At 33.9% G+C, this 72,089-nt stretch overlaps 2 protein-coding genes across 2 annotated transcripts; both read right to left on the bottom strand.

The window, feature by feature from the left end:
- Window positions 1-23,058: 23,058 nt before the first annotated feature.
- Window positions 23,059-64,417, bottom strand: LOC139842421 (uncharacterized). The gene is made up of 2 exons (XM_071832563.1): window positions 64,290-64,417; window positions 23,059-23,914 (listed from the first exon to the last, which is right to left on the bottom strand). Exons 1-2 carry the CDS (start codon window positions 64,415-64,417, stop codon window positions 23,059-23,061), a joined length of 984 nt encoding a protein of 327 aa, XP_071688664.1.
- A 74-nt stretch (window positions 64,418-64,491) lies between these two features.
- LOC139842420 (uncharacterized) lies at window positions 64,492-65,874 on the bottom strand. The gene is made up of 2 exons (XM_071832561.1): window positions 65,868-65,874; window positions 64,492-65,090 (listed from the first exon to the last, which is right to left on the bottom strand). The coding sequence occupies exons 1-2, from the start codon at window positions 65,872-65,874 to the stop codon at window positions 64,492-64,494; spliced, it is 606 nt and encodes a 201-aa protein (XP_071688662.1).
- Window positions 65,875-72,089: the final 6,215 nt, after the last annotated feature.

The following is a 72,089-nucleotide window of genomic DNA, read 5'->3' as shown; positions in this document are numbered from 1 at the left end:
ACCTAGGATTGACGATTTATTTGATCAACTTCAAGGTGCAACGTATTTCTCTAAGATCGACCTACGGTCCGGCTATCACCAAATGCGGGTCCGTGAGGAAGACATAGAGAAAACGGCTTTTCGAACGCGTTACGGGCATTATGAGTTTGTAGTTATGCCCTTTGGTCTTACGAATGCACCGGCGGCATTCATGGATCTTATGAACCGAGTGTGCCAACCTAGTCTACTCGAAAAGTATGAACGAACATGAACATCATTTGCGTGAAGTATTGAAGACGCTACGAAAGGAGAAGTTGTATGCAAAGTTCTCCAAATGTGAATTTTGGCTAAGGGAAGTTCAATTCCTTGGTCATATTGTGAACGAAAACGGGATTCAAGTAGATCCGGGGAAGATCGAAACGGTGAAGAGTTGGGGACGACCGACTACGCCTACGGAAATCCGAAGTTTTCTCGGATTGGCCGGTTATTATCGTCGGTTTATCCAAGATTTTTCTAAGATCGCTTCTTCGTTGACGAAATTGACAAGGAAGAATGCGAGGTTTGGTTGGGAGAACGAGCAAGAAATTGCTTTTCAATTGTTAAAAGAGAAGTTGTGTCAAGCTCCGGTGTTAGTGTTACCGGAAGGTGTTGAAGACATGGTGGTTTATTGTGATGCTTCCTTAAATGGTCTCGGGTGTGTTCTAATGCAAAGAGGTAAGGTCATCGCTTATGCCTCTCGACAATTAAAGGAACATGAAACGAGGTATCCGACTCATGATCTTGAGTTGGCGGCGGTAGTGCATGCGTTGAAAATTTGGCGCCATTACTTATATGGTGTCAAGTGAACGATTTATTCGGATCATAAGAGTTTGAAACATCTCTTTAATCAACGAGATTTGAATTATCGCCAACGTAGGTGGATGGATGTGGTGAAAGACTACGATTGTGAAATACTTTATCATCCGGGTAAGGCGAATGTGGTCGCGGATGCGTTGAGTCGAAAGAGTCAACATCCGGCGATAAAAGTGGGGTCGTTACGTTTGATTATTACCAACAATTTTCTTGAAAAACTTGGTGAGATTCAAATAGAGGCTTATGTTCACAACAAGCATACGGAGCGAATCGTGGGCCAATCGGAGTTTATTACTATGGGTCCGCGTGGTTTGTTGTCCTTCCAAGGAAGGGTGTGGGTGCCTAAGATGGGTGATTACCGACGAGTGCTACTTGATGAAGCACATAAGTCAAAATACTCCATTCATCCGGGCGCGACGAAAATGTATCTTGACTTGAAGAAAGATTATTGGTGGCCGGGCATGAAACGTGATGTTGTGAAGTATGTTGAGCAATGTGTCACGTGTTTACAAGTAAAAGCCGAACACCAAAAGCCGTATGGTAAGCTGCAACAGTTAGAAATCCCGAAATGGAAATGGGAGCACATTACCATGGATTTCATTACAAAGTTACCTAAAACGGCGAGAACCCAATTCGATTCGATTTGGGTTATAGTTGACCGATTGACAAAAAGCGCTTTGTTTCTTCCCATTAAAGAAGCGATATCGTCGGAGACCTTGGCTAAATTGTTTATCAAGGAAGTGGTCTCGCGACATGGGGTTCCTATATTTATTATTTCGGATCGAGATACCCGTTTTACATCTCGGTTTTGGGAAAAGTTTCATGAAGATATGGGTACGCAATTGAAGTTGAACACGGCGTATCATCCTCAAACGGACGGTCAAACCGAACGTACGAATCAAACTTTGGAAGATATGCTACGAGCGTGCATCATTGACTTCGGTGGTAGTTGGGATGAGCATTTGCCTTTGGTGGAATTCTCGTACAATAATAGTTATCATACTAGTATCGGGATGCCACCTTACGAAATGCTTTATGGGCGTAGGTGTCGAACTCCCGTTTGTTGGGGAGAAGTGGGTCAAAGAGAGATCGGGAGTACCGATTTGGTTTTAGAGACCAATAGCAAGATCGATTTGATTCGGGAACATTTGAAGAAGGCTCAAGATAGGCAAAAGTCGTATGCCGATAGACGTAGGCGATTGATTGAGTTCCAAGAAGGCGATATGGTAATGCTTAAGGTTTCGCCATGGAAGGGTATTATTCGATTTCGAAAACGGGGAAAGTTAGCTCCTCGGTTTATTGGGCCATTCAAGGTTTTAGCTCGTGTTGGTGAAGTTGCATATCGATTGGAATTACCCGAAGAGCTTGCGGGGATCCATAATACATTTCATGTTTCCCACCTCCGTAAGTGTCTTGCGGATGATTCCTCATGGATGCCTTTAGACGAGATCGAGCTAAACAACAAGTTAGAATATGTCGAGGAACCGATTGCTATCCTTGACGAGAAGGTGAAAATGTTGAGAAATAAAGAGGTGAGAACTTTCAAGGTTCAATGGTGACGAAGTAAAGGTTCCGAGTTCACTTGGGAACCCGAAGAGTTCGTGTTAGTTTATTTTCCCTCGTGTCATGCGGCTTGGATTGCGAGGACACAATCCGAATAAGCGGGGGAGAGTTGTAAGACCCGAATATTCGTAGTGTACATATGTGTATATGAGTTACTCAAGTTTGGGGTTTTTGTTGCACATAATTAAAAAATGACAAAAGATGCTGAACTGGGAGGTCGCGTGCCGCGCGGCTAGGTGGCGCGCCGCGCCATCTGTCTGCGACAGATTCCCCTTTTCTTTTTAATTAGATATTTTGAGGGCATTTTGGTAAAATCACCTTGGGGTCCGAATTTAATGCCTTAGATCAGTTTTGGGAGCTCATTAACTCCATTCACAACCACCTTATCCTCTCCAATTCAATTCTAGTGAGAGAGTGCATTTCTTGAGTGGGAAAGCTTCATTAAAGGGAAAAGGAGGTTGAATCGGGTCTTAGTGCGAGTTCTAAAGTCGTTCATCTAGTCGCTAGCTACGTAGTGATTGTGTTGGTAAGTTCTAAAACCTAGATTCTTACTTTAATTGCATTAAGGGTTAGGGTTTGGGTTAGTGATGCACACAAAACCCACTTGCTAGTAATTTGGGGGTTTTGGGTGAATTTGGGTCATGTAGACTCAAAGGTAACTAATTAGGGTTTTCAAAGTGTTAATTTATGTTTATGAACCTAATTAGTTAGTTAAAGTACTAGAACACTTCAATGATATGTAAATGGGTGTTAATTGGGCATGGATGACCCAAATGGGTGTGTTGACCTTGAAATGGGTCAAATGGGTCTTTAATGACCTAAGTGGTCTTGCATGTGTGAAAATGAGTTAAATTGGTGATTTAAAAATGTAATAAGACCATATTTGACTAGAGTTAGGGTTTTTGGTGAAGTTGACCCATTATTAGGGTTAATGGTGCAAAATGGGTCGGGATTGCACTTTGGGTCAAAATGACTTAGGAATGGTGAAAGAATTGGTTGACCGACTTGAGTTTGCGTTTGATAATATGTATAATGTGATAGGTACGTTACTTTGAGGTTTCGCAAGCTCGGGTATCTTTTCACAAGACTTTTAGGTGAGTGGAATAATTATATGTGTAGGTATATAATGTATCTATTTGTTGTAGCGTGAAATGTGTAGTGTCGAGGTGTTAAGACACCACGTTTCACGTGAAGAGTGTAGCATCGAGGTGTTAAGATGCCACTCGGGTGTAGCATCGAGGTGTTAAGATGCCACCTAGGAGTGTAGTGTCGAGGTGTTAAGACACCACTCCGTAAAATAATGAGTGATGCATCGAGGTGTTAAGATGCCACTCGGGGTGATGTGCCGAGGTGTTAAGGTGCCACCCTAGGGGTTAGTGGTGCGAGGTGTTAAGTGCCCTAACGGATGTTACGAACACCGATGGCGTTTTCGCGAGTGCCGTTCCCTTGTACTATTGGTTAACCATGGTTATTTGTGTTGTAAGCATATTATATTATTCGAGTTATATTTATATGCGGATGTTATGCTAGCTTGGGGGTATTGGTGAATTATAGCTTGTTATTGCGACGATAAGCTAATGTTGTTTGCTAGCATGTTTGCGGTTGTGTAAGTGTATGCAAGTAGGTATAATTATATATGTATTCGTATAATTATTGCATTCACTAAGCTTTGCTTACCCTCTCGTTGTTTACCATTTTATAGGTTCGGTTTTGGACAAGGGTAAGGGCATCGTTTTGGACTAGAGATCCCGCTTGATGCTAGGGGACGCTTTTGGCTTTAGTAGCTCTTGGAGTTTGACCGATAGTTAGGTAGTTTAATCCCAAACGCCATGCTCATTGTGTAGTTTGGAACTTAAACTTTTTGGTGGTCGAAACTCGTAAATTGTATTAAACTCGTAAAACGGCCGATGTGGGCCCCACTTGTAAAACATCATTTTTATGTTTGAATCGTGATATTTTTACATATTTGAATGTGTGGTTAAAAGCGTGTCGTCTAAAAATGTCGGGAACTAGCCGATCTTTTTCGCATTTTAAAACTTTCCGGACAGACCACTTTGGCGCGCCGCGCCCCTACCTGGCGCGCCGCGCGAGTATGCTGCACAGGAATTTTTTTTTTTATTTTGTATTTTCGCGTGGTTTGGTCGAGGGTTGGTTTGGGTTGTTACAGTTTAAGGTGGGGAGGTTGGTGTGTTTGTCCTTAACGGGGAAAAATGGAAATACGCTAATAGCAGCGAATATAGGAACATGAACTCGACTAATAGCAGCCTTGTACTGGCTATAGTGGTGGTTCATGTGGTTATCCGAACACGAACAACAACCGAGCTGCAACAGGGAACAAAGAAGAAAAGAAAAAATGCAAGGTGTTTGATGGTGGTTACTTGAAGAACTAGATATTAAATGGCTTTAAAATAGGTATTCTTTTAATCTGTACGCACACATGTATATTTATATATAATTCATTCTATATAAGTATGGTGAGAAGACAACAAATAGAATAGTAATCCACATTTAATATTATGTAAGTTAAATGAAAGAAACAAATCGATCGGTTGTGAAATCAAAAAGCAAATAGTAACAAAACAGTAAAGCAGCCCCTAATTTGGATTAATGTGCTGACAGTTTTCACGGACTGGGTATCGTGCGAAATCAGTGGCGGATAAAAATGTTCAGAAAAATTCCATATTTTTAAATTAGCTATATTTATTTATTTTGGTCATTATGGTATGAAATTCCGTCCTTAACTATTAAATAAAAATTACATTAATTATTAACTTCCAACCCCAAGTAAAATATAAAAAGTTTTAAAATTCAACACATAGTTCCTAAATACATTTTTAATAAGTCTATAATTTGTAAAACTCATTTTCGAATCACAGTTTATTTTAAAATAATATAAGTTTGATTTTAACTTACTTATTATTGATCGGAACATCAATGAGTATTACAATTATTTAATATTTTTTTTAATATACATTATTTGTATATAGATATGTTTTAAATAATAATTATTATTTTTACATAATTAATTTCTAACAATTACATCGTAAATTATATTTCAAATCATATATATATTTATTTAAAATATATACATACCTATTTACAAATAGTTTTTCGTGAATCGCCAAGAGTAGTAAAAGGGTAAATGAATACATGAACATAGTTCTAAAGATTTTGAGACTCAATTTTACAAACTTTGGTTATCGTGTCGGAATCATATAAAGATTGAGTTTAAATTTGGTCGGAAATTTCCGGGTCGTCACATGTAAGCACCATCCGCATCACCACCAACAGAACCAGCACCACCAACAACAACATCCGCATCTCACGCCTCAACATCACACTCGGTACCTCCAACATCAACATCATACACACCAAGGAATACTAGTAACAACAAACGATGAAGTATTGATTCATAACTACATTGAAGAAATACTCTGCAGAGAATATGTAGTTTCTAAAAGTTTTTGGAGATTATTTATTCTTGTTCCAACCTCAAATCAGACGAGACTAATATGATATTAACTCATTAAATCCATGATTTACATCCGAAGAAAATATATATGTGGGTATATATTCAAATTCTTTTGTAAAACTGTTGATGTTAAAAATATTTTAACGGGTAGGTAATACCCAAGAAATATTTAGAATTCACATTAATATGTTACACTGTACAATCTTCAATTCTGATTCAGCAGACATTAACTATCCTACTCACATTCACAGATATATGTATCTGTTCACCGAAGAACAACCATTTTCATTCAAATTCAATTGGACATCCAAAGCTTTAGCAGGTGTTATCTTCCTAAGATCACTACATTCGTAAATTATATTCATTCGCATTCTTATCACATCAAACCACCGAAACCATCATTCATTACTTTTGAGATTTACAACATTTCTAGTTACATCCTGCGTTCAACGCTCAAATTCAAAATTCTTGAAAACACCTCAGAACTATAACCAACGATTCAGATTCATTAACCTTAATAATGCTGACGAAGCAGCAAAAGCTATAGATAGTCTTAATGGCCAAAAGCTTGATAATAAAGAATTGTGTGTTGAAAAAGCTCAAAAGAAAATCTGGTATTGAGAAACGGATTGAGCAAAACATGAAGGAAGCTGTGGATAAATCACAAAGACTAAACCTATACTTAAAGAATCTAGATGATTCGATTTCTGATGGAAATTACAGAAGACATATAATCTCCTTACACATTTTAAATCCTTACAGAAGAATTTCTTCATTATCCTTCGATTTTAGAAATTCTAAGATATCATCGTATCCTTTGTTATAAATATCCTCTATATTTCTGAAGATATCTTCATAACAATTCTTGTCCGCAATTAATTATCGCTTTGCGATATCTTTATTACATCATAAAGGAAACTATTTTAGTTTCTATATTCTGTAAAATTCAAGTTTAAATTATAAATGTTTTGAAGAAGTGTTGGGAATTGAAGCATGAGTTAGTATAATATAATGACGTCAGGTAAACGTGATTATATTACAGTAAGTCATACTAAATTTTTAATGGAAGATGATGATTCATAGACTTTATAAATCATCATTTGCCATGTTACACGACTCTTACATTCTACTTAACCTCTGAACATATCAAGAAAATATATTCTTGATAGTTCTATTCTCAGTAATTTTGGTAATTTAACAAATCAAATTGTGATATTACGTTCCTTTCTGATTAGAACATTAGGTTCATTTGAAACTTCATACCTACGAATTCTGGACCATTACTTGCTTTACAAAAGCATGAAGCTTCGACATATAAGGGAAAATATAAAGCCCGATAATGACATCGAAATTACAAACCGTGTATATCAATGCGTATAGTAATATAAAGACACGGGAGAACTAAAAATACAATAAATTCAAGAGCATAGTAGAAGTAAACTGACTCCTACGGCGACAGATGAAAAAGAAGAACGATAGATATAAAAGTCAGGACTATATCCAGAATTAGAACTGGATGAAGTATATTGACGAATCTTTTGGAAGTATGAATTGAGAAAGAAAGTATAGAAGTGGTGAAGATAATGAAACAGAGAAAGCTAATTTATAGCGAAATTCCAGACACAGCAATCGAGGCAATTCACCGCATTTAATCAAATCCCAATTTTCTTAAATTACTGGAGAATCAAATCTTATAGATTACGAAGATTTTCTTTAATCCCTTGAATTCTGGAAATCAATCGTGACTACGTAAAAAGCTAAAGCAAACAGATATTTCTTCATTTCAATCTTTTACGATAGCTTCGTTTATACTTTTCCTGTAATCGAATCGTTTTATCTATATTACTCAATAGTGATAAAAGTCTATTTATCAACTCATATTCGTCACGAAAACATTTTTATTGTTAGCCATGATGACCACAATCAAATTTCGGGACGAAATTTCTTTTAACGGGTAGGTACTGTGACAACTCGGAAATTTCCAACTAAATTTAAACCTAACTTCGACTAGTTACGACGACTCACGAACAATTATTCATAAATAATTATGCATTTCTGTAATATTATAACTATTAATCTATAAGTAATAAATAAAAAATAACATTTATATAAATAATAAAATAATTGGGAACTAAATAAAAAATAAATAAATACAAGTCATGAATTAGTAAAAAGAAAATAATACTTATCATGTAGTAAATGCAAAAAAAAAAATTATATAATAATAATAATAATAATAATAATAATAATAATAATAATAATAATAATAATAATAATAATAATACTAATAATAATAATAATAATAATAATAATAATAATAATAATAATAATAATAATAATAATAATAATAATAATAATAATGAGACTAAAAATTCTTAAACAAATACATCCTTATGTTTACTAAAAAAAAAGGTATAAACTAGTACCACCTATTGTTGACTAAAAGAATTATAAAATAAAATAAAATCATAAATTAGAACATCCTTATGTTAACTAACACTTTAATACTTGCACTATATAAACACCTCTAGACTACTAGTTTCTCATTCACAAATAATACCAAAATACCCTCTCTAAAAGCTTGAAGAACTCTTGAGGTAATATTTCCTTTTCATTTTCTTTTTCATTTTTATTCATTTTATTTATTTCTTGTATTTTTTTTTACCCAATTGTTATTTTAAATTGTTAATAGATGTTCACATCAGTAGTATTTGTTTGGATATTATTTAGAACAGTAGTAGTACTTATAAAAATAATTATGATAAGTTTTGGAATATTATTTATAGTTAATTACGAATTAAATACTAATTAAACACGAAAACCATATAAAATTCGTAATAAAAATATACACAGTAAATAAAAATAAATAATTAATTTTTATGGGTTCATAAACTTTGTCTAGGTCTGAGAAAATTATAAAAATTAATTTATGGGTCGAATTAATAATTATTACATAATTAAACACTATTATTATGTAAACAGGAGGTAAATAAGGAAATAATTGTAAAATTAAATAAATATTTCTATAAATATTTTTCTACAGGTTATTTAACTGTAAGAACTTATAAAAATTTGAAAAATAATTATTTATGTTTATTTGGTATTTTATGTAGAATTAAGCTTGTTTTGTGATTAAATTAAGAATAAAAAAAATATAAATACAAAATTGTAATAAAATACTTTCTTAAATTTTTCTACTAATTTTTATAATTAACTAAGAATATAAAAATTATGTATATGATTATTAGGTATTTAATTAATTATTTAGGTGTTTATGAATAATATTAGGTTAATAAAGTACTATATTGTTAAGTATCTTGTAAATTAAATAACAAATAGTATAACCAATTATGTTATATATTGTATGTGTTAGTAATTAGTATATTATAAATATTAAATTAATCTAAGTCAATATAGTAATTATAGCTTGAATAATAATGCGTATATAATTATAAAACTATTAATAATTATGTAATACTAATAGTATATATATATATATATATATATATATATATATATATATATATATATATATATATATATAATTAACTTAACTACATAATAAAAGTTTATACACCTATAATATGTGAAGGTTATAATCAAGATAACGTGCACTATATATGAACATCACCGCTACATATGGCCTAGGGTGGTCCTTGTTGCCTTATGGGAACTGCTTGTGGATTTCGAATGCGATGACATAGATTCTGGTCAAGAATCCTGGGCGTCCGGTAACAACTGATCATTCAAGTGACTTGTATAATAGCAACAATATTTGAGATAGTCGTACAACGTCTTGTTAAAGATTATAACCCGAACTTTCTATAATTGGAAAGTTACTAAAAGTGGAAACTTTCCATAGATAGTAACCTTTCCGAAAATGGAATTTCTTTTAGAAAACCATTATCATCAGTATAGTTACTATACTTATGTCTATTAGACAACATCTAATCGTACATTCTATCTCTAGGTTGAGATTTTTGGTATACTTCAATTACAGCTACTTCCTAGTGAAATCTTTGATGTGCTATTTTAAGGTGAGTTTCATTTGCTCCTTTTTTATCTATATTTTTGGGCTGAGGATACATGTACTATTTTTATAAACTGTAGACACAAGTACAAACTTATTATGCGACCAACATGAGTATTTTTATTGTGTTCATTTGAAACATGCAAATCCCTGCTTTGTAATATTATTAATTGTTAGATGAACTAAAGAGGCAAACGGAATTATTATAAATAGCGCTATTGGAGTAACGTCCCGCACTGTTGACCTCAGGTCAATTGGTGGTATAATAATGATCTCGACAATTACATATATATTGTTACGGGGTAAAATCGTTTAGTTTTGATATTATACGCTCTTGGCATACTTTTGATATATATGATATATCGTCTTTTATTATATTAAATCTTGTGATCTATTACTGAAATTATTACTTATGACAAACCTATGAACTCACTCAACCTCGTGTTGACTTTTTAAGCATGTTTATTCTCAGGTACTTAAATATTGCTTCTGCTGTATATCTGCTGCTTTGATGATGATTTCTTGCCATGCTTGGAGTCTTCATGCATTACTTATCAATTCATCTAAAAACATTTAATGCTTTAAATACAATGTAATCTATTTATCTTCCGCTGCAAAACTCAATAAAACGTCTCATATAGAGTCGTTCTCGTTTATACAACTGTGATTTGATATAATTAGTCACAAATACCCCAGGCCCTATTTGGGGGTGTGACAACGAGAGAAGGGAATGATCCAAAGATTCGATGTCATTATCGCAAATTAGACAACGGACCGAGTTCAAGACCACATAGAGTTGATAATTTAAGAAGAAAAAAAATTAAATTCTACAACTCAAAATGTATGTGTGAAATTTAATACATCTTCACAACATCAAAAAGTACTCTAAAAATTTGAGAGATGGTGAAAGTTGTTTAGGAGGTTTACTATCCGTTCAAAATTGCAGGTCAAATACGTTGATAATAATTTTAATTAGATTGACATAATTAAATTGATAATTCTAATTAAAAATGAGATTAATTGTACTAATTACATGTCATCGTGGATGAATAAAAGCTTCCACATTAGTAGCAGAAGTTTTAAAGTTACATTATTGCAAATTTAAATGTCGAACTTTGAGACCGTGCGTTACACGATTGTTAATGAACGAAAAAAATATACGTGTAATAATATCGAGTGAATAGACTATTTAAAAATTGTTGACTAAATTTTAAAAGCATCATTCAACATTGACAAATTATTTATAAACTAGTGAAATGACCCGTGGAACTACGGGTTCGTTTAAACGAAACAGTTTAATGGTATGTAGCTATTAAGTGAACGTAAATGCTAAACTTTTCTAATACCCGTCGCTACTGGATCATAGATACTCGAGAAGTTTTCTTATACCCGATAATTCAACATGTAATGATTGGATTTCTCTTTATCCATTTCAAGATGATGTACAATCTGTATCTTGACATCGTTAGACCCTGATGACCTATATGAAATAAATGAAATAAGATCATGAAATAAAAATGTCATCAAGATCAAGTGAATGAATTTTTTTTAGTAGCTATTCTTCAATATTCTATGTTATAATAACTCTTAGGTCATACCTTCTTTTGGACATTTCACCAAGCACCTTTTATTCATTACATATTCATCAACTTTTTTTATTCATTTACATATTCATCATGTAACATCAATCATGGCCACAACCACTCGCTTGTTTTGTCCTCCTACACAAAAAGCTAAACATTAAAGGAGACTCGTGAAAACCTCAGACTCTTCATATAAACATGTATAGTATACCTATCAACAACAAATCTGTCAACAACATCATAAGCAATGAAATGAATACATACCCAAAAAAAAAAAAAAAAAAAAAAAAAAAACACTAATCAAACAAACACAACCTCATGCCAAATATTCGTTGTTCTACTTATTACTATGAAATTATCCTGTCATTTCATCGAACACCTAGAATGCATTCAAGTAGATGCATACTTTACCTCAAATCACAATTTCTAATACGTAGAAGAAGATTACAAACACATAAAGAGTATACATAAAAAACACTACGAACAATCTTACAAACAATGGAGACACTAATTATTTACAGTGCAAATGCTTTGATCATTTATCGGAAATTATCATAATCTCTAGATGCATATAAATTCAAACAGTTAAAAAAATTAAGAAAGAAAAACTGAAAGCATACTGTTGAACATCAAAAAATCAAAAGTATTAGATTATTCGTTCTCAATTTACTCGTATAAGGATATAAAGAAATCACTATGATTAATAGATGGACAAAAAAGACAAATTTTACACACCAAAATAGAAAATATAGAGTAAAACTAACATTATAAGAGGTTGTTTCACATAATGGTATTACCTGATGTAAGGTCGTAGAAGACAAAGATGAGGAGAAATGTACCTGTGGGAACTCCAGAAATCACAAAATGATTCGATATTGCTGTTGGGAAAAACTTGATGAAAATGTGTGTTTTCACCAAACTTTGGACACAAATAATTATATGGCCGAGTGACATATAATAGTAACTATTTAGTGAGATTTGTAGTCCTTGACGAGGGCTTTACAATGAACTAAAGTGTGTCAAAAATGGATTTATGGGGAATGAGATATCGAATCTCAAAGTCGCTTGGTTGGTGCAAAATCTATAAGGATTTTTAAGTTTGAAATTTGTCCCACATAGGAAGTGGGATCAAACTCAATGTTATTGTTCCAACTATAAATATGAGCCTTTAGGGTTGAAGAAAAACACACTAAAAAAAATCATATAAGCATTCTTATATGGTTAGAGTTTCCTTTCAGCCGCAACAAGGTCTCCCCGTTTCGGTTACCTTTCAGGCAAGTGGTCAAGTTCGGCAGTACGCTGCTTCGGACCGGTGTACCCTGGGAACAGAGGTCGAATCTGTTTAAGGGAATTGTGTCAAACACAAGCCCGGTTCAACCTAATATTGGTTAGATCATTTCAACTTTCTCTTAGTTTGATTATTTATTAACAATATGACTATTACGTTTGTGATAATATATATAAGTGTTTCAGTTTCGTAAACAATTTTCATACAAACTTAAACAGAATCGTTATATGAAACTGAGATGCATGTAATCGGATATGATTAAAAATTTGTTTGATATTGCGACTTTTGCCATGTCGTTCCTATTTAATACTCTGTATGAACTGATAATAAAATATGCCGTTTGAATAAATTATTTTATAAAAGGTAAAAATAATATAGTATAATTAGTTGTAAATCCTTTTCTGACTAAAACATACGTGTAGTATGTTTGCTACAAACAAACGTGTTAAACTATTATTATAATGTGGAGTATTGTTTATGCATGTTAATAAATTGTTAATTTAAGATGCGATTGACTTGCTGCTTAATGATAGTAATATGTTGTTTCGTTGCAAAATATGTTTTAATAACCTGTTGTCATATGTATTATCTGAATTAGCTATATGCAATATCTTGTCACGTACATATAGATAATACGAGTATATGAGACTAATGAGTAATGAAACAAGATATTCTATGATGTGTTATTATTGTAATAATATTGATTGATAATAATATATCATGTATCCTTTTGATTAAGTGGATAGATGGTGATAAATAGGGATGGATAAGGATTCCATGTTTTTTTTTTTTTAATATTTCATCACATGAATATAACGAGAATATGTATAAACTGAGTATAAATATATATTTGATCTTGCTGTTTGCTGTTAAACTGCCTTTTCATGGTGATGAATTAACGTGTGGTATTAAATTGTTTAATATATTTTGTTTATAAACTAATCTCGTTCGGAATATGCATATTGCTTGGGATTTTATGTTTATATTAATTAATAGAGAATCTATTCCATATATATTCTTTGGTATAAAATGTGTTAAGAGTATTTATGGTGCGAATATTTTACTTTAAATGTCAATATATTAACCGACTTTAGATGTTTTTCATGATACATGGATTATTTGTTATTGTTCAATTTAGTGTATGCATTAAGTAATGGATTTAAATTTAATGCATAGTGATCATGATAATATAAAGATTTGAATTTAAATCTATGAGATTAATGTTGCATAATAATTAGCTATAATGTATTAGGTTGCTAATTATTGATTTTAAACTATGATCTGCTGTTCAGCTGTAATAAAGAGATACGATCATTTAAATAAGAGCAAATTAGTTTTAAAGTCGTAATCATACTATTGATACACGGACTGTTTAATAATATGTCATATAACCTGCTGTTATATGTCACATGTGGTTCTTTCTCATGTCGAGAAACCTGTAAAGTTCACTGATGTCGACTTTATTCGATGGCAGCAAAAGATGCTCTTTTGTCTGACCACGTTGAACCTTGCAAGGTTCTTGTGTGAAACCGCTCCCCAAGTTGCTGAAGGGGAACATGATGCGGTTCATACTCAAGCTCAAAGACTTGAGAAGTTCACTTATGTGAACTTTAAGTGCTGGTAGAAAAAGATGTTCCTTTATCTGACCACGTTGAACCTTCCGAGGTTCTTGACTGAACCTTGCGAGGTTCTTGACTGAACCTTGCGAGGTTCGTGACTGAACCTTGCGAGGTTCGTGAATGAACCTTGCGAGGTTCCTGGCTGAACCTTACGAGGTTCCTGGCTGAACCGCTTCCCAAGTTGTTGAAGGGGAACATGATGCTCAAATTGTGAGAGCGGTTCGGGTTTGGAATCATTCGGATTCCTTATGCCGCAACTATGTCTTGAATGACATAGTCGATTCATTCTATAACGTATATTCGAACTGTTTCGTACTGTTTTCGAACATGATTTTGAACATGTTTTCGGAATGTTTCCAGACATTATTCAACACTGGTTGTGGACTGTCTTTGGGACATTATTGAGATAGTTTTAGAATGTTATTGGACTGTTTATAAACATGTTTGTTTAACAGTTGGGTTAAAACATGTTTGTTTGCCGGTCTGGGTTAAAATCTGTTTGGATTACCTATATGCATTTAAACCAGCTTGGTTTAACCCTAGTGTTGAGACCTTTGGGTTTACCCATTTGAGTTGAAAAGGTATTATACCTTTGGGTTTACCCATTTGAGTTGAAAAGGTATTATGGTGAAACCTGTTTGGTTACCCGTTTGGATTGAAACCTATTTGGTTTACCTGTTTGTGTTGAAATGGTTTAGTACCGTTTAGTTGAAACCGTTTGGTTAACCCAAATAGTTTTAACTATTTGGTTTACGCGGTTGGGTTTAAACCTGTTCGATTTATCCGTTTAGGTTGAAACATATTTGCTTTACCTATTTGGTTGAAACCTGATTGGTTTAACCTGGTTGAGTTGAAACCTGCTTGGTTTAACTCAGTTTGTTCATGATAAACTGGAACTTTAATTTTGGGTTGAAAACTCAAATTAGTTAAGTTCATGTAGTACTTGTTGTTTTGTTAACAACTTAGCAACTGAAACAACTTGTTTCGTTGAAACAATTTAGTTCAGTTCAAATTTTAGATGATCTTTGAAGTTAACTTGGTTTGTTCAAACATCAAGGAATGGTGAACTTATACCAGGGTTATCCGTCATGTGTGTGTTATCATGAGTCTGTCATTGATGATATTAATGGAAATGAGATTATTTTTGCCAAAATGAAATCAGCAAAGGGACTCACATTAATCAATGTGTTTGTATGTTCATGAGATTCATAAGAATCTGATGTCCGGGTTGTTGTTGAACAAGTTTGGCTTCAAAAAGAAAGAAAAAAAATGTATGTTCAAAAGGTCATGTTGACGAAAAGTGGAATGTATGTTCATAAGGGATATGCCCAATAAGTGTGATATTTTTGTTGAAGCCAAATTAACGAGATCGACTTTCTTATCGGTTGAACGAATAACCGAAACCTTTGGTAGAATCCACACTCATGTGTGTGATTTGAGATCCATTCTAACGATGATTGGAAATAAATACTTTATTTCGTTTATCGATGATAGACGAAGTATTGTTATATTTACTTGTTGAAAAGTAAAGATGAAGCAATAGATTCGTTTATTGCTTATAAAAACGAAGTTGAGAATCAACTTGAACGAAAAATCAAGGTTGTTTGCAGTGATAGAGGTGGTGAATATATTGCACTTTTTGCTGAATGGCATTGAACATGAATGCACTGCACCTTACTTACCCTAATCGAATGGGACTGCTGAATGCAAGAATAGAACCTTGAAAGAAATGGTGAATGCCATGTTGGTGAGTTCTGGAGTAAGCCAGTCAATGTGGGGGGGGGGGGGGGGATTCCATCCTATCGGAAAATTATCTTTTAATTAAGATACTCCAAAAGAAAAGGGATGAAACCCCGGTGCCTGGAAAAGGTAGTTGTTCCACTACAAGGCACGAAAGATAAGATCCAAGAATGGCATATGCGTTATGCTTATAAAAGAACTAATACTGAATGTATATGAAGATATATGTGATACTTAAAACCATCTTAAATGGTATATTTAAGGAGGTGTTTGAATATATGAAGTCGATTTTGTCATGATACAAGGGATATCGTATAATATTCCTTGTGAGAAAAGTTATGGAGATTATGAATGATGCGTCTTCTTTTCTCATGCTTTGGACTTGAAGTCTATAGAATACAAGACTTAGATTTGTTAATAATGATCATCTGCAGAGATCACAACTAATATTTCATTGTGTTGAATATATTTAAAGACAAAATCGCTTTCACTCAGTAATAGAAGCATTTGGTATATTGTGAAACCATATTTGTAAACATCATTGATGATGTGAATTATTCCATTTTATGTGGAATATGATATTGAAGATAACTATAAATATAAAGATGACAATCTTTTTTATATTATTATCTTGAGATTTGCATTACCTAATCAGAATTCAAATGTGGAAATATAATTTGAGTTCGAGAACTTTGTTAAGTTTTCTAAATTCGACGTCTCTAGGTCAAACCTAGAATATGACTAAGAATTGCTCAAATCTGTTAAAACATGGATCACAAAAGATGTAAATCTAATGTGGAGGTATTTGAACGCTTCATTGATAGAATCATATTAGATATATATGATTATGATTATAACTTATATCAAGTTGCAAGACATGTGGGGGAAGCTTTGAAAGGATAAGCAGTAACCCTAGTTGGTTGTGTAAAATCAACACAATAGCTTGAAAATGTGGGGGTGTCTTGCATTTTGATATCAAGAACATGATACATGATAATGCGTTCTAATGTATCTAATGAGTTATCTCGATCCGACTTAGCATATGCTGTAAGCAAGCTAAATAGATACACGAATAATCTAAGTACATCTCATTAGAGTTGTATGATTAGGTTACTTCGGTACTCGGTATTACGGGTAGAATTATAACAGATATCATGCAGTGATCAACTGTCACTTTGATACGAACTGGATATCTGATACAAATGATTCCAGAGCGACAAGTGGATATGTATTTACACTTAGAGGTGTTGCTATATCGTGGAAATCGTGTAAACGAACGATTATTGCTAGATCCACGATGGAATCAGAATTCATCGCTTTAGATAAAGTTGGTGAAGAGGCAGAATGACTACGTCGATTAGTTGAGGATATACCAAGATGGCCTAAGTCGGTGTCGGCCATATGTGTACATTGTGATAGCCAATAGGTGGTTGGTAGAGCTCATATCACAATGTAAATGTATAATGGTGAGACTGACGTAGACATAATAAAGTACGACAACTAATCTCTAGAGAAATTATCACTATTGACTATGTGAAGTCAAATGATAATATTGCGGATCCACTGATAAAAGGCTTAAGCAGAGAGTTAGTTTGTGAATCTTGCGTGGGAATGGGATTGAAGCCCATGAAAGGCTAAGTTTATATGAAGGAAAACCTAACTCAGTTGACTGGAGATCCCAAGATCTGAGTTCAATAGGACAACCTACTTGTATGAACTGGCGACGGTCACTGTGGGGGAGTTAATTACTAAAGTAGAAACCCCTAGACCTTTTAAAGGGAGTTTACTAATTATGAGTAGACTTCCTAGTCCATTCCTAAAAGTGACATTTAAGAGGATAAGCCCATGGCTTTTAATGATTCAACTGAAATAACCATGCGTGGTTAATCAGTAGCAATTCGGTGGTGAATCACCTATGTGAGAGAGAAGTGGGGTCGCTTCGAAGGGTATTGTTGGAGCACAATACTTGATAAGCTCTCGCAGAACTAGGCTAATGTTCATGACCATAACAAACATAACTATGAGGACTTGACGTTGTCAGGGAGAGTCTTGTGTGAAGCGTATTGTCGCCTACACAAACGGCAGACGAGTTCAAAGACATCGCCGTCTACTCAGAGCCAGTAGACTAAGTGCATTTTCACAAGCGAAAGTTCAAAGGGTAACACCTACTTATCGTATGCAAGATTCAATCGTTGAAACTTAATCGGAATATTGTTGTTTCTGAGATCGATCTCCATTCATGTGGGGGATTGTTGGGAAAAACTTGATGAAAATGTGTGTTTTCACCAAACTTTGGACACAAATAATTATATGGTCGAGTGACATATAATAGTAACTATTTAGTGAGTTTTGTAGTCCTTGACGAGGACTTTACAACGAACTAAAGTGTGTCCAAAATGGATTAATGGTGAATGAGATATCGAATCTCAAAGTCGCTTGGTTGGTGCAAAATCTATAAGGATTTTTAAGTTTGAAATTTGTCCCACATAGGAAGTGGGATCAAACTCAATGTTATTGTTCCAACTATAAATATGAGCCTTTAGGGTTGAAGAAAAACACACTAAAAAAAATCATATAAGCATTCTTATATGATTAGAGTTTCCTCTCAGCCGCAACAAGGTCTCCCCGTTCCGGTTACCTTTCAGGCAAGTGGTCAAGTTCGGCAGTACGCTGCTTCAGACCGGTGTACCCTGGGAACAGATGTCGAATCTGTTTAAGGGAATTGTGTCAAACACAAGCCCGGTTATACATAATATTGGTTAGAACGTTTCAACTTTCTCTTAGTTTGATTATTTATTAACAATATGATTATTATGTTTTTGATAATATATATAAGTGTTTCAGTTTCGTAAACAATTTTCATACAATTGCTTCATTATTGTTCACTTTAAGTCTTTAACATATCTTATGAGCATATGTTGACCATTTACACTTTTCCAGATTTGAATTGACAAAGTCAAAATTGTAACAAATTCTCAACTCCATTTTCTAATATAAATTCATTATCTCTGAATCCATATCTACATTCCCTTAATTATTCTACAATGAAGCATATCAAACATCCACTAAGGTCATACTTATTAATGATACTTCATGGGCTTCAAGATTATGATCTTAAGTGATCACATTCTCCAATTTTAATGATTTGTAGTAGGTTCATTACCAAATATGCAACTTAAAACCTAGCAAATAAGACCACTTGTACACTCCATGACCGCCGATAGTTTCTTTTTCACCTCTCTAACATGCCATGATAATCACATCAGTGAGTAGAAAATTAATTTATAAATAAATATCAAATATTGTAAGTGTAAAAGAAAATTAAATAAAAACTAATTATCCCTTGATAAAATGGATAATACACCATAAATTTCAACAGCAGCAAACATCATACATCATGTTCATCATCACAATATACTCTTCATATTGCTTTTGCTTAACTTGATTCCTAAATATTAAATACATGTAGAACTTTCTACTCCAATCAAATGAGAAATTTTTAACTACAAAAGAGCTAAAAAACATAAGGTTTTCGATGTAGTTACCATGTGTTAGCTCTATCTATGGAACATCAACACTAACTTTAAAGAATAACTTTGAATGAACTGAACAATATCAAAAACCATAACTTTGTGATTTTGAATTAATCAAACAGTATCAACAACAGTAACTTTGAAAGATCAAACAATTATGAATAAAATGGAACCTGTAGGCTTGTATTATGAAGTATTCATGTAGTCACATTATGATAACATCCATCTGTGGAGCATCAGCACTGATCAGAAGCAACAATACCATGATTTTTCTGATGATCAAAAACTTATATAATACGAAATCATTACGTGACAAATACAATCGAAAGTAGTCAGATATGAAGTCATAAACATTATTTTAAACTAATGAAACTAAAACTATTAAAAACCATTTGCGCTAATTTTAAAACCCGTAGTTAACGTATTCTTATCACCTCAAGTGAAAGCTGTTTCTTGAATCGACTATGACAAAAATAACAATTCATGTAATACAATTGTTGAACTGTTGAATTTGTGTTAACAATCAGAATCGTAGACATGGAATATTTATTAGAAAAATTAGAAAAACTAACATGTTTCGAAGATTAGGGCAAATCGTGAATGATCAAGAATGGCATATTATGATTTTTGAGACTGAATGATCTTGAATTGGTCTGACAATTAAGGCGATATAGTGATTCTGGAATGTGTTTTTTAAGGGTTTTGATGAAAGATAAAAGGACGATGTTGTTTACATACACAGGGGTTTTTATTTCACTTATTTTTTCACGCGTTTTACATACACCGGGCTTTTTTAACTAATTTTATTTAGTGAAATAATTATATATTAATGACATCACTAACTCCATCTCAAATTATTTTTTTTTTTTGTTTTATTTTTATAGAGGAAAAATGCATATTCATGACATCATCAGGTTAGTGTTTTAATAGAATTTATAGATTCAAATGCAAGTAAAGCACTAACATATCTCAAACAAAATTTGATGTAGCTAATTAATTTTATATTAATAATAACAATTTATAATAATGATAATATATGGTTTATATATTTTACTTAATATTTAATTGACAAAATCCTTACCTAATTTACATATTACGATGTACATGTAATATATTTGGATTCGCTTATTATTAGGGATGGTGCCCGCGGGCAACGGGCACGGGTTTTATATACTCGCGACCCGCACGTCGGGTTGTTTTTTTGGTCGTTGAGACCCGTTACCTGTTCGCGGGCAAAAAAAAATTCGCCCATGCCCGTAACCCGCGAATACCCGTAACTCGTGGGTAATAATAATATACAACTTCGTTAATTTTTTCTTTTGGAAGAGTTAGGAAATTTTATTAATTATAAACAATTTGTACAATTAACATGTGTAAAATGACGTTAAAGTCAAGTTTTTTACTTATATGTAATATTATATTTTTAATCATTATTGCATTACAAGTAAAAAATCCATTTTAAATCGATAATTGTATGTATAAACTCGCGGATAAATTATATAAAGTCTCGTGAATTAACAGAACGGATTTTACCCGCTATGGGTAGTATGTACCCGCGACCCGTTTGCGGGTATAATTTTTACCCCTACCCTTACTCGCGGGGTAAGATTTTATGATTTTACACGCCCATCACGCATCGGGTACCCGCGGGTCACGAGTTTTTTCTCGCTCATTGCCATCCCTACTTATTATTATTTTTAGAGCTCGTGCAACGGATGGATAAAAAATCATACAAAAACATAAATTGTGATTATATATTAAAACAGTGTTGTAAAACTTCTTTGTAGAACTCGCGCATTCCACAACTGTTGAATAAAAAATAAATTCATTTTCAAAAAATGCAAAATGTCATTATATTACTTGCATTATAATCATTTAAAAATATAGCCATCCATTTAAAAATTTAAAGTTATAACGCTATAATTAAAATACTCCGTATACAATTGATCTTCCAATTATACCCTTAAAAAATTAATATAAGTATGTATCCTAAAATTAATATAGTTTTTGGTGTTATCCATTAATATTAATGTTATTATAGTTTTCAGACTTATCCGTCAATGTTTCAATCTCCCACATATAGTTCATATATTTTTATTACTAATAAATAAATAATTATAATCTATATTCTATATATAGTTACGTATTATACTCCTATATGATTCGCTTTTCCGTTAATATTTCAATATATATAGCTTTTCCGTTATATATATAGCAACTATATGTATTTCTATTTATTATATTAATATACTAGTTTTATGAGCCCGTCCGTTGGACAGAAATTGTAAATATTAGTTTTTAAAATTGTTAGAAGTGATGACAATTATAGATGTTATCGATCAAATGTACATTATAATTAGAAACATGAAAATGTAAATAAAATAAAATTATTACATGATAATCATCTATAGAAGAGCTCGTGCTTTGCCTGGTAGTTTAATATTAAATAAAAATAATTATTAAATTTTATCTTAAATATAATAAGCAACCGGATTTTAAGGCTTCAATTTCAGAATTGAAATTCAATTAACCAATTAAAATTTAATATTCTCTAATTAAGTATATTATTATATTATTATAATTTATTATTAAAATATTTTAAAATATAAAACTATTACGTTATTATTAGATATATAGAAAAAAATAATGATAATGATATGTTTTGAGCCATGTAATCATAAGATTATATGAATGGATATTATATTAATAATCCAGTAGAAAAATGCTAAATTATATATTTATATACTGCGTAGCAATTTTTATCAAATATTATGTGCTGTATAATAATAATTATGTGATATTCCTTATATATTAATCATTAATTCACCATCACAATTTGATTTTTTTTACAAACTAAATTCTTAAAATTTGATTCTTAGAACTTATATATAATTTTAACTATATTTAATCTTCTATCTATTACATTATATAAAATAAGGTTTTAAATTGCTTATGTGGCATCTTCTCCTCAAACTATTTTAAAAAATTCATATGTGACATCATTAAGAATTAATCTTGACAAGATAAATTAAACAAAACAAAAAATTTTAGATTTACATTAACTAAATTATTAACAACGGTATTAATTCTTATCCGGGCAAACTTCCGGTCCTTATGCTTTTACAATTCTTATTCCTAATTTATAAATAAATCTATATCTATGTATAATATATTATATATACTAATTATATCCTAAGTTACTATACTAATTAGGCATATGGTAATTATATCCAACACCTTTTTTTTTTTTTTTTTTTTGAAAAGCAAGATATATTACTCAAAATCTCAAGGTACAATGATACAACATATACATAGTTGGTTTGCAAAGGCAGCAAACCGGCAAGAGAATCTCGACACTAACCTATGACAGAATACACGAACAACTACATGAACATAGGATTAAAGATATACACTAGGATTATGTAGCCAAGTTAACCAATCGATCTTCTTATTCTTCAATCTTTTAGAAATCCAATCAAAGGATTTGAGTTGAATTTCATGTAGCGCGACCGGAGCGTTCCACGATTTTCCTCGAAACACTTTTCCATTCCTGTTTTTCCAAATCAAGTAAGAACAAACCCATTCAACCGCCTGCCAAATTTTTGTTCCAATTGTGGACGATGGAGAAGGGCTTTTACCACGTAATATCTCACCAAGGCTAAGGATTGTCATATTCCCAAAACCCCACCATGCGAATACCCGGTCCCAAATATCCATCGATAGTCTACAGAAGATCAAGGAATGTTCCACAGATTCGAGATCATCATCACATATCGGACACCTTACACTATGCAAATCTATCCCCCGCTTGTCCAACTCGAGCAAAATGGGAAATCTTTTTTTACATGCCCGCCAAACGAAAAATTCTAGTTTTTTAGGAACTAGATTATTTCTTAAAGTTTCTTCTATATTCGGATCTTCTTCAATTAAATGGTTATCAATGTGAAGGGATAAGCTTTGTACAGTAAAGGTGCCGTTATGTAAGATATTCCAGAAACACATGTCGCATCCCGAGTTGTTGAATTTGTACTCCGCTACAAGGCTGTTAGGTTGTTCGAGTTCGTCAATGGTTCTACCACCAGGTTGCCTCGTCCAGTTGCTGACCAATTTATAGCTCGATCCCTCTGTTACAACACGATCACAGATTCTCGCTTGCGGTTCCGGTTCAAGCCGATAAAGTCTCGGGTATAAATCCTTAAGCTTTATACCTGTTAGCCACCTGACTCCCAAAACAGTAGTTTCGAGTTGCTGTCCACTGTTCGAATGAAAGAATTTTTGAAGTCGATTCGAATGAAAGAATTTTTGAAGTCGATGTCACACTCTTGAATTTCAGTACCTGCGAAAATAATGTGCCTCCAGGTGGTTGGCTTCAGGGATCGAATTTCTTCTAACCCCAAGTCCAAACCGCCACAAGGCCCATACAAACTCCGAATAACATTAGTCCAAAGCGAGTTGGTTTCGGTATTGAACCTCCACCACCATTTTCCCAATAAAGCAAGGTTTTTACTTTTTAAATGTCCAAAATTTAACCTGTAAGACCCGACTTTTTTGACTTGTTTCTGTGCTTTGTGTTTTAGCGAAACTGCGTATTTGTACGTACTGTGCTACTTTATACTCTGGAACCTTTATATACATGGTTTACTTTCATTTATATGTTAAAACGTGCCTTAGAGTACGTAGGATACTTAACTTGATCACCGGATGCTTTATGACCGTTAGTGTCACTTAACGTTTCGATTAAACCGCGAACTGCGCGCACGTTTAACTTTTGTCGTAATCGGAATATTATGACTACGAAATATTAATTATTATTTTATAATAATAATTACTTGGGTTTATGGATGCTTAATTCTGCGTAGTATTTAATTATGCTTACTAGTTAGTCTTGTTGGACTTTCTACCTTGTTGGACTTAAGCCCACCCTACTCTAGCTAGTAGCCTATTTATTTAGCCCACTTATTAATTACTAGTGACCCAATAATAAGTAAGACAAATGCCCATTTATTAGAGGGAACATGCTAGCATTTATGTCAAGTATTATCCTTAATGTTGCATGGGATCCCAACATAAGCACCAACTTTAGACAACCAATAACCAAAAAGCAACTTTTTGTCCCCCCTTGTCTCCCCTAAAAATCACGGCCAAAGGGCCTCCCTCCTACCCTCATTCACCTATAAATATCACCCTTATTCCATCCATTTAACACTTGCTTTCATTTCTAATTCACACACACTCACTCTCTAATTCTCTCTAGTTCTTTCTCTCTCTAAAAGTGTAAGTATTTTGAACTTTTCTTCTTCTTCTCCTTCTCATCATCTTTTGACCATCATCATCATCAAAGGGTCTTGCTCTTTAGCTTTGATCTTGATTACATCTTGTAGATTCAAACTTGGATTTGAATCTTTCAAGAACATGGAAGATTCAAGCTTTCTAGCTTTGAATCTTCACCAACTTTGTAGATCTAAAACTTTTTAGCTTTAATCTTGTTATTTTGTATTAAAGATTCAAACTTGTGTTTGTAATCTTCATGTAACTTAAAGATCCTAGCTTTATGCTTCAAGATCTTCAAGAACAATCAAGATGCAAGCTTTCTAGCTTGGATCTTCATATCTTTTGTTGGATCTAAGTTTTCTTAACTTATGATCTCATTATTTTGTTATAAAGATCAAAACTTGTGTTTATGGTCTTCATGTAACTTAAAGATCCAAGCTTTATGCTTCAAGATCTTCAAGAACACTAAAGGTTCAAGCTTTCTAGCTTTGTGACCTTATAACTTGTGTGAAATGGAACCAAGCTCTCTAGCTTAGGGTTCCATCACCTCATTGAACTTAGATTATGTTCATACTTGTTTGATTGATGTAAAGTTTGTAGCTTTAGTTGTAAATGTAACTTGTAATTTTGTTAAGACTAAGAATTTGATGTAACCTTGGTTCATCATCCATCTAAGACTCTTAAATGATTTGTGTTATTACTTGGTCTTAACATATTGTGTATTGATGGTAGAATCTTGGTCAAAAGTGATGCTAAACCATCAACGAGTTGTGCACTTGAAGCTACAAGCATCAAGGATGAGAACCGTGATGAGCATCAAGCACTAAGAACCCCACTGGAGCACTTGTTTACTGTTTTTCGGGATCTGATCAGTAACCTGGGCTACTGGAAAGTTTATTTTCAGTTAGTTAGGTTCGAGTAGATGATTTTCCGTTTAGACCTCGTCTTAATCCGAGTTACGGTTTAGGATTTATGGCCTTCCGAAAGTCATTACACCCTATTAACGTTGTGCTGAAATTTCTGACCGACTCGCACTTAAACCGTCGCCACGGTCAAACGAAGATGCGTTTAGTTCTGTAAACTGGTCAGCAACTAGGGGACTCATATACGGAGCCATAGCCACTGACTATGCATCTTTTAGATTTACGTAGAGGTCGTAGCAGCTGACCGACGCTAGCCTATTGTTTCGATCTCTATTCTTGTCAAACTTACTTAGCTTTTATGATGATGAATGACGAATGATGATGATGATGACACTTAAACTTATTTTATGCACTATTAGAACTTATAAAGACAACCTACTGACCTAGTAACCTTTGATTTAGGTTGACGACCTTTCGGACCGATTTACTACTTGCACACTTTCATTACCAACTTTACCGCTTTTATAACTATGAGTTATAGCATCCCTTTTTACTTATACTATTTTTGGGACTGAGAATACATGCGCTTTTTATGTTTTACTTACTTGACACGAGTACTTAAACTTTACATATGTGTGGGTTATACAACGGCATAAAGATTCCCCTTAGCACGGTAACGTTTAACTATTGGTTTTGAACCGGTAGACGCAAATATTAGATATGGATCCATAGGGTTTGACATCCCCACTAGGGCTAGTCGCGCTAGTATTTAACGGGTGTTTAATACTTCGAGGATATACGCACTCGCCATGTGTACTTTTAGGGGTGATATTTATATTTACGTTAAGTCTAGTTACCATGTGCCCACGGTTATACATATGCTTTTCATACTGTTTTGAAACATTGAAATCTCTCGTCAATCTTATATTACTGTTACAATTTAAACTATAGCTCACCAACATTATTGTTGACGTTTTTAAGAATGTTTTCTCAGGTGCTTAGAGGTTTGTTGCTTCCGCTGTTAGACTTGCTGTCATGCTATTTAGTCTTGCTGTTAAGGACCTGCTGTGTTAGATATCCGCTGCATAACTTAGAGATGTCTCAATCATGAAACTTTTATTTTGCATTCGCAACTTATGTTATTTGAATAATGGCTTTGTAATGACCTCTGTGTCACGTTATCTTTTGCAAACGCTATGTTTTTATGAATGCAAACTGGTTTTAAAACAGCATGTAGTATTCAACCGTGTATAGATCCTGTTGTTGACGAATCGTACACGATGGTTTTGTACGGGGTGTCACATTTGGTATCCGAGCCAGGTTGTAGGGAATTAGGTTGCATTAGTGAGTCTAGACCGGACCAAGTAGGATTCACTAATAGGACTAATCAACAACTTGCTAGTTTACTTGTTTCTACAGAACTTACTGCATGCTACTGATTACTTTTATTGTTATGTGATATTACTGCATGCTATTGCTTATCTTTACTACCATTCGAACTTGTTGTATGCTTATTTCCGCTATTGCATGATTACTATCTGCTTTCACATGTTATTTCTATTTAGCGTTGTTATTATTGCCATGCTGTATACTGTTTTAGACAACCTAGGTTGCTGTAGTGCCTAATACGTGCTTGCTTTATGACTTACTGACATGAAAAAAGTTATTTTTCCCTGTTCAGATGTCGGATATCCCGCCCGTTGTCATTTTAGAGAGCGACTCAGACACACCCTCCACCTCGCCTGCCATTGTTGCCGATTAGCAGATCCCGTCGTCGACACACTCCAGTTACTCTGGCGCTTCGTCCTCTGGAGTCAATGGCCATGCACCCGACCCAGTGATCATCTCAGATGGACATGAGGATCCACCAGAGATTCCAGCTCCACTCATCCCAGTACCTCCGGAGCCACAGCCCCATCCCGGTGGTGCTGTGATTCCCGGGGAATACGGGGACGTTCCGTTCCGTAATGAGCATAGCCATTGGTACCGACGCCTTCCTGATGGACGTGTCATACCGATCCCACCTTTCAGATACCGGATTATGACTACAGGCCGCCGAGCACCGCCACCTCCAGCTGTTTACGATGACTCATCATCCGACGACTCATCCTCCGACGATTCCAGTGACGATGATTCCGATGAGGACCCTGATGAGACACCCGTGTAGCCACTCTCTACCCCGCCGAAGAAGGGGTATCGTTTCGATGGTACCATTATTCCAGGGGTTAACGGAGGTAGGTCGTTCGTTAGCGCACATGGACTGAGGACTAGGGTCACCGCCCGTAAGCGGGTTGTGCCTTATCCTGCAGTTCCATTTGTGCGTAAGCCTTACCGCTATGCAGCATCTACTTCTGGCGCTGGACCATCTGCACCACCTGCACCACCTGTACCGACTGCACCGCCTGCTCCAACATCTCCCTCCGTCGAGGAACTGATGAGGGAAATGGAGATCCTCCATGCTCGGGTAACTGAGCTCGAGGACCAGATGTCCCACGTAATGGACATCCTTTACCCACCGTCACCATAGGGCATTGTAGTAGATTTCATTATGTAATCTCGTTTGTAGTTTCATGTTTTACTCATGTATTATACGAACTTATGCGGATGTATGCAACTTATTATTAATGAATGAAACTTAGTGTTGTTTACTTTTTGCACGGTGTTCTAATTACGTTACTGTATGTTGTTTCTGTGGTATCTGTATCTTGTTGCATTACTTAGTTAACATGTGTTGCGTTGGTTCCATGTTGGTTGCTATATACTATATTACTATTTATTAAATGCTGCATTTTGACTTAAGTCAAAATTTCTGATTAGTAGAGCAATGGTAAATGGACGAGCAGCACCCATAGCAGCACAGATCGAGGAAATGATTGCGGAAAGAGTAGCCACAGCTATTGCGGAAATCAACCCGGAAGCTCCACCAGTTAGCCAGCCCATTCATAACGGGTGCACATACAAAGAGTTTCAAAGCTGCAAGCCCCACAACTTTAGCGGTACTGAGGGGCCAGTTGGTTTGACTAGGTGGTTTAAGAAATTAGAAGCTGTGTTCCATGTAAGCAACTGCTCAGAGGAGAACAAAACCAAGTATGCTTCGTGTGCGCTGTCAGATGGCGCCCTAACCTGGTGGAACATACTGGCTCAAGCTAAGGGTATTGATGAGGCTTATGCCACTCTGTGGGAAGAATTTAAGGGAGCCCTGATCGAAGAGTACTGCCCCAGAGCAAAGATATAGAAAATGGAGGCTGAGTTCTGGGAGTTGAAGGTTGTGGGAAACGATCTTGATGGTTACAACTGTAGGTATCTGGAATTAGAGCTGATGTGTCCCACGATGGTTACCCCAGAATTTAAGAGAATGGAGCGATACTTGTGGGGACTTCCCAAGTCCATTCAAGGAAATGTCACCTCTTCTAATCCGCCCAACGTCCCGGCAGCTATGCGCATGGCGCAAAGCCTTATGAACCAAATTATCAGCAAGGAATCGGAAAAGGAAAAATCCGAATCAGGAGCTAGTGGTGAGAAGCTTACGTGGGACAACAACAAGGGGAGAGTCTATGATCAAACCCCCACTAAGAGGCATAACGACGGAAGGAACCCCAACCCAACCCCTAGCTCGAACCCCAACTACAAGGGTAGTCTACCGCAGTGCATAAGGTGTTACAAGCACCATACCGGGTACTGTAATGTGGTCTGTGAAAAGTGCAAAAGGACCGGGCATATTGGCAAGGACTGCAAGATTCCCATCCCAGCTGTGAGGACCAACCCCAATGGACCAAGAAATTGTTATGAGTGTGGACAACAGGGCCACTTCAGGAATGAGTGTCCCAACAAGCGAAAGGACAACGGACCACCGCATGGAAGAGCTTTCAATGTGAACGCAAGGGATGCCCGCGAGAACCCCGACTTGGTTACAGTTATATTCACTATCAACAATCTATTAGCTTCTGTCCTATTTGATACTGGTGCCGATAGGAGCTATGTTTGTAGACACTTTTGTTCTAAGATAGATTGGTCGTTAGTTCCTTTAGAGGAGAGTATGCTAGTTGAGGTAGCCAATGGGAAACTTGAGAAAGTCGACCAAATTGGCCGAGGAGCTATTATCAACATAGCTGGTGTGGATTTCGCAATTAACTTGATACCCATCAAATTGGGAAGCTTTGACGTGATTGTCGGCATGGACTGGTTGACCAAAGTGAGGGCCGACATTATCTGTGGAGATAAAGCTCTTCATATACCACAAGAAGATGGTAAGCCACTGGTTATATACGGAGAGAGATGTAACTCGGAGCTGAACCTCATTAGTTGTATGAAAGCACAGAAGATCATGAAGAAAGGACGTCTTGCTGTTTTAGCACACGTGAAGGCTTTAGAAACAGAAGAGAAGAGCATGAATGATGTGCGAATCATGAATGAATTCCCCAATGTCTTTCCTGAAGAACTGCCTAGATTACCGCCACCAAGAGCTGTGGAGTTCCAGATCGATCTAGTGCCGGGAGCTGCACCCGTAGCTCGCGCACCTTATCGACTAGCACCTTCCGAACTGCAAGAGTTGCAGAGTCAACTGCAGGAATTGCTCGACTGAGGGTTTATCCAACTGAGCTCGTCGCCTTGGGGCGCACCTGTTTTATTCGTGAAGAAGAAGGACGGATCCTTCTGCATGTGTATCGACTACCGCGAACTCAATAAATTGACGATCAAGAACCGATATCCTCTTCCCCAAATTGACGATCTTTTCAATCAGCTGCAAGGATCAAGCATTTACTCTAAGATCGATTTACGATCCGATTATCACCAATTGAGAGTGAAGGAGAGTGATGTGATGAAGACTGCGTTCAGAACCCGCTATGGTCATTATAAGTTTCTCGTGATGCCATTCGGTTTAACCAATGCACCCGCTGTATTCATGGATCTCATGAATCGTGTATGCAAGCCATACCTGGATAAGTTCATTATCGTCTTCATAGATGATATCATCATCTACTCCAAGAGCGAAGAAGAACATGAGCAACATCTCCGACTAGTGCTTGAACTCTTGAGACAAGAGCAACTTTATGCCAAATTCTCCAAGTGTGAATTTTGGTTGAAGGAAGTCCAATTTCTGGGTCATATTGTGAGTGATCAAGGTATCAAAGTTGATCCCACAAAGATCGAAGCTATCAGCAAGTGGGAAACCTGAAATTTTCCGTTCTTATTGATTAAAAACGTTCCATATTAATTGATTTCGTTGCGAGGTTTTGACCTCTATATGAGACATTTTTCAAAGACTGCATTCATTTTTAAAACAAACCATAACCTTTATTTCATAGATAAAGGTTTTAAAAAGCTTTACGTAGATTATCAAATAATGATAATCTAAAATATCCTGTTTACACACGACCATTACATAATGGTTTACAATACAACTATGTTACAACAAAATAAGTTTCTTGAATGCAGTTTTTACACAATATCATACAAGCATGGACTCCAAATCTCGTCCTTATTTAAGTATGCGACAGCGGAAGCTCTTAATAATCACCTGAGAATAAACATGCTTAAAACGTCAACAAAAATGTTGGTGAGTTATAGGTTTAACCTATATATATCAAATCATAATAATAGACCACAAGATTTCATATTTCAATACACATCCCATACATAGAGATAAAACTCATTCATATGGTGAACACCTGGTAACCGACATTAACAAGATGCATATATAAGAATATCCTCATCATTCCGGGACACCCTTCGGATATGATATAAATTTCGAAGTACTAAAGCATCCGGTACTTTGGATGGGGTTTGTTAGGCCCAATAGATCTATCTTTAGGATTCGCGTCAATTAGGGTGTCTGTTCCCTAATTCTTAGATTACCAGACTTAATAAAAAGGGGCATATTCGATTTCGATAATTCAACCATAGAATGTAGTTTCACGTACTTGTGTCTATTTTGTAAATCATTTATAAAACCTGCATGTATTCTCATCCCAAAAATATTAGATTTTAAAAGTGGGACTATAACTCACTTTCACAGATTTTTACTTCGCCGGGAAGTAAGACTTGGCCACTGGTTGATTCACGAACCTATAACAATATATACATATATATCAAAGTATGTTCAAAATATATTTACAACACTTTTAATATATTTTGATGTTTTAAGTTTATTAAGTCAGTTGTCCTCGTTAGTAACCTACAACTAGTTGTCCACAGTTAGATGTACAGAAATAAATCGATAAATATTATCTTGAATCAATCCACGACCCAGTGTATACGTATCTCAGTATTGATCACAACTCAAACTATATATATTTTGGAATCAACCTCAACCCTGTATAGCTAACTCCAACATTCACATATAGAGTGTCTATGGTTGTTCCGAAATATATATAGATGTGTCGACATGATAGGTCGAAACATTGTATACGTGTCTATGGTATCTCAAGATTACATAATATACAATACAAGTTGATTAAGTTATGGTTGGAATAGATTTGTTACCAATTTTCACGTAGCTAAAATGAGAAAAATTATCCAATCTTGTTTTACCCATAACTTCTTCATTTTAAATCCGTTTTGAGTGAATCAAATTGCTATGGTTTCATATTGAACTCTATTTTATGAATCTAAACAGAAAAAGTATAGGTTTATAGTCGGAAAAATAAGTTACAAGTTGTTTTTGTAAAGGTAGTCATTTCAGTCGAAAGAACGACGTCTAGATGACCATTTTAGAAAACATACTTACACTTTGAGTTTAACCATAATTTTTGGATATAGTTTCATGTTCATAATAAAAATCATTTTCTCAGAATAACAACTTTTAAATCAAAGTTTATCATAGTTTTTAATTAACTAACCCAAAACAGCCCGCGGTGTTACTACGACGGCGTAAATCCGGTTTTACGGTGTTTTTCGTGTTTCCAGGTTTTAAATCATTAAGTTAGCATATCATATAGATATAGAACATGTGTTTAGTTGATTTTAAAAGTCAAGTTAGAAGGATTAACTTTTGTTTGCGAACAAGTTTAGAATTAACTAAACTATGTTCTAGTGATTACAAGTTTAAACCTTCGAATAAGATAGCTTTATATGTATGAATCGAATGATGTTATGAACATCATTACTACCTTAAGTTCCTTGGATAAACCTACTGGAAAAGAGAAAAACGGATCTAGCTTCAACGGATCCTTGGATGGCTCGAAGTTCTTGAAGCAGAATCATGACACGAAAACAAGTTCAAGTAAGATCATCACTTGAAATAAGATTGTTATAGTTATAGAAATTGAACCAAAATTTGAATATGATTATTACCTTGTATTAGGATGATAACCTACTGTAAGAAACAAAGATTTCTTGAGGTTGGATGATCACCTTACAAGATTGGAAGTGAGCTAGCAAACTTGAAAGTATTCTTGATTTTATGTAACTAGAACTTGTAGAATAAATGAAGAACACTTAGAACTTGAAGATAGAACTTGAGAGAGATCAATTAGATGAAGAAAATTGAAGAATGAAAGTGTTTGTAGGTGTTTTTGGTCGTTGGTGTATGGATTAGATATAAAGGATATGTAATTTTGTTTTCATGTAAATAAGTCATGAATGATTACTCATATTTTTGTAATTTTATGAGATATTTCATGCTAGTTGCCAAATGATGGTTCCCACATGTGTTAGGTGACTCACATGGGCTGCTAAGAGCTGATCATTGGAGTGTATATACCAATAGTACATACATCTAAAAGCTGTGTATTGTACGAGTACGAATACGGGTGCATACGAGTAGAATTGTTGATGAAACTGAACGAGGATGTAATTGTAAGCATTTTTGTTAAGTAGAAGTATTTTGATAAGTGTATTGAAGTCTTTTAAAAGTGTATAAATACATATTAAAACAATACATGTATATACATTTTAACTGAGTCGTTAAGTCATCGTTAGTCGTTACATGTAAGCGTTGTTTTGAAACCTTTAGGTTAACGATCTTGTTAAATGTTGTTAACCCAATGTTTATAATATCAAATGAGATTTTAAATTATTATATTATCATGATATTATCATGCATGAATATCTCTTAATAGGATATATATACATTAAATGTCTTTACAACGATAATCGTTACATATTTGTCTCGTTTAAAAATCATTAAGTTAGTAGTCTTGTAATTACATATGTAGTTCATTGTTAATATACTTAATGATATGTTTACTTATCATAGTATCATGTTAACTATATATATATCCATATATATGTCATCATATAGTTTTTACAAGTTTTAACGTTCGTGAATCACCGGTCAACTTGGGTGGTCAATTGTCTATATGAAACATATTTCAATTAATCAAGTCTTAACAAGTTTGATTACTTAACATGTTGGAAACATTTAATCATGTAAATATCAATCTCAATTAATATATATAAACATGGAAAAGTTCGGGTCACTACAGTACCTACCCGTTAAATAAATTTCGTCCCGAAATTTTAAACTGTTGAAGGTGTTGACGAATCTTCTGGAAATAGATGCGGGTATTTCTTCTTCAACTGATCTTCATGCTCCCAGGTGAACTCGGGTCCTCTACGAGCATTCCATCGAACCTTAACAATTGGTATCTTGTTTTGCTTAAGTCTTTTAACCTCACGATCCATTATTTCGACGGGTTCTTCGATGAATTGAAGTTTTTCGTTGATTTGGATTTCATCTAACGGAATAGTGAGATCTTCTTTAGCAAAACATTTCTTCAAATTCGAGACGTGGAAAGTGTTATGTACAGCCGCGAGTTGTTGAGGTAACTCTAGTCGGTAAGCTACTGGTCCGACACGATCAATAATCTTGAATGGTCCAATATATCTTGGATTTAATTTCCCTCGTTAACCAAATCGAACAACGCCTTTCCAAGGTGCAACTTTAAGCATGACCATCTCTCCAATTTCAAATTCTATATCTTTTCTTTTAATGTCAGCGTAGCTCTTTTGTCGACTTTGGGCGGTTTTCAACCGTTGTTGAATTTGGATGATCTTCTCGGTAGTTTCTTGTATAATCTCCGGACCCGTAATCTGTCTATCCCCCACTTCACTCCAACAAATCGGAGACCTGCACTTTCTACCATAAAGTGCTTCAAACGGCGCCATCTCAATGCTTGAATGGTAGCTGTTGTTGTAGGAAAATTCTGCTAACGGTAGATGTCGATCCCAACTGTTTCCGAAATCAATAACACATGTTCGTAGCATGTCTTCAAGCGTTTGTATCGTCCTTTCACTCTGCCCATCAGTTTATGGATGATAGGCAGTACTCATGTCTAGACGAGTTCCTAATGCTTGCTGTAATGTCTGCCAGAATCTTGAAATAAATCTGCCATCCCTATCAGAGATAATAGAGATTGGTATTCCATGTCTGGAGACGACTTCTTTCAAATACAGTCGTGCTAACTTCTCCATCTTGTCATCTTCTCTTATTGGCAGGAAGTGTGCTGATTTAGTGAGACGGTCAACTATTATCCAAATAGTATCAAAACCACTTGCAGTCTTTGGCAATTTAGTGATGAAATCCATGGTAATGTTTTTCCATTTCCATTCCGGGATTTCGGGTTGTTGAAGTAGACCTGATGGTTTTTGATACTCAGCTTTGACCTTAGAACACGTCAAACATTCTCCTACGTATTTAGCAACATCGGCTTTCATACCTGGCCACCAAAAATGTTTCTTGAGATCCTTGTACATCTTCCCCGTTCCAGGATGTATTGAGTATCTGGTTTTATGAGCTTCTCTAAGTACCATTTCTCTCATATCTCCAAATTTTGGTACCCAAATCCTTTCAGCCCTATACCGGGTTCCGTCTTCCCGAATATTAAGATGCTTCTCCGATCCTTTGGGTATTTCATCCTTTAAATTTCCCTCTTTTAAAACTCCTTGTTGCGCCTCCTTTATTTGAGTAGTAAGGTTATTATGAATCATTATATTCATAGATTTTACTCGAATGGGTTCTCTGTCCTTCCTGCTCAAGGCATCGGCTACCACATTTGCCTTCCCCGGGTGGTAACGAATCTCAAAGTCGTAATCATTCAATAATTCAATCCACCTACGCTGCCTCATATTCAGTTGTTTCTGATTAAATATGTGTTGAAGACTTTTGTGGTCGGTATATATAATACTTTTGACCCCATATAAGTAGTGCCTCTAAGTCTTTAATGCAAAAACAACCGCGCCTAATTCCAAATCATGCGTCGTATAATTTTGTTCGTGAATCTTCAATTGTCTAGACGCATAAGCAATCACCTTCGTTCGTTGCATTAATACACAACCGAGACCTTGCTTTGATGCATCACAATAAATCACAAAATCATCATTCCCTTCAGGCAATGACAATATAGGTGCCGCAGTTAGCTTTTTCTTCAATAACTGAAACGCTTTCTCTTGTTCATCATTCCATTCAAATTTCTTCCCTTTATGCGTTAATGCAGTCAAGGGTTTTGCTATTCTGGAAAAGTCTTGGATGAACCTTCTGTAGTAACCAGCTAGTCCTAAAAACTGGCGTATGTGTTTCGGAGTTTTCGGGGTTTCTCACTTTTCAACAGTTTCTATCTTTGCCGGATCCACCTTAATACCTTCTTTGTTCACTATGTGACCGAGGAATTGAACTTCTTCCAACCAAAATGCACACTTTGAAAACTTAGCGTACAATTCTTCCTTCCTCAATACTTCTAACACCTTTCTCAAATGTTCACCGTGTTCTTGGTCATTCTTTGAGTAAATAAGTATGTCATCAATGAAAACAATGACAAACTTGTCAAGGTATGGTCCACACACTCGGTTCATAAGGTCCATGAACACAGCTGGTGCATTAGTTAAACCAAACGGCATGACCATAAACTCGTAATGACCGTAACGTGTTCTGAAAGCAGTCTTTGGAATATCATCTTCTTTCACCCGCATTTGATGATACCCGGAACGTAAGTCAATCTTTGAATAAACAGACGAGCCTTGTAGTTGATCAAATAAGTCATCGATTCTCGGTAGTGGGTAGCGGTTCTTGATGGTAAGTTTGTTCAACTCTCGGTAGTCGATACACAACCTGAATGTACCATCTTTCTTCTTGACAAACAAAACAGGAGCTCCCCACGGTGATGTGCTTGGTCGAATGAAACCACGCTCTAAAAGTTCTTGTAATTGGCTTTGTAGTTCTTTCATCTCGCTGGGTGCGAGTCTGTAAGGAGCACGAGCTATTGGTGCAGCTCCTGGTACAAGATCTATTTGAAATTCAACGGATCGATGTGGGGGTAATCCCGGTAATTCTTTCGGAAATACATCGGGAAATTCTTTTGCAATGGGAACATCATTGATGCTCTTTTCTTCAGTTTGTACTTTCTCGACGTGTGCTAGAACAGCATAGCAACCTTTTCTTATTAGTTTTTGTGCCTTCAAATTACTAATAAGATGTAGCTTCGTGTTGCCTTTTTCTCCGTACACCATTAAGGGTTTTCCTTTTTCTCGTATAATACGAATTGCATTTTTGTAACAAACGATCTCTGCTTTCACTTCTTTCAACCAGTCCATACCGATTATCACATCAAAACTCCCTAACTCTACTGGTATCAAATCAATCTTAAATGTTTCGCTAACCAGTTTAATTTCTCGATTCCGACATATATTATCTGCTGAAATTAATTTACCATTTGCTAATTCGAGTAAAAATTTACTATCCAAAGGCGTCAATGGACAACTTAATTTAGCACAAAAATCTCTACTCATATAGCTTCTATCCGCACCAGAATCAAATAAAACGTAAGCAGATTTATTGTCAATAAGAAACGTACCCGTAACAAGCTCCGGGTCTTCCTGTGCCTCTGCCGCATTAATATTGAAAACTCTTCCACGGCCTTGTCCATTCGTGTTCTCCTGGTTCGGGCAATTTCTAATAATGTGGCCCGGTTTTCCACATTTATAACAAACTACATTGGCATAACTTGCTCCGACACTACTTGCTCCGCCATTACTCGTTCCGACACCATTTGTTCCTTTCGTTCTATTAACCCCTGGTCCGTAGACCTCACACTTCGCCGCGCTATGACCATTTCTTTTACACTTGTTGCAAAATTTGGTGCAGAACCCCGAGTGATTCTTTTCACACCTTTGGCATAGCTGCTTCTGATTGTTGTTGTTGTTGCGGTTATTATTGTTGTTGGGATGATTGTTGTAGTTGCTGTTGTTGTTGTTGTTGTTGTTGTTGGGCGGTTTGTTGTAGTTGCGATTGATGTTGCGATTGTTGGGATAATTGTTGCGATTATTGTTGTAATTGCTGTTGTTGTTGTATTGGTGATTCTTATCACCGTTTTCCTCCCACTTTCTTTTGACTTGCTTCACATTGGCCTCTTCAGCAGTCTGTTCTTTAATTCTTTCTTCAATCTGGTTCACGAGTTTGTGAGCCATTCTACATGCCTGTTGTATGGAGGCGGGCTCGTGTGAACTTATATCTTCTTGGATTCTTTCCGGTAATCCTTTCACAAATGCGTCGATCTTCTCTTCCTCATCTTCGAATGCTCCCGGACACAATAGGCACAATTCTGTGAATCGTCTTTCGTACGTGGTAATATCAAATCCTTGGGTTCGTAACCCTCTAAGTTCTGTCTTGAGCTTATTGACCTCGGTTCTGGGACGGTACTTCTCGTTCATCAAGTGCTTGAATGCTGACCACGGTAGTGCGTACGCATCGTCTTGTCCCACTTGCTCTAGATAGGTATTCCACCATGTTAACGCAGAACCTGTGAAGGTATGCGTAGCGTACTTCATTTTGTCCTCTTCAGTACACTTACTTATGGCAAACACCGATTCGACCTTCTCGGTCCACCATTTCAATCCGATCGGTCCTTCGGTTAAATCAAATTCCAAAGGTTTGCAGGCAGTGAATTCTTTGTAGGTGCATCCTACACGATTTCCTGTACTGCTAGATCTAAGGTTATTGTTGGTATGTAGCGCAGCCTGTACTGCGGCTATGTTTGAAGCTAGAAAAGTACGGAATTCCTCTTCATTCATATTCACGGTGTGTCGAGTAGTCGGTGCCATTTCCTTCAAAATAGTCAAATGGAACAAGTTAATCATACAGAATATTAAGAGTAGTTAATAGTATTTCGTAGCATAATATGAACTCATTTATAAAAGCTTTTTCTTCATATTAGCGTTTTATAAGTTTAAATTTCGGGTAGTACCTACCCGTTAAGTTCATACTTAGTAGCTAATATACAATTCAACTACTACAATTCTATATGAAAAACTGATTATAATAATATTTCGCGTTCAAACTTTTACACTATATTTTACAAACTTACAATACCGCTTATTTTACATATAGCATGAAATATAGCACACAATAAATTTGATACAAGATGGTTGTGAAGATAATTCTAGCTAGTACACAAGTCGTTCAGCAAAGGCAATAAAGACACGTAATTCATACGTCCAGAAACAAGTCATGCATTCTGGTTTTACTAGGATTACTTCCCATCCTTGGTCTTGTGGAAGATAACCATTATGGCCGTTGATAATATAGCGTGTTGTAACGTCGTCAAAGGGACGAGGGTTACGTAATGTCCAACAGTCCCGTAACAATCTAAAAACCTCATTTCTTACCCCAATTACCGACTCCGTCACTTGTGGGAACGTTTTGTTTAATAGTTGTAGCCCGATGTTCTTGTTCTGACTTTGGTGAGAAGCGAACATTACTAATCCGTAAGCATAACATGCTTCTTTATTTTGCATGTTAGCCGCTTTTTCTAAATCACGAAGTCCAATATTCGGATATATTGAGTCAAAATAATTTCTTAACCCATTGCGTAAAATAGCATTTGGGTTCCCCGCAATATATGCGTCAAAGTAAACACATCGTAACTTATGGATTTCCCAATGTGATATCCCCCATCTTTCGAACGAAAGCCTTTTATAAACCAAGGCATTCTTGGAACGTTCTTCGAATGTCTTACAAACTGATCTCGCCTTAAATAGTTGTGCCAAAGAATTCTGACCGACTCTAGACAAGATTTCATCAATCATGTCTCCAGGTAGGTCTCTTAAAATATTGGGTTGTCTATCAATTTTGTGTTTTTATACTGTAAAATAGACAAGAGTTAGATTCATAAAAAAAAAATACTTATTAATACAAGCAATTTTTACATATATCATAAAGCATAAGCACACTATATTACATATATTACACCACACGAATACAACTATCTTATTCCGACTCGCTTGTTTCTTCTTCTTCGGTTTTGGTTCGTTTTGCCAAGTTTCTAGGGATATATGATGTTCCCCTAATATGAGCCGTCGTTTTCCACATTGGTTTAGAAAAACCTGGTGGTTTAGAGGTTCCCGGGTCATTGTTACAACTTAAGGACTTCGGGGGTTGACGATACATATAAAGTTCATCGGGGTTGGAATTAGATTTCTCTATTTTTATGCCCTTTCCCTTATTATTTTGTTTTGTCTTTTTAAATTCAGTTGGGGTAATTTCTATAACATCATCGGAATTCTCGTCGGAATCCGATTCATCAGAGAATTGGTAATCCTCCCAATATTTTGCTTCCTTGGCGGAAACACCATTGACCATAATTAACCTTGGTCGGTTGGTTGAGGATTTTCTTTTACTTAACCGTTTTATTATTTCCCCCACCGGTTCCATTTCTTCATCCGGTTCCGATTCTTCTTCCGATTCCGATTCTTCTTCCGGTTCCGACTCTTCTTCCGGTTCCTCTTCGGGAACTTGTGAATCAGTCCACGAATCATTCCAATTTACATTTGACTCTTCATTATTATTAGGTGAGTCAATGGGACTTGTTCTAGAGGTAGAAATCTATCACATAATATCAAACGCATTAAGAGATTAATATATCACATAATATTCACATGTTAAAAATATATAGTTTCCAACAAAATTTGTTAAGCAATCATTTTTCAAGTAAACACGGTCGAAGTCCAGACTCACTAATGCATCCTAACAAACTCGATAAGACACACTAATGCAAAATTCTGGTTCTCTAAGACCAACGCTCTGATACCAACTGAAATGTCCCGTTCTTATTGATTAAAAACGTTCCATATTAATTGATTTCGTTGCGAGGTTTTGACCTCTATATGAGACGTTTTTCAAAGACTGCATTCATTTTTAAAACAAACCATAACCTTTATTTCATAGATAAAGGTTTTAAAAAGCTTTACGTAGATTATCAAATAATGATAATCTAAAATATCCTGTTTACACACGACCATTACATAATGGTTTACAATACAACTATGTTACAACAAAATAAGTTTCTTGAATGCAGTTTTTACACAATATCATACAAGCATGGACTCCAAATCTCGTCCTTATTTAATTATGCGACAGCGGAAGCTCTTAATAATCACCTGAGAATAAACATGCTTAAAACGTCAACAAAAATGTTGGTGAGTTATAGGTTTAACCTATATATATCAAATCATAATAATAGACCACAAGATTTCATATTTCAATACACATCCCATACATAGAGATAAAAATCATTCATATGGTGAACACCTGGTAACCGACATTAACAAGATGCATATATAAGAATATCCCCATCATTCCGGGACACCCTTCGGATATGATATAAATTTCGAAGTACTAAAGCATCCGGTACTTTGGATGGGGTTTGTTAGGCCCAATAGATCTATCTTTAGGATTCGCGTCAATTAGGATGTCTGTTCCCTAATTCTTAGATTACCAGACTTAATAAAAAGGGGCATATTCGATTTCGATAATTCAACCATAGAATGTAGTTTCACGTACTTGTGTCTATTTTGTAAATCATTTATAAAACCTGCATGTATTCTCATCCCAAAAATATTAGATTTTAAAAGTGGGACTATAACTCACTTTCACAGATTTTTACTTCGCCGGGAAGTAAGACTTGGCCACTGGTTGATTCACGAACCTATAACAATATATACATATATATCAAAGTATGTTCAAAATATATTTACAACACTTTTAATATATTTTGATGTTTTAAGTTTATTAAGTCAGCTGTCCTCGTTAGTAACCTACAACTAGTTGTCCACAGTTAGATGTACAGAAATAAATCGATAAATATTATCTTGAATCAATCCACGACCCAGTGTATACGTATCTCAGTATTGATCACAACTCAAACTATATATATTTTGGAATCAACCTCAACCCTGTATAGCTAACTCCAACATTCACATATAGAGTGTCTATGGTTGTTCCGAAATATATATAGATGTGTCGACATGATAGGTCGAAACATTGTATACGTGTCTATGGTATCTCAAGATTACATAATATACAATACAAGTTGATTAAGTTATGGTTGGAATAGATTTGTTACCAATTTTCACGTAGCTAAAATGAGAAAAATTATCCAATCTTGTTTTACCCATAACTTCTTCATTTTAAATCCGTTTTGAGTGAATCAAATTGCTATGGTTTCATATTGAACTCTATTTTATGAATCTAAACAGAAAAAGTATAGGTTTATAGTCGGAAAAATAAGTTACAAGTTATTTTTGTAAAGGTAGTCATTTTAGTCGAAAGAACGACGTCTAGATAACCATTTTAGAAAACATACTTACAATTTGAGTTTAATCATAATTTTTGGATATAGTTTCATGTTCATAATAAAAATCATTTTCTCAGAATAACAACTTTTAAATCAAAGTTTATCATAGTTTTTAATTAACTAACCCAAAACAGCCCGCGGTGTTACTACGACGGCGTAAATCCGGTTTTACGGTGTTTTTCATGTTTCCAGGTTTTAAATCATTAAGTTAGCATATCATATAGATATAGAACATGTGTTTAGTTGATTTTAAAAGTCAAGTTAGAAGGATTAACTTTTGTTTGCGAACAAGTTTAGAATTAACTAAACTATGTTCTAGTGATTACAAGTTTAAACCTTCGAATAAGATAGCTTTATATGTATGAATCGAATGATGTTATGAACATCATTACTACCTTAAGTTCCTTGGATAAACCTACTGGAAAAGAGAAAAATGGATCTAGCTTCAACGGATCCTTGGATGGCTCGAAGTTCTTGAAGCAGAATCATGACACGAAAACAAGTTCAAGTAAGATCATCACTTGAAATAAGATTGTTATAGTTATAGAAATTGAACCAAAGTTTGAAGATGATTATTACCTTGTATTAGGATGATAACCTACTGTAAGAAACAAAGATTTCTTGAGGTTGGATGATCACCTTACAAGATTGGAAGTGAGCTAGCAAACTTGAAAGTATTCTTGATTTTATGTAACTAGAACTTGTAGAATAAATGAAGAACACTTAGAACTTGAAGATAGAACTTGAGAGAGATCAATTAGATGAAGAAAATTGAAGAATGAAAGTGTTTGTAGGTGTTTTTGGTCATTGGTGTATGGATTAGATATAAAGGATATGTAATTTTGTTTTCATGTAAATAAGTCATGAATGATTACTCATATTTTTGTAATTTTATGAGATATTTCATGCTAGTTGCCAAATGATGGTTCCCACATGTGTTAGGTGACTCACATGGGCTGCTAAGAGCTGATCATTGGAGTGTATATACCAATAGTACATACATCTAAAAGCTGTGTATTGTACGAGTACGAATACGGGTGCATACGAGTAGAATTGTTGATGAAACTGAACGAGGATGTAATTGTAAGCATTTTTGTTAAGTAGAAGTATTTTGATAAGTGTATTGAAGTCTTTTAAAAGTGTATAAATACATATTAAAACACTACATGTATATACATTTTAACTGAGTCGTTAAGTCATCGTTAGTCGTTACATGTAAGTGTTGTTTTGAAACCTTTAGGTTAACGATCTTGTTAAATGTTGTTAACCTAATGTTTATAATATCAAATGAGATTTTAAATTATTATATTATCATGATATTATCATGCATGAATATCTCTTAATATGATATATATACATTAAATGTCTTTACAACGATAATCGTTACATATATGTCTCGTTTAAAAATCATTAAGTTAGTAGTCTTGTAATTACATATGTAGTTCATTGTTAATATACTTAATGATATGTTTACTTATCATAGTATCATGTTAACTATATATATATCCATATATATGTCATCATATAGTTTTTACAAGTTTTAACGTTCGTGAATCACCGGTCAACTTGGGTGGTCAATTGTCTATATGAAACATATTTCAATTAATCAAGTCTTAACAAGTTTGATTGCTTAACATGTTGGAAACATTTAATCATGTAAATATCAATCTCAATTAATATATATAAACATGGAAAAGTTCGGGTCACTACAAAACCCCCACAACTCCGACTCACATCCGCCAATTTCTAGGCCTTGTCGGTTATTACCGGAGATTTATTGAAGGTTTTTTGTTGATTGCGCGTCCTTTGACCACACTGACTCACAAAGGGAAGAAGTTCGTTTGGGAAAAAGAGCACGAATTAGCATTTCAAACCCTGAAGCAGAAGTTAACCACTGCACCTATCTTGTCGCTTCCTGAAGGCAGTGACGACTTCATTGTGTACTGCGATGCTTCGAAAAATGGTTTTGGTTGCGTATTGATGCAAAGAACGAAGGTCATTGCTTATGCTTTTCATCAACTGAAGATACACGAGCAAAATTACACTACCCATGATCTCGAACTTGGAGCCGTTGTCTTCGCATTGAAGTTGTGGAGACACTATCTTTATGGGACAAAGAGTACCATATTCACCGATCACAAAAGCCTCCAACACATCTTTGATCAGAAGCAGCTGAATATGAGACAACATCGATGGATCGAGATGTTGAACGACTATGATTGTGAAATCCATTACCATCCTGGCAAAGCCAATGTTGTAGCCGACGCTCTGAGTCGAAAGGAGAGAATGGTACCTCTTCGCGTCCGTGCCTTGAACATCACCATTCATTCGAACCTTAACAGCCAGATCCGAGTAGCCCAAGAAGAGGCTCTCAAAGAGGAGAACATATCCCGTGAATACTTGAACATTCTCGTCTCTAAATTCGAGGTTAAGGAGTCTGGACTCCGATGTTATGCCAGAAGAATTTGGGTACCTCGTTATGGAGATTTACGAAGCCTTATACTTAATGAAGCCCACAAGTCGAGATAATCGATTCATCTGGGAGCCGGAAAAATATACCACGATATTAAGAAACAGTATTGGAGGCCAAATCTTAAGAAGGATGTTGCAACTTATGTTGGGAGGTGTTTGACTTGTTCAATGGTTAAGGCTGAACATCAAAGGCCATCTGGATTACTTCAACAACCGAAAATCCCACAATGGAAATGGGAAGCAATTACGATGGACTTCATCACGAAGCTACCAAAGACGGTGGGCGGATACAATACAATCTGGGTTATCGTTGACCGTCTTACCAAATCTGCTCATTTCCTAGCAATGAAGGAAACAGATACAATGGAGAGACTTGCTCAGCTGTACATCAAGGAAGTTGTGTCTCGTCATGGTGTACCTCTATCAATTATCTCAGATCGCGATCCCCGTTTTGCTTCCAGATTCTGGCGTTCTTTGCAAGAAGCCTTGGGAACTCGTCTCGACATGAGCACTGCATATCACCCGTAGACCGACGGTCAGAGTGAACGAATGATTCAGACTTTAGAGGACATGTTGCGTGCCTGTGTTATTGACTTCGGAAAGTCTTGGAAAAGGCATTTGCCGTTAGCCGAATTCTCTTACAACAACAGTTATCAATCAAGTATTAATGCCGCACCTTTTGAAGCGTTGTATGGCCGCAAGTGCCGTTCTCCTATTTGTTGGGCCGAGATAGGAGAAGTGTAAATCACCGGACCCAAGATAGTCCATGAAACGACGGAGAAGATTGCCCAAATTCAAGCGAGGCTTAAGACGGCCCGTGATCGCCAAAAGAGTTATGCTGATCTTAAACGTAAGGACTTCGAATTTAACGTGGGTGATAATGCTAAAAACGAACATATATTTCATAGCATTATTCCTCAAGAAAGACAAGCTTTTAGTTGCAATTGTTCTATTTACAAGTGATATTCGTTTGTATAATAAAAGGTGAAGACAAAAGACAGATTCGACGAATTTTAGACGCAAACGACCAAAAAGCTCAAAAGTACAAAAGACAATCAAAAAGGTTCCAATTATTGATAAGAAACGTCTCGAAATTACAAAAGTACAAGATTCAAAATGCAAAGTACAAGATATTAAATTGTACGCGAGGACGTTCGAAAATCCGGAACCGAGACCAGAGTCAACTCTTAACGCTCGACGCAACGGACTAAAAATTACAAGTTAACTATGTATATAAATATAATATAATATATAATTAATTATATTAATTATATATATATTATATTTATAAATAAAAAACCGTCGGCAGAGAAAAACTCCAAGGACTGAGCTGTAAAAGTAACCTCCGCGACTCGCGGAGTTTGAAGAGGTTTTCACCGCGAGTCGCGGAGCCCCAAAATTGAAAACTGCCTATAAAGCCAACCGAATTCTGATCAAAATCATCATCTTTTTCTTCCTCATTCATACGTAAAATTTATATTTATATTTTAATTTTAATTATAATTCTAATAATAAGGGTATGTTAGCGAATATTGTAAGGGTGTAAGTCAAAATTCTGTCCGTGTAACGCTACGCTATTTTTAATCATTGTAAGTTATGTTCAACCTTTTTACATTAATGTCTCGTAGCTAAGTTATTATTATGCTTATTTAAAACGAAGTAATCATGATGTTGGGCTAATTACTAAAATTGGATAATTGGGCTTTGTACCATAATTGGGGTTTGGACAAAAGAACGACACTTGTGGAAATTAGACTATGGGCTATTAATGGGCTTTATATTTGTTTAACTAAATGATAGTTTGTTAATGTTAATATAAAGATTTACAATTGGGCGTCCCTATAAATTACCATATACACTCGATCGGACACGATGGGCGGGGTATTTATATGTACGAATAATCCTTCATTTAACCGGACACGGGAATGGATTAATAGCCACTAGAATAATTAAAACAGGGGTGAAATTACATTCAAGGGTAATTGGTGTAATTGTTAACAAAGTAGTAAAACCTTGGTTTACACGCAGTCGATAACCTGGTGTATTCATTAAACAAAGTATTAAAACCTTGTTACAATTCGAATCCCCAATTAGTTGGAATATTTAACTTCGGGTATAATAATAATTTGACGAGGACACTCGCACTTTATATTTATGACTGATGGACTGTTATGGACAAAAACCAAACGGACATATTAAATAATCCAGGACAAAGGACAATTAACCCATGGGCATAAAACTAAAATCAACACGTCAAACATCATGATTACGGAAGTTTAAATAAGCATAATTCTTTTATTTCATATTTAATTTTATTTATTATTATTTAATCGCACTTTTAATTATCGTACTTTTTAATTATCGTAAGTTTATTTTATCGCACTTTTATTATTCGCAATTTCATTATCGTTATTTACTTTACGCTTTAATTTAAGTCTTGTATTTATTTTATATTTTACATTAGGTTTTAACTGCGACTAAAGTCTTAAAATCGACAAACCGGTCATTAAACGGTAAAAAACCCCCCTTTATAATAATAATATTACTTATATATATATTTGTATTTTTAATAAAAGTAAACTAATATAGCGTTGAGCTTTGTTTAAAGATTTCCCTGTGGAACGAACCGGACTTACTAAAAACTACACTACTGTACGATTAGGTACACTGCCTATAAGTGTTGTAGCAAGGTTTAAGTATATCCATTCTATAAATAAATAAATATCTTGTGTAAAATTGTATCGTATTTAATAGTATTTCCTGCTAAAATTAATAACTATTTTATATACACCTCGCATAACATCAAGTATTTTTTGGCGCCGCTGCCGGGGAACTATCTTAAAAGCCGGAAGCACAACGCTAATAAAAAAAAAGGGATTTTTTGTTTACTTTTATTAAAATTCGTTTTTGTAAAAATACGTTTTAAATATTCAAAAATATAAAAAGAAAAACAAAAATATAAGTATTTTTAAGATTTTGTTAAATATTTAAGTTTTATAAGTTTCTTTATTTCTATTTTAGTTTATAAAAATATAAGTTTTATTAACTATCTTTTATTTATAGAAAAAAATTAAAAACAGAAAAAAAAAAAAATAAAGAAAACGCGTCGAATTTAAATCTGTCAACTGAATTTCTGAACCCCGCGAGTCGCGAGGTTTGATGTATTAATTACCGCAACTCGCGGAGCCTTTCTGACAGGCGACAAAAAACCCTAATCCTGCATTAATTACGGGTTATTATTAATTATTATTATTATTTAACCCTAATTATTATTATTATTATTATTATTAGTTTTATTTTTACTTTTACTTTTTATTTATATATTTTAGCTAAATTAGTTTTATTAAATTGTAAAATTAGTAGTTTTATTAAATAAAAAAATATAAAAATAATATTTTTATAAAAATTGTAATTTTTACAACTTTTTGTATATTTTTATATTTTGTCCCTTTTTAATCGTTGTAGCATAACTTTTGTATTTTTAGCTCATATTTAATTTTAAACCTAGTTTTTGCTATAGTCATTTTTACTCCTAGATTTTTAGGCTTTGCCGTAGAATTCCTTAAGTGCTTTTTCTTTAGACTAAGATTTAGGTGCTTTAGAATTTTACGACGCCTTTTTAAGTTTTAGTTTCTTTTTAAGTTATTTCTATTTGGGATTTAGTTTTTCCTTGTAAGCTTTAATATTTTTAGACCTTTTACTATGTATCAATTATCATTCCAATTAGTAATCTCAATTTGCGATTATAATTTTAAGTTAGTTGTAGTAATAAGGTTAGGTTAGTCAAGTATTTTTAAGTTTTTATAAGTTTCTTTTATTTTTCTGTCACCTTTTATTTTTCAACCATTTTTCTTTTTCGACCTTTTTCGACGAACTCTTTTTCTTTCTTATTTCTCGCTATTCTAGTTTTAGGACATAGATTTTTATTCTACTTCTTATCTAAACTTTCTTAAAATTACGAAAATTTATTTTAAGTGGTTAAATTGATAGACATCAAAATTTTCTGGTTCGTAGTAATAGTTGGATTTGTACGTGGACCGGGTTATTGGAGCCAAACAGTCCTCAATTATATTGAGACCAAACGAATCCTGCCCCTCTGCTGCATCTTTTGGCTATTCGAAACGTGGGCAAAATCAGAAAAGTCTATTGATTGGATAACTTATTATAATTTTTCTTTCCTTTTAAAAACTAATAGGATATTCAGTGAATGCACCGAGCAAGACGTTCACCACCTTTTGTACGTTCACCACCTGTAACTAGATCAAGACATTTAGCAAATATAACCGCCGTTGATTTTTCTTTAGAATCGTCATCCAGTAGACCAAGTACTTCAGTTCAAATTTCCGATAATCCATTTTTTGAACCCGACCTCACAATTGAGAATCCGGAAAATATTCAGGAACGGTTCGTAGATCCTGAACCATTAAACTTTCCTCCGGAGCCACCAATCATTCAAACAGAGATTGTTGAGGAACGAACCATTAAATCAGAATCATCTAGTGATACCGATTCAACAAATTCAATTATGGAGAATCTGGAACCTTTAAGTATGGAAGACCGAATGAGAGCTAAACGCACTGGCCAAGGTCACGCAATTACTCATCCAGACATTAATGCGCCAGATTATGAAATCAAAGGACAAATTCTACACATGGTGACTAATCAATGCCAATTTAGTGGTGCGCCGAAGGAAGATCCTAATGAACATCTACGTACCTTTAATAGGATCTGCACACTATTTAAAATACGAGAAGTGGAGGATGAACAGATATATCTCATGTTATTTCCCTGGACTTTAAAGGGAGAAGCCAAAGATTGGTTGGAATCGTTACCTGAAGGGGCGATCGATACATGGGATGTTTTAGTTGACAAATTTCTTAAACAATTCTTTCCTGCATCTAAAGCCGTAAGACTTCAAGCAGAAATTGTTACGTTCACACAGAAGCCAAATGAAACTTTATATGAGGCATGGACAAGATATGGAAAGTTGTTAAGAGGATGTCCGCAACATGGTTTAGACACCTGTCAAATAGTACAAATATTCTACCAAGGATGCGACATCACTACAAGGAAAGACATAGATATAGCAGCTGGTGGTTCTATTATGAAGAAAACCGAAACTGATGCTTACAAAATTATTGATAACACTGCTTCCCACTCACATGAGTGGCACCAAGAAAAAGATATCGTTAGATCATCTAAAGCAGCTAGAGCCGATTCTAGCCATGACTTAGATTCCATTTCCGCAAAGATAGATGCTGTGGAAAGACGAATGGAAAAGATGACTAAAGATATTCACTCAATACGAATTAGTTGTGAGCAGTGTGGAGGACCACATTTGATAAAAGATTGTCTCAGTATTGAATTAACAATGGAACAAAGAGAGAATATTTCATACATAAACCAAAGGCCTGGAAATAATTATCAGAATAATTATCAACCGCCAAGACCGATTTACAATCAAAACCAGAATTATAACCGAAATATTCCATACAACAACCAACAAGGTCCTAGCAATCAACAAGTATCCAATAATACTTATAATCAGCAAAGACCTAATTTTCAAAACAAACCACCACAACAAACCGATGATAAAAAGCCGAATTTAGAAGATATGATGACGAAGCTAGTTGAAACTCAAACGCAGTTTTTCACATCTCAGAAACAAACTAATGAACAAAATGCTCAAGCATTTAGAAATCAACAAGCTTCTATTCAAAATCTGGAACAAGAAGTAAGTAACCTAGCAAGGTTAATAGGTGAAAGAAAACCGGGAAGTCTACCTAGTGATACAAATGCTAACCCCCGAAATGAAACAGCTAAAGCTATTACCACAAGAAGTGGTACAACACTTAAACCACCTGAAATACCTGTAACTTCTGATGAAACTATTCCTACTCCACAAGAACCACAACCTGATCAAGATAAGGAAAAAGAACCAGTAGTTGAAAAGGTTAATGAAAATAACACAGTTAAGGATAAACCTTATGTTAAACCATACCAACCACCACTTCCTTACCCGAGTAAAATGAAGAAAGAAAAACTTGAAGCCGAGCAATCCAAATTCTTGGATATGTTTAAACAGATAAATGTAAATCTTCCTTTCATTGATGTGATTTCAGGAATGCCTAGATATGCTAAATTCTTGAAAGATCTAATCTCAAATAGAAAGAAAATGGAAGAACTCTCGGTTGTTACTATGAATGCTAATTGTTCAGCAGTGCTGTTGAATAAGATACCAGAAAAACTATCTGATCCAGGAAGTTTCACAATTCCATGTTTTCTGGGTAGTCTTAGTTCAATAAAAGCATTGGCAGACTTAGGTGCTAGTATAAATCTAATGCCGTATTCACTATACGCTAAACTAGACCTTGGAGAATTGAAACCAACCAGAATAAGCATACAACTAGCCGATAGATCAATAAAATATCCTAGAGGGATAATGGAGAACATGCTAGTTAAAGTTGGTACTTTAGTATTTCCAGTAGATTTTGTTGTTTTGGACATGGAAGAAGATTCTCAAGTTCCTCTCATATTAGGAAGACCATTCTTAAACACGGCTAAAGCAATGATAGACGTGTTCGGTAAGAAACTGACCCTAAGTATAGAGGATGAGAGTGTTACCTTTTCAGTTGATAGAGCAATGCAACAACCACAATCTGCAGATGATACATGTTATTATATTCAAACTATAGATGCACATGCAGAATTATTAGAAGAATTTCCAGAATTACAAGGAACAGGAGAATGTTCTTTAGGAGAAGGTAATGAACCAATTGATGAAGCTGAAATGTTAGCTACACTTATAGCTAATGGATATGAACCAACAACAGAAGAAATTCAAATGCTAAAAGAAGAAGACAGATATCGATATAAATCATCAATAGAAGAACCTCCGAAATTAGAGTTAAAGCCACTTCCAAACCATTTGGAATACGCTTATTTACATGATGAATCTGAATTACCTGTAATAATATCGTCTTCTCTTACTGAAAATGAGAAATCACAACTCATTTCTGTGTTGAAAGCTCATAAACCAGCCATTGCATGGAAGATTCATGATATTAAAGGAATAAGTCCTTCGTATTGCACACATAAAATCCTTATGGAAGAGGGTCATAAAACGTATGTGCAACGCCAACGAAGACTAAATCCTAATATGCAAGATGTAGTTAAGAAAGAGATTATTAAACTGCTAGATGCAGGTTTGATATATCCAATCTCTGATAGTCCATGGGTAAGCCCAGTTCAATGCGTACCTAAGAAGGGTGGCATGACTGTCATCACAAATGAGAAAAATGAGCTTATTCCTACTAGGACTGTAACAGGATGGCGTGTATGTATTGATTATAGAAAATTAAATGACGCCACCAGAAAAGATCACTTTCCCTTACCTTTCATAGATCAAATGTTGGAAAGATTAGCCGGAAATAGTTACTATTGTTTTCTAGATGGATTTTCCGGATATTTTCAAATTCCAATAGCACCCGAGGACCAAGAGAAAACCACATTCATGTGCCCTTATGGTACTTTTGCTTACAAAAGAATGCCATTTGGACTTTGCAACGCCCCTGCAACCTTTCAAAGGTGTATGATGGCGATTTTTCATGACATGATAGAAGAATGCATGGAAGTATTCATGGATGACTTTTCGGTCTTCGGTGATACATTTAAATCATGTCTAGTTAATCTGGAACGAATGCTAATTAGATGCGAAAAATCAAATCTAGTACTTAATTGGGAGAAATGCCATTTCATGGTTAAAGAAGGCATCGTTCTTGGACATAAAATTTCAAAAGAAGGAATTGAAGTGGATAGAGCTAAAGTAGATGTAATTGCTAAACTTCCACATCCCACCAATGTTAGAGGAGTTAGGAGTTTTCTAGGGCATGCCGGTTTTTACCGACGTTTCATAAAAGATTTTTCTAAAATTGCCACTCCTATGAATAAACTCCTAGAAAAGGATGCGCCATTCATCTTTTCAGATGAATGTATCAAATCTTTTAATATTCTTAAAGAAAAACTCACTAATGCGCCGATCATGATAACACCAAATTGGAATCTACCATTTGAACTAATGTGCGATGCAAGTGATTTTGCAATGGGAGCCGTTTTAGGACAAAGGATTGAAAAACGATTTCAACCTATATATTATGCTAGTAAGACATTACAAGGAGCACAAACAAACTATACAACTACTGAAAAAGAACTCCTTGCTATTGTCTTTGCTTTTGACAAATTCCGAGCATATCTCGTTCTAGCAAAAACGGTGGTCTATACCGACCATTCTGCTCTTAGATACCTATTTTCAAAACAAGATGCTAAACCAAGATTAATCCGTTGGATCTTACTCTTACAAGAGTTTGATATTGAAATCCGAGATAAAAGAGGAGCAGAAAATCTCGCCGCTGATCATCTTTCTCGTCTTGAAAATCCTGAGTTAGAAGTTCTAAATGAATCGGCCATACAAGACAACTTTCCTGATGAATATCTATTGAAGATAGATTATAAAGAAATCCCATGGTTTGCAGACTATGCAAACTACTTAGTTTGTGGATTCCTTGAAAAAGGATTATCGTACCAAAGACGAAAGAAATTCTTCAGTGATATAAAACACTATTTCTGGGAAGATCCACATCTGTTTAAAAGTTGTCACGATGGAATAATACGCCGATGTATATTTGGAGATGAAGCTAGTAAAATTTTAAACCATTGTCACACAGGACCAACAGGAGGGCATTATGGGCCTCAACTAACAGCAAGAAAAGTTTATGATGCTGGATTCTATTGGCCAACAATTTACAAAGACGCACACCTTCTTTGCAAATCCTGTGATGCATGTCAAAGGGCCGGAAAAATAAGTCAACGTGATGAAATGCCACAAAATGTCATCCAAGTATGTGAAGTATTTGACATTTGGGGTATTGACTTTATGGGTCCATTTCCAAAATCTCATAATAATCTATATATACTCGTAGCCATTGATTATGTATCTAAATGGGCGGAAGCACAAGCTCTCCCAACTAACGATGCACGAGTTGTAGTCAACTTTTTAAAACGTCTTTTTGCAAGGTTTGGAACACCGAAAGCTTTAATAAGTGATCGGGGTACTCATTTCTGTAATAATCAACTTGAGAAAGTTCTTAAAAGATATGGAGTAACTCATAAAATCTCCACCGCATATCATCCACAAACAAGTGGACAAGTTGAAAATACCAACCGAGCTTTAAAACGTATTCTAGAGAAAACCGTAGGATCAAATTCGAAGGAATGGTCCATTAAATTGGAGGATGCACTCTGGGCTTTTAGAACAGCCTACAAAACTCCAATTGGAACCACACCTTTTAGACTTGTTTATGGAAAAGCATGTCATCTTCCAGTAGAAATTGAACACAAAGCATTTTGGGCTTTGAAAACATGTAATCTTGATTTACATGAAGCTGGACGTCTACGATTAAGTCAACTAAACGAATTAGAAGAATTAAGACATGAAGCATACGAAAATTCGTTAATCTATAAAGAAAGAACGAAGAAATGGCATGATAAAAGAATCAGAAGTTCAAAAGAATTTAAAGAAGGAGACAGAGTTCTTCTTTTCAATTCACGATTCAAGCTATTTCCTGGAAAATTGAAATCAAGATGGTCTGGACCATTCATAGTCAAAAGAGTTTTCCCATACGGAACGATAGAATTGATAAATTCAAATGGGATTGAATTTAAAGTTAATGGTCACAGAGTTAAACATTACATACATGGTCCGATGGAAGTCGACAATGAAGTTAGTCATAATTTCGATACCACAGCTAACTAAGTGTGGGGAGAATCAAGTCTTTAAAGGATAATATGTATTTCTGTTAGAGTTAGATTGTCTGTTTTCGTGTAGTTCTCGAAAATGGAACCCGAATGGTCTTTCCCTAGCAGACCCTAAAGAACTAGTCTTCTCCCCCCATTCTGAATTTTTATTTTTTTTAGGTTTTTACAAAATGAAGACTGCCTGTGAACTAAACCATGGTCTAATGCTACACGCTTTGATCACTAAAAGAAATAATGACATACTACCGAGTGAAATAGTATCAGTAATCAGAGAAAGAATGGACGGAGTTAGAAAAGAATCCAGATGCGAAGATAATAAGTTACAATTTGGTAAAGGAAAATCAAAATCCGCAGCGAAAAGAAGAGCACGACACCTAGAAAGATGTCACAAATGCGGAAAATGGTCACATGGAGGTAAATGTTCAAATAATCAAACCTATTCAAATACCGAATTTGTTACTTTATGCAGAGACGGACCGTTCATATGTTTAGAAGAAAAGACACTGAATGCTCGAGGTTACGCCTATGTAGCCATGGAAAACCAATTAAACCGACTATCTTATGAATGGGATAGATCATATAACTAAGAAATCTATTTCACAGGTATGTCTGTACAGTTTTTATTTTTATTTTTATTTTTAACCTTTTGATAATAAACGCTAATTTGTTCGCTAAAAAGTATTAAATTGGTATTGAATAAAATTAGGTTTGGCGACCGAAATTATTGATATCATTCAAAAATTTATTACATCACTGCGAAATTTAACGTTTATTCTTAAGGTATAAATATCTTTAATCAATCAACCCAAAATATTTCAAAAATTCGTCATGAGTTAAATTAGGTCTTGGAACCGAAATTACTTTACCGAAAAGAGGGGCGCATATTTTTGATAATATTTGATTGATTAAAGTGGGATAAAAAGCCAAAAAGATTTTTAATTTTATTTTTACCATATTTTTAAAATTAATATATAAATCTTAAATTAATATTGTAAACTTTGTAAAAAACAATATATTTAAAATTGTAAATATTTGAAAAATTAATATAAGTTTGGTGTGAATTTATAATATGAATTTTTAAATTAAGTTTGGTGTGAATTTTTAATTTTTAAAAAAAATATGAATTTTTTAATTTTATGCATTTCAAATTTTAAGTTTGGTGTGAATTTTTAATATTAATTTTGAATTTTATATTTAAATTGTGTGAATTTAAAAACAAAAATTTACTTTATCTCATTAAGTTAAAAATATGATTTTTAAAATTCGTAGTAAGTTGAAGACTAGGTCATTGAACCGAAATTGCTTTACCCGAGGGAGGGACGAGAACTTTTATTATCATTATTTTTAATCTTATTGATTTAAAGTATGCCAAAAAAAATTAAAAAATCCAAAAATCTAAGCTTTTAAAACAATTGCTTGAAAATGACAAATTTTAAAATTTTGTCGAGGGACGGACTAGGACATCGTTCCGAAACGCCCTCATTCTTAAAAGAAACAAATTTTTAAAATTAATTAATATTTGTTTTATAAGTTAAAGGTTTTATAAATAAAAAAAAATAGTATGTATATATTTGTTTGTAGTTTATCTTACAAGACAGGGTAAAACAACGCGTTTTTAAAGACTGGCATTAAGTTCAGCAAAAGCAAGTAATTTTGACGACAAGATGCAAAATATGTGTGAAATAACAAACAAGACGGAATAAACAAATGACGTGCACCAGTTATCATTCAACAAACAAACAACAATATGTTTGAAACTTTGGTAAAATTTAATCACTTTTCTACGCTTATCACCCTCAATAATTTAAATTGTTACTGATTTCTTGCAAATGAGGGCATTGCAAGATCTTAAGTGTGGGAAGGGGTTAAATTCTTTCGGATTTTAAAATTTTTTTTTACTTTATACACTTGGTTACCATTAAAAATACTAGTAAAGCAGTAGTTGTATTAGAATCTAGTGCTCTCTGGTAATAAAGAACATCCCTAGTCTTATATACCGACTACCCAATTCTAGTAAAATTTTTCAAAATTTTCAATTAAATGAACTCAAAATCATGTTTATACATATTTATGAACGATAAAACTAGGTTTTAACACCGAAATTATTGTTACCTCGGAAAGGACATAAATTGAGAAACAAACCAAAATGTTAAAATTCATTTAAAATGTAATAGAGGACGATAAAAAGGAAAATAAAAGCCAAGTGTGGGAAAATTTACCAAGTTATTTTAAACATATGTCACATATATCTGTAACAAATAACTGAAAATACTTTTGCTTTGGACTAAACTAAACTGTTTTACCCGATGAAAGAAAAGAAGAGATGGATCTACATGATGAATCAATTCCATCATTAAAAGGAAGTAAAGTCTTCCGAAAAAGAAACGCGCTTCTTGATTTAGGTCATGAAGTTGTCGTCCAGACCAGCTGTAGGTTGACGAAAAATCTAGAAAAGTCATCACTAAAATCAGCAGGAAATCCACGGACCTCAGCATTAAACAGGGTCGCCAAGTGGTCAGATTTATCCTAACCATGAGAAGGATTTATCTCGTACAATGGGGGGGCACCATGCAAATTAGCTGGATAAGACTAATGAATCAGATCCCCAGAAAGGATAATCTCCTTAAAGATTAAAAATCAGTTTTTAAGACTGATATTACTCAATCCTAGAGATTGACCTTAAAGATTGAGAATTCAAACTCATGGAATTCAATGATATCTAAACTCGAGCTTGAACGAGAAAATATTTTGATCAAAATTACAAACCGATTTGTTTTCTGAAAACCCTATTTTCAATGCGTTCATTACCATTGAACGTAAAATCCTAGGAATTCACCTGGAATTCATTAGGTCACCTGAACCAAATCGGGTGTCAACCGTAAGAACGGTGGTTGCATAGTGGTCAAAGACAGGACCTTGTGCCAGACCGAAAAAAATTATAAGGGTGAGCTTTACTATTGCTCCTACCAAGGATAGTAATTTCGTCCGACACGTTATAGACCATAATCAAAAGCATGTCACGGGACATTGTCTTAACAGTTGCTTGTTCAACGCTTTCCTTTACAACCGGACGGTAGTTTACCGAAAGGTAATATACGGGACAAGTAAACTGGACGTGTTGCTTTCCAAATACAAGGTTAGCAAGTGGGTGACACAAAACCGCAAGTTTTGAGCTAAAATTTTCAAATCTGAAACCCACCAAACCCACAAAAATATTTTGCAAACACCGGTAAAGGGTTATTCCGAAAAACTTATCTAGGGTAAAAACTAGATTTCAAAAGATCAAATGTTTTCATAAAGATCCAATTTCCTTAATGGATCTAAATTTTTATAGTCATGTGGGACTGTAAACCATATCGTTACTACCATTGTTTATACTGCCGTATAGAAATCACTGATGTACAAAGTGTGAAGAATAAAGAAGTGATTCTAGTATTTCAAGACAATATTGCTTGAGGACAAGCAACGCTCAAGTGTGGGAATATTTGATAATGCTAAAAACGAACATATATTTCATAGCATTATTCCTCAAGAAAGACAAGCTTTTAGTTGCAATTGTTCTATTTACAAGTGATATTCGTTTGTATAATAAAAGGTGAAGACAAAAGACAGATTCGACGAATTTTAGACGCAAACGACCAAAAAGCTCAAAAGTACAAAAGACAATCAAAAAGGTTCCAATTATTGATAAGAAACGTCTCGAAATTACAAAAGTACAAGATTCAAAACGCAAAGTACAAGATATTAAATTGTACGCGAGAACGTTCGAAAATCCGGAACCGGGACCAGAGTCAACTCTTAACGCTCGATGCAACGGACTAAAAATTACAAGTTAACTATGTATATAAATATAATATAATATATAATTAATTATATTAATTATATATATATTATATTTATAAATAAAAAACCGTCGGCAGAGAAAAACTCCAAGGACTGAGCTGTAAAAGTAACCTCCGCGACTCGCGGAGTTTGAAGAGGTTTTCACCGCGAGTCGCGGAGCCCCAAAATTGAAAACTGCCTATAAAGCCAACCGAATTCTGATCAAAATCATCATCTTTTTCTTCCTCATTCATACGTAAAATTTATATTTATATTTATAATTTATATTTTAATTTTAATTATAATTCTAATAATAAGGGTATGTTAGCGAATATTGTAAGGGTGTAAGTCGAAATTCTGTCCGTGTAACGCTACGCTATTTTTAATCATTGTAAGTTATGTTCAACCTTTTTACATTAATGTCTCGTAGCTAAGTTATTATTATGCTTATTTAAAACGAAGTAATCATGATGTTGGGCTAATTACTAAAATTGGATAATTGGGCTTTGTACCATAATTGGGGTTTGGACAAAAGAACGACACTTGTGGAAATTAGACTATGGGCTATTAATGGGCTTTATATTTGTTTAACTAAATGATAGTTTGTTAATGTTAATATAAAGATTTACAATTGGGCGTCCCTATAAATTACCATATACACTCGATCGGACACGATGGGCGGGGTATTTATATGTACGAATAATCGTTCATTTAACCGGACACGGGAATGGATTAATAGCCACTAGAATAATTAAAACAGGGGTGAAATTACATTCAAGGGTAATTGGTGTAATTGTTAACAAAGTAGTAAAACCTTGGTTTACACGCGGTCGATAACCTGGTGTATTCATTAAACAAAGTATTAAAACCTTGTTACAATTCGAATCCCCAATTAGTTGGAATATTTAACTTCGGGTATAATAATAATTTGACGAGGACACTCGCACTTTATATTTATGACTGATGGACTGTTATGGACAAAAACCAGACGGACATATTAAATAATCCAGGACAAAGGACAATTAACCCATGGGCATAAAACTAAAATCAACACGTCAAACATCATGATTACGGAAGTTTAAATAAGCATAATTCTTTTATTTCATATTTAATTTTATTTATTGTTATTTAATCGCACTTTTAATTATCGTACTTTTTAATTATCGTAAGTTTATTTTATCGCACTTTTATTATTCGCAATTTCATTATCGTTATTTACTTTACGCTTTAATTTAAGTCTTGTATTTATTTTATATTTTACATTAGGTTTTAACTGCGACTAAAGTCTTAAAATCGACAAACCGGTCATTAAACGGTAAAAAACCCCCCTTTATAATAATAATATTACTTATATATATTTGTATTTTTAATAAAAGTAAACTAATATAGCGTTGAGCTTTGTTTAAAGATTTCCCTGTGGAACGAACCGGACTTACTAAAAACTACACTACTGTACGATTAGGTACACTGCCTATAAGTGTTGTAGCAAGGTTTAAGTATATCCATTCTATAAATAAATAAATATCTTGTGTAAATTTGTATCGTATTTAATAGTATTTCCTGCTAAAATTAATAACTATTTTATATACACCTCGCATAACATCAGTGGGTGACTGTGTGATGTTGAAAGTCGCACCTTGGAAAGGTGTAATCCGCTTTGGAAAGCGTGGAAAGTTAAACCCGCGATACATTGGCCCGTTTGAAATCTTGGAGCGTGTCGGGCCAGTTGCTTACCGTTTGGATCTTCCGACTCAGTTGAGTGCTGTTCATCCTACCTTCCACGTATCAAATTTGAAGAAGTGTCTTGCTCTACCGGAACTTATCATACCCCTGGAGGAACTTACGATTGATGACAAACTCCACTTCGTGGAAGAACCTGTCAAAATTATGGACCGTGAGGTTAAAACTTTGAAACGCAACAAGATTCTGATCGTCCGAGTTCGATGGAATGCCAAACGTGGACCTGAGTTCACCTGGGAACGAGAGGATCAAATGATGCAGAAGTATCCTCACCTCTTCCCGACTTCAACACCTGCCTCAGCTAAAATTTCGGGTCGAAATTTCCATTAACAGGTGGGTTATGTAACGACCCGACTTTTTTGACTTGTTTATGTGCTTTGTGTTTTAACGAAACTGCGTATTTGTGCGTACTGTGCTACTTTATACTCTGGAACCTTTATATACATGGTTTACTTTCATTTATATGTTAAAACGTGCCTTAGAGTACGTAGGATACTTAACTTGATCACCGGATACTTTATGACCGTTAGTGTCACTTAACGTTTCGATTAAACCGCGAACTGCGCGCACGTTTAACTTTTATCGTAATCGGAATATTATGACTACGAAATATTAATTATTATTTTATAATAATAATTACTTGGGTTTATGGATGCTTAATTATGCATAGTAATTTAATTATGCTTACTAGTTAGTCTTGTTGGACTTTCTACCTTGTTGGACTTAAGCCCACCCTACTCTAGCTAGTAGCCCATTTATTTAGTCCACTTATTAATTACTAGTGACCCAATAATAAGTAAGACAAATGCACATTTATTAGAGGGAACATGCTATCATTTATGTCAAGTATTATCCTTAATGTTGCATGGGATCCCAACATAAGCACCAACTTTAGACAACCATTAACCAAAAAGAAACTTTTTGTCCCCCTTTGTCTCCCCTAAAAATCACAGCCAAAGGGTCTCCCTCCTACCCTCATTCACCTATAAATATCACCCTTATTCCATCCATTTAACACTTGCTTTCATTTCTAATTCACACACACTCACTCTATAATTCTCTCTAGTTCTTTCTCTCTCTAAAAGTGTAAGTATTTTGAACTTTTCTTCTTCTTCTCCTTCTCATCATCACGTGACCATCATCATCATCAAAGGGTCTTGCTTTTTAGCTTTGATCTTGATTACATCTTGTAGATTCAAACTTGGATTTGAATCTTTCAAGAACATGGAAGATTCAAGCGTTCTAGCTTTGAATCTTCACCAACTTTGTAGATCTAAAACTTTTTAGCTTTAATCTTGTTATTTTGTATTAAAGATTTAAACTTGTGTTTGTAATCTTCATGTAACTTAAAGATCCAAGCTTTATGCTTCAAGATCTTCAAGAACAATCAAGATGCAAGCTTTCTAGATTGGATCTTCATATCTTTTGTTGGATCTAAGTTTTTTTAACTTATGATCTCATTATTTTGTTATAAAGATCAAAACTTGTGTTTATGGTCTTCATGTAACTTAAAGATCCAAGCTTTATGCTTCAAGATCTTCAAGAACACTAAAGGTTCAAGCTTTCTAGCTTTGTGACCTTATAACTTGTGTGAAAGGGATCCAAGCTCTCTATCTTAGGGTTTCATCACCTCATTGAACTTAGGTTATGTTCATACTTGTTTGATTGATGTAAAGTTTGTAGCTTTAGTTGTAAATGTAACTTGTAATTGTGTTAAGACTAAGGATTTGATGTAACCTTGGTTCATCATCCATCTAAGACTCTTAAATGAGTTGTGTTATTACTTGGTCTTAACATATTGTATATTGATGGTAGAATCTTGGTCAAAAGTGATGCTAAACCATCAAAGAGTTGTGCACTTGAAGCTACAAGAATCAAGGATGAGAACCGTGATGAGCATCAAGCACTAAGAACCCCACCGGAGCACTTGTTTACTGTTTTTCGGGATCTGATCAGTAACCTGGGCTACTGGAAAGTTGATTTTCAGTTAGTTCGGTTTGAGTAGATGATTTTCCATTTAGTCTTAATCCGAGTTACGGTTTAGGATTTATGGCCTTCCGAAAGTCATTACACCCTATTAATGTTGTGCTGAAATTTCTAACCGACTTGCACTTAAACCGTCGCCACGATCAAACGAAGACGAGTTTGGTTCTGGAAATTGGTCAACAACTAGAGGACTCATATACGGATCCATAGCCACTGACTATGCGTCTTTTCAATTTACGTAGAGGTCGTAGCGGCTGACCGAAGTCAGCCTATTATTTCGATCTCTATTCTTGTCAAACTTACTTAGCTTTTATGATGATGAATGATGAATGATGATGATGATGACACTTAAACTTATTTTATGCACTATTAGAACTTATAAAGACAACCTACTGACCTAGTAACCTTTGATTTAGGTTGACGACCTTTCGGACCGATTTACTACTTGCACACTTTCATTACCAACTTTACCTCTTTTATCACTGTGAGTTATAGCATCCCTTTTACTTATACTATTTTTGGGACTGAGAATACATGTGGTTTTTATGTTTTACTTACTTGACACGAGTACTTAAACTTTACATATGTATGGGTTATACAACGGCATAAAGATTCCCCTTAGCACGGTAACGTTTAACTATTGGTTTTTGTACCGGTAGACGCGAATATTAGATATGGATCCATAGGGTTTGACATCCCCACTCGGGCTAGTCGCGCTAGCATTTAACGGGTGTTTAATACTTCGAGGACATACGCACTCGCCAGGTGTACTTTTAGGGGGTGATATTTATATTTACGTTAAGTCTAGTTACCATGTGTCCACGGTTATACATATGCTTTTCATACTGTTTTGAAACATTGAAATCTCGTGGTCAATCTTATATTACTGTTACAATTTAAACTATAGCTCACCAACATTATTGTTGACGTTTTTAAGCATGTTTTCTCAGGTGCTTAGAGGTTTGTTGCTTCCGCTGTTAGACTTGCTGTCATGATGTTTAGTCTTGTTGTCATGCTGTTTAGTCTTGCTGTTAAGGACCTGCTGTGTTAGATATCCGCTGCATAACTTAGAGATGTCTCAATCATGAAACTTTTATTTTGCATTCGCAACTTATGTTATTTGAATAATGGCTTTGTAATGACCTCTGTGTCACGTTATTTTTTTGTAAACGCTATGTTTTTATGAATGCAAACTGGTTTTCAAACAGCATGTAGTATTCAACCGTGTAAAGATCCTGTTGTTGAAGAATTGTACACGATGGTTTTGTACGGGGCGTCACATAACCCCCTATTTTCATAAGAAGAGACCACCCGATCCCATTTAACCCAAGATAATTTGGATGATTGTCCCGCCCCGCCCCAAAAGAACACTCTTCTCACACACTCAAGGATTCTTAAAATACTAGTCGGGGCGCGAAAGAGCGAGAAGTAATACAAAGGTAGGCTATTCAAGACCGATTATAGGGGAACCATTCTTCCACCAAATGACATCGTACGCATTTTCCAAGTTGAGAGTCTAGATTTGAATTTCTCGATTACCGAATTCCAACTACTTGACTTGGACATTTTCGCACCAATGGGAAGTCTGAGATATGTAAACGGTAGGGAACCGACTTGGCATCTCAATATACTAGCAAATTGACTAACTTCACATGTATCCACCCCAATGCCATATAGGCAACTTTTGTTGTAGTTTATTTTCAATCCTGAGGCTAGCTCAAAACAACTAAGAAGATTTTGTAGATTCCGCAATTTCCCCCGACTCCATTCTCCTAGAAAGATCGTGTCATCAGCGTATTGAAGATGAGAAATGCTTACCTTATCTCTACCTATTTCCACACCTTTAAAGAGGCCCTTTTCGGTAGCGGCCTTAGTTAAGATGTTCAAACCCTCCGCGGCTAGAATAAAGAGGAATGGGGATAAGGGATCACCTTGTCGAATACCCCTTTCCAGTGAAAATTCATTCGTAGGTGACCCGTTCACCAAGATAGAGATGGTTGCGGATTTTAGATACGAGTAGATCCATTTTCTCCATTTTGACCCGAATCTCATGTTATTCATCACATCTAACAAAAAACCCTAATTAAGGCAATCAAACGCCTTTTCAAAGTCAACTTTAAAGAGTAAGCCTTTTTCCTTCGCACCTTTAAGAAAATCAATGCTTTCGTTAACAATTAACGCACCATCGAGAATAAACCTCCCTTTAATGAAAGCACTTTGCTCCATTCCAATAAGTCGAGGAATGACCTTTCTTAGTCAATTTGAAAGTACCTTCGCAATAATTTTATAGTAACTACCTATTAAACTGATAGGCCGAAAATGTCGAGTTTTTTTGAGATTAAAGTGTTAAAGGAGGAATTGGACCCTTTGGAGATTTCGCCTTTATTCCAGAACCACCCAATTGCCTCAATGAGTTCATTTTTAATTTTTTCCCAATAATTTTTGTAGAACTTCATGTTAAACCCGTCAGGATCGGGAGCTTTATTGCCCCCGCAATCAAAAACCGCCTCTTTGATCTCACTCGCACTAAATGGGAGTTCCAGAGCCGAAGCCTCATCAGCAGATAAGCATGGGTATATTAACTCTTCCATGTAAGGTCTTTCTACCTCTAGCTCTTTGAAAATGCGAGAAAAGTGATTGAAGGCTTCGGTTTTAATGGCATCAGGAGAGTCCTGCCAAATGCCATTTATGTACAATCCCCTCAAGTTGTTCTTAATATTATTCCTATTGATAATTGAGTGAAAGAACTTTGTATTTTCATCTCCTTCCAAAATCCATTTGATGCGCGACTTTTGTTTCATCATACAAGTCTTCACTTTTTCCTTTTCCAACCACTTTTTCCTACATTCCAACCACTCTAGCCTTTCGGTGTCATTAAGGAGATTATTATCCGCCTTCTCTAACAAAAGTTACATGGTAATTAATAAATTAACAAATATTATACTCCGTATTTTCTTTGACGAGTGGTTCACATAATGAGTGGTTCACCTTCCGCAAACACCTTTCTCAATATTTTATTTGCGGGTCTTGGATATATATCAGATAAGTTTTAATTAATTTGGAATCTTCTTAAATATAGTGTATTGGATAATTACTATAAATGATAAGTTAACTACAAGCCGCCACATAAGCAAATTTAACCAGAATTAATAATAGACTGACACGTAAGATTATTGGAACGTGCTTTATAATAATGTATAGATAGAAGATGTATAGATATCGATAGATAGATATGTAAATCTATATCTATATGTATATGTTAAATTATAATGAATAATTAATTTAATTTAATCACAAATTGACACATAAGCAAATACCCTTTTGTTTATATATATATATATATATATATATATATATATATATATATATATATATATATATATATAGTGTACGTGCAGGTTCAGACGAACCACAAAAATGATAAGAAATGCGAGAACCTATAATTTCATAGTTTTTATTCATTTAAATGCAACAAATTATATGCAAATGTTAATTAAGGTTTACTGTATATCATTAATAAATATATGTTCATCACCACAAATTACATGTTAAATTGTTAATTATATTAAATTTTCACATGTATCACAAACAAATATTCACATGTAAACGAGAAATTATATATTTGATTATATAGGTAAAATATAAGTTTTTTCAACTTTTTTATGTTGATTCTTACTCTCCATCAATATTTGTGGGTGATTCAATCTACTCATAGGTGAAATTTTTTTGTAAATCAGTTCTCGCCCTTTTTTTGTTTTGTTTCTCGTTTGAACTTTTGGCTATATACGGTGTATATCTCATGTCAAGTACAATTTTTTTTAGAGCGTTCCTAACCATGACGGCCTTCTTCATATTAACACATTGCCACATCAGCGTCACATCCCTATTTTCTTCTCATTTCTTTTCTATCACTAACCCATCACATATCACTCTCAACTATCATACCATTTCTCAACCACTAAATATTAATTAATTAAACCACAATACAAATCTAAAAGCAAAATGTACAAGTGATTGAAACCATTTCTTCCGTGATGAATGATGCTTGAAAAAGACTAAATGATTGGCTAAATGAAATTGGCAATTGATTGACTATGTACTCCCAATGGTGGCATAAGATTGGCATGAGATTGGCTTAAAATTGACACTCCCATTGGGAGTGCTCTTAAAAAAAAGGAAAGCTAAGTTTGCAAGCTGTAAATAAGAGGCACGATTGAAAATTTTAGACGAAATTACACGGATAGTCCTCGTAATTTGTACCATATTTTACGAATAGTCAAAAACGGAATTCTTGATCTTGATAGTCAACCACACTAGCTTCAGAGATAGTCGAATCATTAGATGTCAGATGTCTGTCTCAATCCATGTTAGGGTATTGAGCCATTTTCTTCCTTGTGCTTATTCTTTTTTTTCCCCAAATTAAAACTTTTAATTATGAAATAAAAAATTACTTGAGTGGTCCATGTGTTTTACTCCAAATTTCACGCGAAATTCTTGTGTTTTTTATTTGATATAGGTGGTCATTATGATTTACAAATGTTACGTGGGTGATCTATTTGTCAAATGTTCATCCAAGTCTGACGTTAAATACCAACATATTTCAAGCATATAAGGGTACTTTTGTTATTTTACCTCGAAAAAGTTAATAGGGTGGTCCATGTGTTTCTCAAATTTTACGCGGAGTCCCTACGTTTTATTTACTTGGGTGGTCACTGTAATTTGTCAATGTTACGTGGGTAGTCCCTCTAGGGATTTTTTATTAGATCATAAACACTTCACACTAAATCCAGTGACGGAAGCAGGCTATTTTTCTCCAGGGACGAATTTTTTTTAAAAGTATGACAAAAAAAAATTTGGGCAAAATAGGGTGGTTTTTGGACAAAAATATGGAGGTTTGGGGGCAAAATACGGAGGTTTTGGGCAAAATACGGATGTTTTTGGGCAAAATACGGATGCTTTGGCGGCAAAATATGGAGACTTTTGGGCAAAATCGAAAAATTAAAAATTCTTACACTGAAAATAACAACTTCACTGGGGCCGGGCACCCCACCCTGCACCACATTTTTTTTTGCCCCTGGCTAAATCTAAAACAAATAAAAGGATTAAAAATAAAGATTATGTTATTTTAGTAAACAATATAATATCAATTGTTATTGTTATTACGGAGTATTTATTAATAAAGTCGCGCCTCCTATAACTTAAAGGTGTAGCTCCTTACAAATAAGCGTTAAAGTTGAATTGCATATAATGATATACGTAATACATTATTATTATCGTATCTTATAGCTGTACCAATACATCATATTATTACTGATTTTTGTATGATAATTACAAATTTATAAATTATTCATATCTGTTCCAAAATAATATAATTATAATGTTTACTTATAAAAAAATAACAATTAAATATCATTCACCAATTTACTCTCAATTATTATACTTGATATATTTTTTTAATAAATTAAGTCATTTATAATTCAAATGTACGAGTTGACATTTATCATACCTATTTTAGATTCTATTTTTTTTTTAAAGAACATTTATTTTGAGACGGAGAAAAATAATGTTAATGTTATGATATTTGAAAATTAAATTTTTCTTATAGTAAGCTTAGTTAGAGAATAAATGAAATAATGATAAAGATAGGAAAATACTGTATGAAAGGTAATCAAATATCAATGAAGAGTAAATCTTTGTCAACATAAGTATTTAATTAAGAGGAATATTCATTTGAATCCATAAATTAAGTTGAGATCAAAGGAACCAATGAGAGCGTGACATGTGGCGCGAAATCACATGTGATTGAAAAAAAATTCAAATTTTTTTTTTTTAGAAAAAAAAAAGGTTTTCTTTTAACCCCTAAACCCGTAAACCCTCAACCCTAAACCCTAAACTCTAAACCGTTCGTATTAAAAAATCGTTCTATAACCCTAATTTCTAAACCCTAAACCGTAATTTCTAAACCCTAAACACTGTTTTTTTAATCAAAAGTCATTTTTTCTTTGTTTTTTGTTAAGATGCATCTGATGCATGAAAGGCAGTTAACATGCATCAAACAGCGGATAACATGCATAAAATGCATCTTAACGCTCCAGTTAAAAAAAAAATCTGAATCTACACAATGAAAATAGATACCATCAATTTTTTTTTTTTTTTTTGTAAATCGGAGCTGTAGAATTAAAGATATAAAAATCACAAAATCACTTATCCTCTTATCCCAAAAAAGATACTTAGCTATATATATATATATATATATATATATATATATATATATATATATATATATATATATATATATATATATGACCAGGATCAATGGGGAAGTAACCAATCGGGGGGAAGCAAAAAAAAATCATTTTTTTCAGATAACAAGATCACACGAAAATATGAACATTTAAAAAAGAGACTTCGTGATGAATGTTATTATTTAGGCGGGAAAACGATCGACAAAAACTCTAAACCGTTCGTATTAAAAACTCAATCTAAATCCTAAATCTAAACCCTAAATCTAAACCCTAAACCCTAATATCTAAACCTTATAAACCCTAATATCTAAACCCTAATATCTAAAACCTCAACATACGCTCGAAAAACACGATAATTGTTATATATTCCTTCTTCGAGCGTTTTCCCGCCAAAATAAAAATATTTATCGCAAAGTGTCTTTATTAAATGTTCATATTTTCATCCAATCTAAAATGTTCGTGAACAAAGTTTTTTCAAAAAACGAAAAAAAAATAATTTTGGCTTCCCCCCGCTTCCCTCCGATTGGTTACTTCCCCCTTGATCCTACCACTATATATATATATATATATATATATATATATATATATATATATATATATATATATATATATTGAAAGGACCCGTTCATATACATTATAAACGATTCACAATAGTTGATTACATCGCGAGGTATTTGACCTCTATATGATACATTTTACAAATATTGCATTTGTTTTTAAAAGACAAACTTTCTTTACATCAAAAATTGACAGGCATGTATACCATTTCATAATATCCACTATTCAACTATAAATTGACTTAATAATAATAATCTTTAATGAACTCAATGACTTGAATGCAACATTCTTCGAAATATGTCATTAAAGACTCCAATTAATATCTTTAAAATGAGCAAATGCACAGCGGAAGATTTCTTTAATATCTGAGAATAAACATGCTTTAAAGTGTCAACCAAAAGGTTGGTGAGTTCATTAGTTTGTCATAATCATTCATTTTCATCATTTTAATAGACCACAAGAATTTCATTTCCAGTTCTCATAAATATACGTCCCATGCATAGAGACAAAAATCATTCATATGGATTGAACACCTGGTAACCGACATTCACAATATGCATATAAGAATATCCTCATCATTCCGGGATCCTCCTTCGGACATGATATAAATTTCGAAGTACTAAAGCATCCGGTACTTTGGATGGGGCTTGTTGGACCCAATAGATCTATCTTTAGGATTCGCGTCAATTAGGGTGTCTGTTCCCTAATTCTTAGATTACCAGACTTAATAAAAAGGGGCATATTCGATTTCGATAATTCAACCATATAATGTAGTTTCGATTACTTGTGTCTATTTCGTAAAACATTTATAATAATTGCGCATGTATTCTCAGCCCAAAAATATAAAGGGTAAAAAGGCAAATGAAACTCACCATACTGTATTTCGTAGTGAAAATACATATAACGTCATTGAACTAGTGCAGGGTTGGCCTCGGATTCACGAACCTAAATTAATTATATATAATTATATGTTGGTCAATATTTGTCTAACAATTAGGTCAGGTCATAGTGTACCACAATCCTAATGCTCGAGACTAATATGCAAAAGTCAACAAAAGTCAGTTTGACTCAAAATGATTTCCAAAATTTATACATGATTATAATATATTTTAAATATAGTCGTTTTATATTTTTAAATATTTTTAAAAGATTTATTAGAGTAAATAATATAATTCATTTATTAATAAATAAAATTTTATATTAAAATTTATATAATAAAATATACTTTTATATATATTAAGTAATAAAATTTATAGGGTTCATTTAATATCATAAAGATAATATGATAGGTATTATTAAAGTAATTTATTACATGTAGTAAAATATGTTTGTATTACATATCTATTTGATAAAATAATATCTATAATGTTAGTAAGTAAAAGTTGTATTATTTTTTAATAATAATTATTATTATAAAAATATCAATATTTATAATTACTAAGATGATATTATGATAAAATGATAATTCTAATTATGATAACTTTAATATTTATGATAATTTTTAATATTATCTTTAAAATAATAATTCTATTTAAAATGATAATAAAAATGATATTTTATAGTAACAATGACATTTCTATTAAAATGATAATTTTTGTTAAAATGATAATTTTTGTTAAAATGATAGTTTTGATACTAACGATACTTTTAATAATAATAGTAATGATAAAAATAATAAGAACGATAATTTTATCTAAATCAATATCTTATAATATTTTAATTTCATCATGATACTCTTACTCATTATTTCCAAATCGTTTCATTTAATAGCTTTTAATCGTCTTTTATATCGTGTTCATAATAATGATAATAATAGTAATCAAAATAATTAGGTGTTACTAATATTAGTTTTAATTACAATAATACTAATAATGATAATTACTATGATATTATTAATGATAATGATAATATAATAATAATAATAACAATAACCATTTTTAAATAATGATATATATATTAATAATGATAATAATAATAATGATAATAATAATAATAATAATAATAATAATAATAATAATAATAATAATAATAATAATAATAATAATAATAATAATAATAATAATAATAATAATAATTAGATAATAATAATAATAATTAGATAATAATAATAATAATAATAATAATAATAATAATAATAATAATAATAATAATAATAATAATAATAATAATAATAATAATAATAATAATAATAATAATACTAATTATAACTTTAATGATAATAACGATAGTAATAATAATAATAATAAAACAATTTTTAATGATAAATCCTTTTATTGATAAAGATAATAATAATAATAATAATAATAATAATAATAATAATAATAATAAGATAAAACTAGAACGACGATAATAACGACGATAATAATAATACAAAAATTCGATGGACTATAACTTCAAATCCGTTCATCGAAATCATTCGATATCTAAATAAAAAGTTCTTAATTTTTCGCTAGCTTTCCAACGACATGCATATTTTATACCTTATCTCAGTCGCATATATAACTAATTCAGGATTCAACATAACCTAACTAAAGGCAATATCAAAAGTACAAACACGCATAATCCTATATACTCGAGCACTAGTCAGGGATACACTATTAGTATGTAAAAGTTAAATTATGAGTACTCACGTATCAATATTGAGATTCAATATTGCAGGAAAGGTATGTAGACGCAACGGAGATGATAAACACTATATTGACCTCATGAGTATACCCATGAACCATACCCAATCACCTCCATAGCTATAACCCATAAATTCCTTAATCCAATCCCACTTGAAAAACAATTTCGAAATCACTCGGACCGCACTCCGACGTAATATTTTATGTATACTAATAATATCTTGAAATAATACGGAGTAAATATATATATGTAAATCGATTGAGAGAGTTTAGAGAAAAATATTTTCAAGTTTCTATGAAATAATGAAACCTATTGAATTCTATTTATAATAGATTTTTGAATTATTAAAGTGAATTATTAAAGTATGAATTATTAAAGTGAATTATTAAAGTATGAATTATTAAAGTGAACTATTAAAGTATGAATTATTAAAGTGAATTATTAAAGTATGAATTATTAAAGTGAATTAT

This window comes from Rutidosis leptorrhynchoides, chromosome 4 (assembly GCF_046630445.1).
Source record: "Rutidosis leptorrhynchoides isolate AG116_Rl617_1_P2 chromosome 4, CSIRO_AGI_Rlap_v1, whole genome shotgun sequence".
Classification (NCBI taxonomy): Eukaryota; Viridiplantae; Streptophyta; class Magnoliopsida; order Asterales; family Asteraceae; genus Rutidosis; species Rutidosis leptorrhynchoides.
The sequence above is the reverse complement of the archived record's forward strand: the minus strand, read 5'-3'. Positions and strand labels throughout refer to the sequence as shown.

Bases quoted from the DNA above. Each gene is read 5' to 3' on its own strand.
- LOC139842421 (XM_071832563.1), bottom strand. From the start codon at position 64,417: ATGGAGCAAAGTGCTTTCATTAAAGGGAGGTTTATTCTCGATGGTGCG. The intron at 23,915-64,289 runs GTTTGATTGCCT...TCATTCGAACAG, and splicing joins AAAGTTGACTTTGAAAAGGC to TGGACAGCAACTCGAAACTA.